Genomic DNA, 72,089 nt, shown 5'->3' with positions numbered 1-72,089 from the left:
GTGAACCACAGAATTAGGATCCCAACCAAGGATTTTCTGAATTTTTATAATTGTAAAACTGAATCCCAGAGTCCTACGAGGTGTTTGTACCTTTTTTATTCAGGTCCTCTATTTCTATTCTATTCACACATCACTTGGATCACGTTGTACAGCAACAAATAAGTTTGTGATTCTCCCTGCCATCTCTTAAGTCTAGGTTGCCACATTCACATCTGAGATTTCTCAAGATAAAATAAATGTCCACATGTCCAGGAAGTCTGCAGCTACCATGGTGGGAACGCCAACCTGCTCCTTCCAGCTGGCCTGAACACACTTCATGATGACTCTACACATCAAACAGCTACAGACACATTGTGCAAGTCCACTTCTCCCCAGAATTACCAGTTTACTGTATCTGCAGTGTATATCCAATGCCCAGATGTGCAGTAAATCCATCCAGCACAGTGGCAGTGGGACCGGTGGCTCGGGCCCACGGCCACAGGGCTGCAGTGGCACAGTAAAGTGAACTGCTTTCCAAAAGCACCAGACTTGTGCACACACCATGGACAGCAAGAAGGTTTCTGGACACGTGGCAGCCCAGATAGATCTATTGCCTTTTAACTCCAAACTGGTCACTTAACATCTGGAAACTCAGGACAAGTACAGAAAAAACTCAAGACTTTCTGGGTAAGGCTTTGGTCAAAAAAAGTGATTATGCTAGTGAAGTGAGCAGAACATCATGGCTAGGTTTCAATTTGACACCAAGATCCACTGGTATGTTCTGCCTGCATCACAGGCTGATGCACATAAGACATGGGCAAATGACTGGCTGCAAAGTTTATAAATACTTTTCTTATTCTTTGTGAAAGAAAACATTGTTTGAATGCATATTGTCAGTGAAGCAGAATTACTTGCGCTCAGTCTTTTGACTGTCACCTATGACAGACCTACAGGAAAACATCCTTTTAACTAAACATGTGACTGTTGGGCATATTTGATGACAATATATTTCAAAATGATCAAAGTCAGCTGTCAGAGAAATTAGATTAGTCATTATTAGTCTTCAGCAGTTCCCATGAGAACCTTGAACAGTTGGTGGCTCTTCTTAAAAGATTACAGTAAGCCTTGTAATGTGTCGTGATGAAAGTGGTAAAGATTTGGAGTAAAGGGCAGACTGCTGTCTTTATTTCTGAAAGTAGATGGCTTCTAATTGAGACTTTTAGTTGTACTGAATTTTATCAGTTTGTGATACAGAAAACATTGAAAAATGACTTCCATCTTTCCTTGAACTGCTGGAAATGGTATTTTAAATTAATTCCTCTGAAAGAATCTGGTTCCTAGCAGCCAGTGTCAATGCCAACAGATATTCTTATTTCCACACATTTCTCCTTGTTCTCCTACTAATGCCAAGATGAGAAATGATGCTGATATGTGTTCACAGGACTAATTATTACACACTGGATCCTACAGTCTTATCAGTGAAATTGAAACAAAATTGGCAATATAATATCCATGACCTAAAAATAAAGTTGGGGAAGTTCAAAGTGAAATTAGATGAGGGTTTAGCCATTATGACTGCTGGTGTGCAATATAATAAAAAATTATTCACTGACTTTTTGATTTCTTTCACAACTGTAAACTCCTATGATGTGGAACACAATGTGCAAAAATGGAAATCCTATAAATTCAAATAATAAAGGATATCACTTAAGTAATATTTAATCCAAAGAGGTATTCAGATAATCTAGAATATCTGAGAACAATGATTTCTTCAAAGCATTACAAAAGATTTCTCTTTGAAATGGCTTGTTTGAAGTATTTTTGCACAGACATAAGACAAAAGACTCTCTGTTTAAAGGATTACATTTAAGGACCCCTTTTTTCCTGCATTTATTTGTTGGAAAATGCTGACTGGGGAGACCCCTAAACTGCAATAGAGAGTATTATGATTGTCATTTCAAAGGAAACTGATAACTTCTTTAGATCTTTCTCCAACAGTGAGGTAATCATGCATCCTTGTCCTTTCATTATGATTTCTTAGCCCAAAATTTATCAAAGAGCAAAATTTTATAATGCTCTTTTTAAAAGATCATTTTGATGTTCTTTACTGTCTTTCATGCTTTCTTTTCAATTTTTTCTCTTTATCCATCCCTGAAGCACATACCTCACATAGCACAAAAGGGCTTAAACCCTTTAAAGTATATAATAGCATGGAGCTTATGAAAAACAAGGTACCTGATGGCCAAGTTTTCAAACTCCTTACTTGTGTGATTGTCTACATGGTGTTTAGGCTATTTTTTCATTATATGTGAAAAATCACAATATTACCACTACACAGTTCTTTCTGTGCTGAGTGGCTTTGGGTTATGTGGGGTCCTCATGAAAGCAGCTTTTTTTCCTGATATACCCAGCCAATGCAGTTCTTCCAAAATTATCACATCAACAACAGCAATAGCATGTTAAGTTCCCATAGACAGGGGGTTTTAAGAAGAGAAGGGATATGTGGGAGCATTTTCCTGGTTGCCAGTGGCACAAAGGCCATGGAAATGTTGCCCAGGGCTCCCATGGGCAGCCTCTGGCTGAACCAAGCTTGTGGTTGGAATCTCACCCAGTTGGTTGTCCAGAACTGCAGATTGTCTGTAGTGAATTTAAGTTTCCAGGCTTTTCCCAGTTGCTTTTCCCAGCTGTCCTCCACAAACCCCACCAGAAGCAGCCATGGTGTCCTTGGCTGTGCCAGTACCAGTGAGGTGCTGAGAACTGCGATCCCAGCTCCAGCGCTGCCCAAAATCACTCACACCACTTGACTTTTAGCAGTGAGTTTTGGCCCTGACCAGCCCTTCCAAATAATGCTGAGGCACTGTCAGGGGTGACAGTCAGGCCAGAGAACATCCCCAGGTGGTGATTATGGACAAGGCTTCGCTGTTTTGGGAAGGAAAGGGAATGGAGTCCAGCCAGAAGGATGCAAAAACAGGCCATGCATTTCTTGCCCTCATGGCAAACAGTCCCTGGAGTTCAGGGATTTTCTCAGTCAGAGCTGGAATCTTTTTGGGAGTTGACTGTTCTCAATTACTTTATATTCCATGTATTTGTCTAAATGTATGTGAGATCCATGGAAAGCTTTAGCATCCTTCACATCTTTTGGCAAACAGTTCCACAGCTTATTTCAGTGTTATTAATACCATACTTAAATGTAAGTGATAATAAATCTATCATGCCTTGGGGAAATCTTCCAGGGGGTAATAGTTTTAATAAGTCTTAAAAAGGTTTGCTGGGCTTACTGTCTGAGTATGCCTAGCTTCAAATTTCAGCTACTTGGTTCCTGTTAATGCCTTGTCCATTAGCTGTTTAAAAAGAAATATATTACTAGATACTTTCTCTGAGTAAACTGTGATGAAACCACTCCTTAACCTTCTCCTTTATGTTATAAATCAGATGAGTTCCCGAAATCTCTCCTAAAGAGGCATGCTTTAAAAACTCCAATAATTACACCAAATATGTTGAGGCATGACTTTCCTTTCATAAAGGAGCCCTTTTTGAGAAAACACACCTTGACAGAAATAAATAATATTCACTATCTCTTTAGTTTTTGACATTATGAAAATGTTACAGAGAAACCTTTGGCCTATCTCCAGGCCAGAAAAACAATTTCACAATTAGCATCCCAGAATATCCCCTTATAAGCAAACTCTGCTCCAAAACAAAAGTGGATTTCAGTCCAAAAATGTTAGTCTGAGTTCAAAGTGTGCTAAGGAATATAAACAGCTTATTCAGCACTATATTCTTTGGGAAATTTTTCCATGGAGACAAGCTCTTTCTGAACACAAGAATGGTGATAATTTGTTCATATGCATATAATTAACTTCATTGCACTGATTTTCTTGGAGATTTGCTAGAAGATGAGGAGTGATCTTTATACTTCACACCATAAAATGTGAAACAGCAGATCTTCTTACAAGATATGTGTTGCCAAAGGAAGAAAAAATACATCATTACAGTTCTATTGATTTGGTAGTAGATATACTTAGTGTTTCTTGTTAGATCTGATTTTCAGGTGTATTTTTTCTCACATCCCCATATTGTTCTCTTGTATAAGACTGATGTTGAAATGTGATCTTCTGGCTGAATGAAACGGTGAAAACTGAAAAATAGGCATGCAGTAAATTTGTTTCATAATGATTATACAGTGATTTTCACTACTGGAAAAATTAACCACTCTTTCAATCTTGATTTTCAAGTTCATACCACTCCTTAGACTTCCAGGCATATACTGTAGGAATGAATACATCTTCTCAAATGCTAATCTTTCATTTTACACATCCACCTTGCCAAATCTTGTGACTCAATTTACTCTGCAGGGATTTCATTTTCTGTAGTGCTGATACTCGAAGCACTCCCTGCACAGAGATGTAAATAACATTCCCATACACAGCATTTCCAGAATCTCCACTGAGGCAGGAAATGAGTGCCTTTTGAGCAAAAACTGGTGAGGGGATATTCCGAAACAGACAACTTGGAGCAATATTACCACAGAGAATTATTACTCCATAAGTAAAAGTGTGTTTTCAAACTCTCCAGAGTGCCTCCACAGATTCAGACAATGTGCCAGTAAAATGTGTGGTATCTGAAGTTCAGAAGGAGCTGTTCATAGCAGAAGAACCAAATGCACGTGAGAAATCTGTGCAGATCTGGGAACTGAGATCTTCAGAGAAACACAACTCTCACACTTGTGCATTGCACTAGGTTTCAACAGAGCCCTGCTGGAAACCAGTGCTTTCACCTTCTGAAAAAATTGAGTTTCAGTCTTTATGGTTGGAACCTGAATCCTGAATATGAGCAAGATGATTCCCATTCTTCAGAGGCACACCAGATTTCACATATTACATATTTGATCAGACAGTCACTTGATTCAGAGGACTGATAAAGTAAATTCCTACCACAGTGGATGTACAAGTCAGGCAAGAGACTGCCATTTTGCTAATTCTCTCTTCCTTTATTAAAATTTAACTTTAACTAATGATTAAAATCCATTTTGATATTTACTGCAAAAGAAACAAGACCATGCCAGTTGCATTGGCTCAAAAGCTAAAAAAAAAAAAAAAAGATCAAGTACCTCAGGATTGTCTGAACAGCATTATTATGGGAATTTTCTATGTTGCTAATACTTTGATAGCACTAATCTTGCTTTGCAATTAATATCCAAACAGACACTAATGTATTTCAAACCTTAATTCATTATCATCATTTCCCTCACCTCGCAGCCCCTCTCCCCATAGTGACAAAATAATCTCAGGGGAAAGGGCTCTAAGCTCTGAAGCAAGTCAGGTTGAAGTAGGATTCCACTAACCTCTTCTGTATTTTTTTCACACCAACTTTTCTCATCATCAGTTTCAGCTTCCCTTTAAAATATATTTTATATTTCATTTTGCTTCACGTCTCGAGCACTGCAATTTAATGTCATCCTCTTTAATTTAAAAGAACATTGTTTTACAGGAGAAAGCAAGCAAGCAAGCTTTTCAATCTTTCTTATGTTTTTCTCTGGAGGGCAAATTTCTTTTAATCACTTTCTTGAGCGTAATTTAGCACATGTGATTATATCTCAAAACAAAAGGAAGTGAATCAATGCATTACTTTGATTTTAGGAAATACTAAATATAGTCAATATTAGGATTTCTTACTACCCTTTTGATACAGTTGTCATTGCCAAGGACCAAAGTGCTTCTGAGCAGAGAGTAAATAAGAAGATGTGGCACTTGTTATAGAACAGCCTTTCTGAAATGCAGGAGTGGTGTCTGGAGGCATTATGGTTCAGGTCTAACCTGTCAGCCTGATGCAAAATAACACACATTTCGATTCTGGCACACTGCTCCAGTTTTGCTTTACAGAAAAATAATTTTTTGTTTGCTTTTTTAATACCACAGTCATCCTAGATCACACTTATGTCCTAAACACCAGACCATCCTAAACCCATGCAACTGCTCTTGTGCACAACAGAAAGGATGTTCCCTGAAAGACAAGTGATCCTGTCCTCACAGAGTGATCTCCTGCAGGTCACCATACTTATCTCTAAGGGCTTCCTCCCTCTCTGACCCTGTTTTCAAAATACCTTGGTGCCCCCTCAATGTCACACATCTTTGTTACACACTTTGTGGCTGATGAGAAGCTGGTTTGCTGTGCTGTTCCTCACAAGGGCCACTGTCCAGCTGTGCAAGCATTTCTCTGCCTCTGGTGACCCATCATCCTGACTTTGCAATGCCCTTATTTATTTACAATCTTTATTAATTTATCCACTCTCACTTCCTAAGGTACTGTATAGCTCACTCTGATATTGGAATGGCATCACACTGCAACACTCTGATAAAACAAAGGAAAATACTAATCAGGATTAATAGCACTATTATAACCCAATGGATTCAATACAATTGTAATGGCTAAGAGTGAACATTAAACTGCAGAAGAAGAACTCACACAGGAAACACAAGGTGTTGGAAATTAACATCTTTTTTTCAAGAGTTATTCACAACTAAGCAGCTGCAATAGATCCTTCATGTACTCTTCACTGTACCTGCAAGCAAGGGCAAAATGCGCTGAATTCTTCCTTTGGCTGAGGATGGCAGGAGAATGAAGGGGTTTTGTACTGAGCTCTCCATTTTCTACAACTCACGTGCCTGGTCAGATGCAGTGGGAACTGACATTGCCAGTAGTTCTGGTGAAGAGCCAAGTAGCACTAAGCACTTCTGGAGTCTAAATCCACTTTTCCAAGGAGACAGAGGCACCTGGGACAGGACAGAAAGGGTGTGGGCTCCGCAGCACCGAGGTGATTCCCAGATGCTCGCTGTCTCCAGCACAGGGCTGAGTGAGGCACTGTGGCTCCCTAAACAGAGTTTCCTGAAAACAGGAGCCACAAACCAGCCCAGAGGGCAAGGAGTCACATAAGCCAGTCACAAAGAAATCTTGAGGTGGTGTCAAGCCTTACCCCACCCAAGGGTGCTGTACTTGGATGGTGTTCACAGCCCCATGGAGAGGAGAGCCCCATTCCCACACCCACTTGAGTGCCTTTTTCCCATAATACACAACCCCAGGATGCAGGAAATGGGAGCTCACATCATTCCCTGGCCTGAGGAAGTGTCTGCACATCAGAGAGCTGGTTTCAGGATTACATTTTTTTCCTTCAGGGTGAAAAAGGAAGATGTAGAGCATCTAAATTGCAAAACTTGCCCCTGTGAAAAGCTTTTCCAGTTCTGGTTTTGTTGGTTTTTTGTTTGTGTTTGTTTGTTTGTTGTTTTTATTTTTGGGGTTTGGATTGTTTTTGTTTTGGGTTTTGTTGGGTTTTTTTTTTGGTTTTGGGGGGGGTTTTTTGACAAGTAAGACAACAAACGGGAAAAGGAACAGCAAATTTTGACCAGAATAAAATTCTATTCTGAGTGAAAAAGAAATTTTCCCTTCCTCTATCCAATGAAAGCTACACAGTGGCTCTTGCTGTTCAAGGAGTAACTTCATGCATCTCTAAAATCCCTCTAGGGTAAAATGCTAGGGGTGTATTAGAAACAACCAGCAATACCCTGCCAACCCTCTGCTAAAAGCAGTGGTGATGAAACAACCACCAAAACCATGGTCTGTGGTGAAAACAGGAGCTATAAAAGGGCCTGGCCCAGCAATATCATGTGCTGTAGCCCTGTGCCAAGGAGCACAGCACAGAAGCTGAGGATTTCCTGCTGGGAAAGATGCTCTGGCAGCCTGTGGCCATCCAGGTGAAGCCTGGCCCTCCTCCCACCAGGCTCCCCAGGACCCACCTTCTTGATGCTCGCTCCCAGCAATGTTCTATGACAAGGAAAAGGACAATAAAGCCAATTCCAGGTGACAACCCTCCATGAATGTAAGGACAATAAAGCCAATTCCGGGTGACAGTCCTCCATGAAGGTAAGGACAATAAAGCCAGTTCCAGGTGACAACCCTCCATGAATGTAAGGACAATAAAGGCAGTTCCAGCTGACAGTCCTCCATGAATGTCCCCACAGCACGATGCCTCCACTGCTGTGCACGGTTCCACTGCCTGCAGCTGGGAACACACGAGGCTCCCTGAGACAGTCTGAATCCTTCGGTGCCTGAAGCACGAGGAAAAGCCTGGGAGGTGGCTCTTCCTCTTGTCCCACTTTGACTTCTTTCTTTGAACTGTGCTGGAAGTTTTCTTCTCTTCATCTGTAGTTAATCTGCTCACAAAGTCACACAGAATATGAAATTAAAAATGTGACAGGCATTTTTTCTGTTGTCTGCTTTTTGACAGCTTTTGGAAGAGAAACCCAACTTCTGGATTTTTGCCAGGAGGATTATGTTGTTTCACTTATGAAGAATGCATTTTTCATAAGCAACTATTTTACATTGCAAACTCTGGGCTCTTATTCCAGACAGATAGACTACTTTTATGAAAGTTTCCTCCAAGATCTCATCTGGCTTTTAAGTCCATGAGTGTTAACCTAGAAATAGTGTAGTTAGAGAACTGCACACAAAGGTATATTCATCAGGTCTGGGGCTGCTCTCACACTGAAATAACCCTGTAGAAGTTAAAAAAAAAAATCAATACATTCATAAAAGTGAACACATTTGAGCATAATGTACAATTATAGAGAGACTGTCTTGTGACCTGTGGCTGGGCAGGAAACGCTTTTCCTGCCTTGCAAATATTCCTGGGATTTCAGAAATCACTCCCATTTCCATATGTAGGGAAAAGAGAGTTATTTTACTGCTTTCATTGAAATGAAAGAGCAGAGAGACAGGCAGACAGCCCACAGGGCTGTGGTTAGGGCTCTCACCTAGGATGAAAGGGATTTAGGATCAGATTAGCTGTGCTTGCTGTGGTTTGCAGAGGGGACGGGGCTGCTGGGCTCTCAGAGGCACCGAGTGCTCATTAGGCCGCTGCCTTTTTCAGCTCTCTCAGCTGAAGATTTTCAGTTTTGCACAGATCATTAACTGTTCACCAGGTCAGGGACTTGAAGCTAATTAATCTCCATGGGAGACTGATGCCAAACCCATCTGCTTTAGGCCCCTGAACAGGTTGGGCACGGCAAGCACCAGCCAGGGGGCGAGGCCTCAGGAGTGACTCAGCTCCCGCAGCCCCAGCGCAGGCTCCGGGCACGGCCCTGGCTCTGCTGCCTGCCCAGGCCCGCAGCCGCCTCTGTCTGCCACAAGGCACTGCTGAAAGGGCACTTGGGGAGTGGGGCTGCGCCAAGAGCCAGCCCAGGGCGCGGGTGCTGGCTGTGTCACACGTCCCTGAGGGGCCAGCAGCAGGTCCTGCTCCACAGGACCTCAGCAACCTCAGAAACCTGGGGGAGTTCTTCTGCACAGCATCTCAACCCTGCACCCTCACCCTCACAACCAGCCCTCTGAGGGACAGGATCCAGCCTCCAGGCTAGAAACTGGGCTAAAATAGACATGGCTTTTGTCCTTCAGAGACAAACCACGCCATTGCTGTGGGGGAACTCACGGGAGTGGAAGGAAAGGTGGCCCAAGTTGGGTTCAAGGTAGTCTGAGAAAGAGGACCCCATGGCTCTCTCCCTACATGCAGCACCACCTACACCCCTTGCCAGTGGTCACAAATAAAATCCTCCTTACTCCTTTCACGCCTGTATCATGCTCACTGACCTATATTATGCTCACTGCGCCAAAGGAAGGCTTTCAGGTTTCTCCAGCTCCAGAAACTTCCCTTATTTAAAAGCTTTCCTAAGTTTTACATAGCCTTCCAGTGTCATGGGAAGCCAGCCCAGAAGGGAATCTCATCCAGTCCCTTGCACATCATAAGAAATTAGTTCTCTAACAAATTCCATAACATGAGCCCAGCACAGGGGAACAAAATGCTACATTTCAGCATTTGGTTTTTATCCCTCTTTGTTCTTCTCTGATTATTCTTTTCTTTACTGGAAAGAAAAAAAAATGAGGGTGCAAGAGAGGTAAAATATGAATGGAAAACTCCTACTTGCAAGTTTCTTAGCTTAGCTTGTTACTCAGAGGAGAAGAGAAAAAATGTGAAAGAATATATTTTCTAGGGGTTTTTTTCACTTTTGTATTTGTACACAACCCTCTTACTGGGACCAGCCCTGCTGTGGGAGCTCAGCCCCCATAACACTGCACATTCTGTAACCCAGACACCTGAAAAGGGGTACCCAAATCAGGACTTAAAATATTCCTCATCTTTTTTTGGAGCTGCTCCAGAGTGGGGCTGGTGACAGGCTGGCCAGGGATACACTTGGAAGTGAGTGCTCTTGAGGTGACAATTAATGAGTGAAATTTAACAGTACATGATTTTTCATGTCTCTCACTAAAGAAGTCAGTGTTTCATGTGGAGTGTTCCAGGAATATCTTTACAATGAGTTACAAACATACAGAGAGCAAGACAGCAAGTTACAACACACAGCCTGCACACATCACCCCGTGACTCCATTGTGGCCCCAGGTGCTTATTGTGAAACAATGTCCAGTTTCTTATTTACCATATTTTCTCTTTAAAGTCACTATTACGTGGTTTCAAACTCGATGTTGGTCAAAATTGATGTTCTGTTTAAAGCAAAAGCAAATTATATCTCAGAAAACCAGGAGAAGATGGCTAGAAAGGGAGAGACCCTGGGTGTGCAGGGGGATGAGAGTTGCCCCTCCTGGGTCCAAAATGATCTGTTCATGAGCACAGGTGCTCTCTTCTGGGTATCTCTGGCCTGGCCAGCTGCAGCTCTGACCTTCACCCCCTGCATCTCACATCTGATTAATCTGGGAATGCATTTCTTTAAGGGCTTGACTTTGGCTTTTGGGCTTTCAGAAGTAGTTTCCATTAGTGGCTAACATGCTGGGGTGAGTAGACACTAAATGAAATGGAGGAACCAGAACTTAGCCCAGTGATGACAACCCCAAGCAACTCCATATTAATGGGAACTGCTGAGAATACTGGTTTGGTTGGGTTTAGTTCTGAAATCTTCAAACATAGGTTGGTCTTGGACTTTCACCTTTTTCAGAAAATCCTGACCAAGACACTTCCTAGAGATGCATAAGGTTAGATGAGTAGACAACATCCAAAATACATTTTAAAAAGAAACAAAACAGGAATTCCCCTCCTATGCCTCCCCTCCATTTTATCTGAGGTAGCAGAGCTCCTGGAAGGAGGATCATGTGGGCCACACCAGTCACTGCAGAGCAAAATGCAAGAGGGGAAAAATTAATTTCTTTAGGGGATGAAGTGAGCCTCACTCTTTAATTCCATTAACTGCTTTGTTTCTCCCAGGCATTCTGCAGGCAGCAAGAGAATAAGAAAGATCCATTTCACATGGTGAAAAGGACATCTTTGAAAAGAAACTCCTGAAAATGGAGGGGAGAAACAGCAGCTGTAAAATTATTCTGCTATTTAGGTTGGAATTCTAATATTTTATGTATGCCTTGACACAGAGTTTTAAATGTTTTCAGAGAAGATCTTGTAGCTGGAGTATAATGAGCAAAAGAGTAGAATGACCTTTTTTTTTGTTTATGCTTTGGGATTTTTTTTTTTAACCCTTGTTCTTAGTCCCATTTTTGGCTGGAGGACAGACTGCACACACATGAATACGCACACACAGAAACAAGCACTTGCTTTCATAATATCTGTCATCCATCCAAATCCACTCTGCCTTTTCTTCAAATAGACAACATTATTAGCTGTACCCTTTGCCCTTCAATTACCAAGCACTTCATGAGTCTTGCAGCACTCCTCCAACTTCAGAGCAGCATGGAGCTCAAAGAAACAAACAAAAACAAATAAACACACAGACAAACTACTTCCCTGGATTTCCATGCATACTGATGATATAGGGCAGACATGAGACTACAGAGTAGGAAATATGACTCTGAGAGTTCAGTATGGATTTTAGTTCTCTTTGCCCTCATTTTGAGTTCTTGCATGATTTTGAGATTTTTTTTTGTAATGTAAAGGTGGTAAATTCTGATTCTGTGATTCCTCCCTGTTCAGCAAGTCTTACTTTATACATCTGTTCTGAAGAGTATTACTAAGGTGGATATCACTGACCAGAACAGAGATGGTGTGAATGGTCTCTGAAACATGACATGTGTGAGACCTGCCACCAAAGTCACCCACACAGACAATATTCAGGTGTAGTTCCATGAGAGTTCCTACCCACTCCTATGAACTCTAATGTCTGTGAAGTGCAGTGAACACCCTTGTTCACCAGCAGCAGTCCCATAACTCTCCAGAACTGCTGCATGGATGTGCAGTGTGAGACCATGCTTCTCCCTCAGGTCACACCTGTGACCATCTCTTTATCCAGTGTCCCCAGAGGTACATTCAGTGCCCCTGGAGCTCCAGTGATTTACATGGCTGAGTGTTCAGCTTTGAGCTGAGAGTGTCCTCCAGGGTCTCCCTGCAGGTATGGGACAGATACTTCCCTCCAGGGCTTCACAAAACCTGCTCCCTTTTGGGGGGTGACAGGAAACATCTTCACTGTATCCAACAGCACTGGTTTGGTGTTTGAAACCTCTTCAGCTCTCTGAGCTCTTTTCAAACACAGGGTGAGCAGAATCTATGCAGTTGCATATTCTCAGCTCTGCTAAGACCCTGGAGCATTCATTGAGGAGATGCAAACACCTTATTCACACCATGGTGCTCACCTGAAGATCAGTCAGGCTGTTCAAATGCTGTCCCAGGAAACCAAACATGTGCTATGCTGAGTGAAACTACCATTGCTCAAATGGCACACTCAGTGGCAGTGCAGAAAGTTGCAGGACATGTGTAATAACATGACAACAATAATATTGTTAATATTAATATCAATGTTAATAATAATAGTAATAATAATAGTAATTATAACAACTATAAACAACTAGAAGATGTAAGAATTGCGCCAGGGAGGGAAGCATTTGACTCAGATCTGAAAAATTATGGCAGATTTCTCTGCAATGTGTTATCCAGTAGTTTATTAAATTACCCAAAAGTAAAGGGCTTCTTCTGACCAAGGGTGTTTCATCACCCAGAACATGTTTCCACATTCAGCAACAGCTTTTGCTCAACTTCAACTGAATTCTCTTGCATCACCCTGGCTGTAGACACAGCTGTAAAATCACTCCCTTCCCTAGTCAATATAAGGCAAAATATTTATTTTAATAGTGCTGGCTAGGCCAATTTCATTCATAATTGAATCAGTGGTTTATTTCTAGGTCTTTTCACTGACCACCCATTCATCACTTTTAACCACAGGGTTCAAAGAGCTGCTGGAAGGCAGAATCTTTTCAAAACCCAGCACAAGTGGAGTGTCACAGCCCAAGGGCCAGGCTGTCAACCTTGCTCTGCCATCACAGCCCCTCAGCCTCAGAAAGGCCCTGCTGCACAAAGACCACTCCAGCAAAGATCTCTACAGCCACTAGCCCCTTGGGGCAAACTTTCAGTGACAATGGAAAATGCACTGGTTGAGTCAAAGACGGCCCAGCCAAAGCTTATCCCACTGTCCTGGCGTCCCCTTAGAGTTGCTGATGTTCCCAAGGGATCCTGTGGAGCTTTTTGTGTTCTGTGGTCTTCACCAGTGTGTGGCTGCACATAATCCATCACAGATGCATACTGAGCTCATGTTCTCTTTTTTTTTTCTGGTGAAGGTGACCAAGGGAGCTGTACCTACTTTCTTGTTCCATTGTACACCTACCTTTTTGTACTATTTTACAGCTCCTGTCCCACAGAGAAGAATTGCCACAGTGCACCAAAGCTCCCCCGTGCACAACAGCACAGACACGGTGGTGCACGGAGGGATTTTCAATACTTCACATGTCATAAGAAAAGGGATCTGCAAAAGATTTGAAGCTAAGAGGTTTAGACCAGTGATGTATCTCAAGGGTGTGTTGCAGCAAGAAGTTCCCAAGAACAGCAGTACAAAGAGAAGCCAACCCCCTCCCTCAAGTATCTGCCTTGTGCAGGTAGTGGAAGCTGAAGCTCAGAGTCTGTGATTTGGAGCAAACACCAAAGACAGCAGACCTCCAGTCCCTGTAAACCCAGTCCCAGCAGGCAGTCAGGCTGACACATACCCAGAACAGCTTGGGAACATTTTCTGTTGAAGTCTACCTTTTATGTCTTCATATTCTATAGATTTTTATACTTCTCCTTCCAAGCAAAATGTTTCACTATGCTGCCTCTCGTGCTTCTGTCCTTCCCAGCTTCACTCAATTCAAGAAAATAATTTTTTTCAGCCAGTACTATACCTCTTTCTCTTGTAACCATGGGTAGTCATTTCCAAAGTGTCTAAAATGATCAATATTCAGAATGAACAGCCTAATTCTCAAATTCATCTCCAATTTTATAGACACTCTTGGTGCCTTTCTCCAATATCTGCAAAATGATACTCCTATTAACTGGGGAAACAGCTGATGGAGAAGTTGGATTACCACCATAGTTCAAATGATGACAAGAAGAGAAATACAGTTTTTCCACAACAATAAAAATTTCAGAGTGACCAGATCCCAGTCTCCTTTTTCAGTTTCACATCTTTCAAATATTTTGATCAACTTTCCACTCTCTCCTCCAGCCACTCCTGCACTTCAGGTCAGCTGATGGTTTCAAGCTCTTTTGATCCATTAGAAATTTGTCCAGCATCCATTGCTGAGGCCAGTTGGAACACAATTTGCAAAAGCAGAACATAAATCAAGTGGTAAATTTGTGATTTTCATGCAAACCACACAGAGATTAGTGAGCTACTGGCTCAGTTATACCATCCATTCCTCTGACCAGCAAAGTCTGAGGCCTTTTTCTCTGGAGAACTATACTGGAAAATCTTTAGATAATCTTGGTCTCAGAAGAGGATCTTGAGCTGGGCAATATTTATTTTAGTTGAAAAAGTAAATATGCTATTGTAGATTCTTAGATGGAAAAAAAATCTCACTAGAATGAGCAGAAGGATGGTTATGATTTCCACTTTGATGATATATTGATCAAGATAAGAAATAATTATACAACTCCTCTAAAATATTATACAAATGGAGAAAATTATTCTATCTAAAAAGCCAGAAATATGTGCCTTGGAACAAATCCAGATGCACCAAATGTCTACTTTTAAACTCAGTGACAAATGGAAAGAAAGCTGCAGTGATTAGTTACAGCAGTTTTAAATAAATATAAACTAGGAATGGCTCTGACTGGATCTAGGCGAAGTGACCTCCAGAGCTGAGAAGTGACTCTCAGATTTCAGGAGGATGTGGAAGGGGGAGACCAGCTTGGAAGAGTAGAGCCTGAGGAATGTTCCAGGATGTGATTTCCAGAGAACTCTTAGGGAACCTTGCCCTGTTCCAAAAAGTGCAAACGCCTGAAGTGTCTTGCTGGGTGAAAATTTCCCATGGGAAAACTTGGTGCAATAATCCATGCAGGGGACAGTCCAGCACAGGATAACAACCTCTGGCAGTGTGGAAGCAGGCAGTAGTGATGGTGAGGAACAGGCACCCAAACCCTTCATGGTGTCCTGACTCCTGTCTTGTGTGCATGAGTTTGCTCACAAGAGCCATGAAACACTCACTGTTTTAATAAAGCATTTCAGAGTGTCTGAGTGGTGTGTGGTCAGCTCACACCTCTCTTACAGAGCTCCTCAGCCACTGCTGCACCCACCTGCCCAGATGTCTGAAATGCCCCTTGCCCCATTCCCCTGCTGCCCTCAGACCTGACCCCACTGACACCTGTGGGTGCTGCTGCCCAGCACACACCTGAGCTGTGAGACCCATCAAACGAAACCCTCTTCTTTCCTCTTTGCTAAAGGTACTGTAAGTACAAGCCCTGAGCTAAATGTAGCAAATCCTCAGGAATTTGAAGTGCAGATGACACATAAGACTCAAGGCTAGGGCCAGGTCTGTTGCTGAATGTTTTGCACAAGCTGTGTTTTATCAGCTCAGAATGGCCCATGCTGATGAACACAGTGGCACAAATGGCACTGAAGTTGTGCCTGTGCATTGCACAGTAATTGTCAGACAAAGGATAGCAACAAAGCAGAGGCTCACATAAAATTAGATTAAAAACTTTAACTCTTGGTGCATCATGCACAGTGTTTCCATGGGTCTGTAATTGCCCAGGGAAAGAATTTGCAGTGGGAAGCAGAGGCTTTCTCTGAATTTGTAGCAAGCAGTTCACTGCTGCTCAGGCTGCAAACACAAGCTATGGACAGCTGACATCTTCTGAGTGCACATCAACCCCAACTCTGATTTATGTCTGAAGCTTAAGCAGGATTTATCTCCAGAGCCACCTCAAGGAGTATTATGTGAAAGGGGAATAAATAAAGCAAGAAAGCCATAAATTTCTCTTCCCGTACAAAAACATGGACACTCAGTAACCATGCAGAGACAAGAACTGAGTGGAGCACACCAGTGTGAATGCTGTGATCTATGTTAAAAACCTTCTCTACATTCCTCATTAGCATTTCTTGCTAATTCCTTGCTGGGGGGAGCAGGTGTTCATATATCATGAAAGAATATAGATTTTTAAGTCATCTACTGTTTTAAATCACTTCCTCAGTCAGCCCCCAAACAAAGAGAAAAGCAAGTTAGGATCTGGAGAGAGAGACGCTCTCTCTTTGACCAGACTCACTGCATAGAATACCTGGATTTAATTCTGTTTTTCTGCTTTCTTCTGGCATAAAGGGCATCAAACGTGGCAAATTGTTTTAAATGTCCAGTGTGATTACTGGCAACAGAAAGGTCCTGAAAGAAACGTGTTTTTTTTAAACACCGAATAACACAGACAAAATGGCAAAAATGTCAGGATAAAAATCTAGGCTACATAATGCTGGTTTAATTATATTTTCTGTTTAGATCTTATCTCCTAGTGATAAATTCTTACTAATTCACTCTTGTCCCAGATTTATTCCCCCTGTGCCTCAGTAGTGTATTAAAAAGGCATTCTGTTGATGGACCTTTGTAAATTTTAGTGGAAAAAAGTGAAGAATTGTCACTGATAGTAGGCCTATGGCCACAGATATAAAAAATCTTATCCACTCTCTCTGCGAAGTGTTGTCTACTAGTAGAAAGGAAGCACACAGGAAAGCAACAAAGATGTTGAACCTACAGAAACTGTAAATGAGTAATCTTTAAAATTTCATTCCTTCCCTGAAGGACACAGAAGGTAATAAATAAGGAAGACCCAGTTAAGGGGGTAGAACACTCCTGCTGTCCACGTACAGGTGATGCAGGAAGTACAAACTTCAACAGAAAATGCTAAAAAGTCTGCACATTTCCTGGGTGTGACCCACTGTTAAACTCACATTACTCAAGTTAAACAGGAGCACAGAGGTTTATTTCAGCAGAATAACATACTGTAAATATAAACAACAATGAAGGAGAAAAGCAAATTCACCTGGGAGACAACAGAAGTAGAAAAACAAAGAAAGAGCTTATGCTAGAGCCAGGCCTGAGCCCAAAACCTGTTCTGCCTCCGACCCCAAGGGCACTGATACACAGCTGACCTCTGTAAAATCCTGGTCAGGTACTTTTCAAGCCCTTGTGCTATTGAAGATAACAATTTACAAGCCTCCTAGAAACAAGATATGGAAGGACAGCAGCACTGTAAAAGCGGAGTGCAAACTATATCAACACACACCCTAGCTGGATGCAAGTACTTAGGCTCTTCAGCTCTTCTTTATATTTATTTAAAACAATAATTTTTATATTATATTAATATAATATATAATATAATATATTAATATAGCATATATTATATGTTATATATAATGTAATATATGTAATATGTAATATGTAATGTATAATGTATAATATTAATTAATATAATAGAATCATATTCTATTATGATTAACTAGAACTCAGCAATCTATGACCTATTACCAGTGTGATGGACCGAGGCAATGGGAAACAACAGATTAACAACTTAAAGGTAAAAAACCCATAAAGTCACAAATGGATGCTTTTTCTATTGCCAGCGGCCTCAGTCTGCAGCAACATTAATGTGTCCCCAGGGAATAAATAGGGCCATATAATGGCAATTATTGTCATGGGCTCATTGCAGACATGACCTCACCCTCAGGACTTGGAATCTGCCCCTGACTGGGCTGGAGCTCCAGAGGAATTTTAATGATGGGGTGTGAGGGTCAGGCTGTGACACCTCTTTTGCATAATAGAAACCCATCTGGTGGGGCTGACTGAGGCTGATTGCTATCTGAGCTCCCCTCAGGGTCTCCAAGGAAAGGGTTGGATCAACAGGTAACTGAACACTCACACCCAGTGCTTTAGTTACTGTAAGTGCCCTCACAGAGATATTAAAAATTTTCTATGGTGCAGCCTAAAATTGAACACTTGAGAATCCTCTGGTTTGGAGTAACACTTGCTTTCCTCATGGATCTAGAACAGCCTTTGCTTATTGTACCCCAAATAACAGGCAAGGCTGTTTTGTGCTCTCAGTTTTTATCCATCAGTAGTTCTGTGTTACCTGCTACCTACCTCTTAGAAAGGCATTCAGCAGCACCCAGGAAACTGGAGGAAAGTGTTGACCTGGCAGTGCCCTGTTAAAGTGCTGACTGCTCACACCTTCACCTGCTGGGAGCTACCAAGCTTGGTGGGAAGACGTCTGCTGTAATGCACAGACATTCTCAGCTAGCAGACATCTCCCAATTACTCTGCAGAAAGCTAATTCCAGCTCCCAGTCAATTCCAGCTGTTGGCACCAAATCCAGGTATCTTCAGGACCCTGTTTAAATGGTGAATGAAGCCTTCCTTTTGTCAGCCTCTGCCATACCAGTCCATTAACCTCAGTGAATTACCTTGGAGTCCCCATCCATCAAAGTGTCTGTCTACCTGATGGAATGAAGAGTTATTTCTTGGGTCTGTCACTATGTGCCAGCTCAACAGCTAAAGCATTTATTCAATATGATTAATCCATTATATCCTAACTGTGGTATCTGCCCTGTCAACCTGAAGACACGGCCAGAAAAGTTCCCAGGAACATCAGAGACAACAGCACCGGGACTGACAAATCCCAAGTGTATATGGCGTGCCAGGGGCATCCAGGAAAGCATGAATTCCCTCCACTTCCCACACTGGTGTTGGAACACTGCTTCATTTGAGAAAAATGAACTTTGACAGGAGGCAGAAAGGGCAGGAACAACTCAAGGGGCAGCAAGAATCATTTCACAAATAGTTCCCAAAGCCTAAGAGAACTGAAAAGATGTGTGGTAAGAAAGGTGCTTTCAGGGCGAAGATAAGGGTGTTCGGATCTCATGATGAGCATCAGTACCCAGAAGTACCATGCCTCTCACCTGTTGAAATATCTGAGATCTCCCAGGTCTGTACATCACTTTGGTGTTTAGGCTTGCTTCACCAAGAATTCCACCCCAGAGCCTGCAGGATCCCAGTTGACCAAATGGAGTCAGTCAGTCAGAGCTGACTAGTACCTGCCATTGCACCTGATCTCCATCCAGCTCTGCAGAACATGGCTAGCTACTGCCTTTATTGCTTTTATTCCTTCACTGTAATCTAGTCCTTGAACCTGGTTCCTCTGAGTTGAAAGAGTCCGAAATGCTGCAATATCTGAAACACTGCTAGCAAGGAGCCAGCTGTGGCCCAAGTGCTACAGCACTGGTGACAGAAGAAAGCACATAGCACAGAGCATATATACCAGGGTGATTTACACAGAAGGATAGGTAGGTTCTCACTATTCATTCCTGAATATTTACTGGGCTTGCTTCAATTACAAGGCTTAGTGGCATGAACTTCAGATGTATGATGCTAAGTATTTTTCTAAGGTCATGGGCGGTAATTGAAAGACGACTTTGATACTCACATTAAAAACTACGGCTAATAGGGAACAGCTCTGGAATCAGCCCAGCATGATGTCTTTCAGTCTTGGTAATAATGAATATACCAGCAACTCATAACAGTCTACTTGGTGGAAACAAAACATAATTTGGCTGGTTATTTGCTTTTGTTCATCTTTTGTTGGGGAAAAGAGAGGGGAGACAAGTCCTGTGGCAATGGCATTGAAGGGCCCATCTCTATTTTGGATCTGCTGAGATTAAATATATCCTTTCAACAACAAAGGCTGAACTCTGATCAAAGCCCCACCAGCAGCACGCCCTACAGTGGGACACAGCAGATCCTAATTCCTGTGAGTGCCCAAGGGGATGTGAGTCTCCCATCAATCAAGTAAGACAAGGACAGGAGAGAGCACTGTAATTTGCAGTTCAACCCAACAAACCCTGCAGCCTCTTGGCTTGCAGTAACCTGGAATGCATCCTGCAAACAATTAGCAAGATGGCTTTTCCAAACCCCGTCAACACCACATGGATCTTCTTTGATATTGTTTTGTTCTTCTTACCCTCCCTCCCAAGAGCTTTTTCAGGAACCCCACACACATGCTGCTGCGAGTACAATTATAGGACAGTGTGTTCAAGTAAAAATTCATTCAGCATGTTTCTGGGATCCCTTGTTTTTATGCAAGGGCCTCTGTGCCTCTTCTGCCTGCACCCAGTGTGAGTGCAGTTGTATAAGATGCTTGGACAAGCAATCGCCCATCACGTGCAAATAAAGGCTTGTTTTGTCGAGCAAACATATGTGTGCAAAAATGTACAGTCCTGTGTTGTAATTGCCTAAAATACCATTGTGGCATGACAGTGAATTATAACATGCACAGGGATAGCTTGTCTCTAAGTAATTATTTGTGTTCTGCACAGACTCTTCCAGAGGCTCCTGTCCTGCTGTACTGCAGTCATTTATGTAGGACAAACACTGATGTTAACAGAATGAATAAAAAAAAGTATTTTCTCTACTTGTAACTCAGATTGCAGATCTTCTTTTATGGCTCAATTACAGCTTTTTGCAGGATGAAAAGGAGATCTGCACCAGCCACTCCCAGGCAGGCAGAGCTTAGCAGTGGGCAAGTGTGTCATTTCCACTCTCACCTTGCCTGTTTGTCCTTTGATCCTCCTCCTGCACTCAGCAGGAACAAACCTCTCCCAGCCTTCTGTGTTACCCAAAGAACCATGTTACTTACTGTCAGCAGCCTACCAAGAGTTTCTGCTGAGAAATTACCTCCCAAGTAAGGGCAAGTCACTCCTACTTCCCTACTGCTGGGGACAACAAGGAACAACAGCACAGTCCAAGGACTATGGGCTGGTGAGGTGGGTTGGCCACTTACTGCCCCAGAAGGAAATATGGCTTCAGATCTAGGCTGAGCTATCAATGGTCTGTGTGTTGCTGATCAAGGTTTCATCCCCTCTCTTTCTCCCTTCTAAGATAGAATCAGGGTTCTAGGAGTCTGTGCAAGTTACCATAAATGTGGGGTTTTGGGAAATTGAGAACTATTAATCTAAATGTTTTCAAGTCAAAATTCTCTGTCAGACTTTCAAATACTCCAGGAAGATGGAACCACCCACTCTAAGTCTGTAGTTTTATTCTGTATTTGTGGTCTAGAAATGAATTGAAAGTTTCCTTTTCTATTTTTAGGAGTGCAATTATTTTAAGAAACTTTGAGTTGCTGGAGAGGTGCATTTCCATGCATATTGTACAATCACATCTGAAAGAGAAAACATTAAAACAGAAGTACTATCTCCTATCTCTCCATTAGCACTGAAATAGAACTAACCAAGCAATCAATACTATTGAATCAATTGTAGAATCATTGAATCATTTTGATTGGAAAAGTCCTCTAAGACCATCAAGTCCAACAGTTAATTCAGCAGTGGCAAGTTCACCACTAAACCATGTCCCCAAGTGCCACATCTATACATCATTTAAATACTTCCAGGGATGGTGACTCAACAACTTCCCTGGGCATGAAGAGAGTAATAATGTACCCCTGAGCTCCCTCACTTGTTCTCCAGACCCTTCACCAGCTTCCTTGTCCCTTTCTAGGATTGCAAATCACTTAAATATTCCTTATTCAGCAACTGGACTTAGCTGCTCTGTAAATTTCCACTGAAATCCGTAATACGTAAAAGTCTATGTGCTTTATCAAACAGGGATGTGGTTACCTGCAGAGCTACACTGCACTGCAGGGAAGAGTGGGCATGGATATGGTCTTTTCTTTTCTGTGATGCTGTGTTTATCTGTAGGTCTGTGTATTTCCTTTGTGCCTGACAGCTGCCTGATAAATTGCATGGCCACTGCAAAAAGAGATAAACCCTGCTGCAGCAGTTTGCTGATTACATCAGTGTTCAATTTAAGGCAAATGCTAAATCACGGAAATCAACAGTTCATGCAGAGATTAGAGATTACTGGGTTTCAGAAGCTAACAAGCAGTGTGACTTTGCTCTGGAATACAGGAAATCATAGTTCACCTTTCCATACAAGCATAATAGTGAAAAGATTCAGATTTGGTAAAGCACTTCTGGGAATTTGGGGGCAGAAAGAAAAATTCTTTTGACTTTTAAAAATTGGGTTTAGTAGTAGTAATAGCAGTAGTTATAATAATATTTCACATATTTTATTTTCAAATAGCTCTTTCCAGTAGTTCTTTTAAAGGTGGGTTTTTTTTGTTTTCAATAAACACAATCTCAAATTGGGGGCCCACAACAAATGGCATATTTGTGATCTCTGACTGTGTAATAGTTGTCCTCAGGTTCATATTTCCCGTGTGAGATTCATGATTATGATCTTAAAAATGACTTTATGTGCATGATTTATAATCATTGGTTAAAAGCAAACAATTCCACAGTTAACTCATTCTGCCAAATAGTCTTATAGAGGAAATGTAAGTGGCTATAATTCAGTCAAGGCAAATCCAAGGCTGTATCCAAGCAAAATCCTCACTGCATTTCTTCTAAACTAAAGCCCTATCTGGGTATATATATTTTTAGTTCTCAACACAAAAACTCCCAGTAATACCATAAAAGGATGAGATCAGTTACTTTTTTAACTAGGCAAAGCTTAGATAACAGCCTAACTAACTGCTCATATTTTCTTACTGTTTGTTTGCCTGCTGGTTGTTGACAGCATAAACTGTAGTCCCAGGCAGAAATCCTAGCTCCACCTGATCTCAAAGAAATTTCATTCTGTTTCAAGAAAAAGTAGGATTTCAGCTTCATTGATTCACTTGGATTCATACTGCCTAATTGTCTTGAAAAATGGAAGTTTCATATCACGACTCCTAGTGCACATCAATAAGGGAAATGTTTTTGTGAATGTTAGTCCTACAGAATTATCTGTCATCTGAAATGTCTATTTCTCTTTCATTTTAGCAGAAAGGCTTTGTATTTTTTTCTCATACTCTCTGACTTTATGGAGATCTTGGGTGTTTTCCAAGATTTCTAAGCATTAATGTTTCTACTTCTAAAAAATACCAGCTGCTTTATGTTTTTCAACCCAACTCTTCACACCATCATCAGTCTAAATCCTTGGCTTTACAAGCTCTAGCTGTATCTGATAGCCATATAAATGCAAAGAAGGGCATAATTCTGAAGAGTTCATACTCACATAAAAGCAATTTTCTTAAGAAAAAGAGAGTCATTGAAAGATGAATATCAAGACATTCCCAAAGCTGATTTCTTAAGGTATAACTGTCAGTGTCAGGAATGAGTATCACACAGATCAAAGGATGCATCCCACTCAGCTGGGGACCAGCCCAAACATCTGAGACTGCTGTTCCCTGTGGCTTAGATATCCTTGATGGCCTGGAACTAAGCAATCAGAAACTCTAGGCACTGACCTAAAGCCCATCTCCACTTTGCCCAAACCTGGAAGAGAGTGGCTGCAGTAGGAAAAGTTCTCCATCACCCTGCATTCTGCGTAATCATTGCCTAGCAATTGATTTTACTCCAATTGTGAATAATTTCTGTACCAATGTGTGTTCCTCACGAAGAGAAGCATCTTGGGAGGGTTTTCTGTCTTCCCATTCTGTGTCCTACCCCTGTGTACTCACAGGGAATGGGGGAGCACAACTTCAGGGCAAATCCTTCTTCAGGCTGACTATTGAAGGGACAAAGGGAGAAGTAAAAGAACCATTGACCCAGAAGGAGTGCACCTACCAATTACTTAAAATCCTATGGGAGCAGGATCCTCATTGGGCTAAAAAGCTGTGGCTCCTACCTAGGGATTTAGGCACTGGGACATGCAGTTGGCTGTCAGGTGGCAGTAAAATTTGTAATGCTCAGGAGCCCCATTGTTTTCCTAGGAGCTGTACTTCAGTTAGTGAGGCACCTTCACCTGGTAGTCTCCAAGCACTGGTTAGCACCATACCTATGTACATGGGTAAGCTGCAAATCCATAGAGACCATTCCAGAGCACAGTGTCATTAATCAACTGTGTTTTTAGCAGAGGTCTCAATATTGTGCAAAACTCATAGTTTGCTAAGTGAAACCAGAGGGCTGTTCTTTTCCTCCAGCAAGCATTCCCCTTGCAAAATCCAGAACTATTCCATTTAAGTGTTCACAGCTGGCTGAGGGCTGAGGGAAAGAACTCTTTTTTTTTTTTTTTTTTAATGTGGCAACCAAAACCAAATAAAATTTTTCCTGAGAGCTGGACAATGTACAACATCTCTCCAAAGTAAGAAATAAATGCTTGGTGTCTGACTAAAACCAGCTCAGAAAAATGCATCCAGTTTTCTAAAGTAATCACTGAAATACGCCCATGAACTCAGGCCTGGAGGCTACAGACAGACCTTAGCTTAGGCAGTGACTTAGGCCTTCCCTCAAATGCTGCTTGAGAAATGGGGCTGAAAGAAGAAAAGAAGGACAAATCCTGAAGGATGGGTGGGTGGGTGGGTGGGTGGATGGATGGATGGATGGATGGATGGATGGATGGATGGATGGATGGATGGATGCTCTCCTTCTTTCCTTTCATCAGGATCCCTGTAAGTCACATTCCATATCAGTTTATATGAACACAGTCTGCTCTGGAGATGTGGAGTTTCACTGCCACTGCTGCTACTGTGGTTTTTATTTTCTAAGTTTGTGCTGAGAAGTAAGAAACCAGATTGTTATCATCAAGGTCTCTGGAATCCAGTACCAGTTTTAGCACTGGATTGAAATGCATCTGATAATTTCCTGGTCTTTGGTAGCATAGGAGAAAAAATCAGCTCTTTATGTGAGCAGTGGCTGGGGCAGCCTGACAAACCAGTGCCCTGCCAAACCAGAAGCATTTGCAAGGTTTCTTTATCAGCATCTGTCCAACAAGAGAGCTGCAGCAGCTTTCTACAGGCTCTGATGTTTCTTTCTCACTGCAAGGACCCATCACAACTCCTCATTGACTTTACTTTTTCAGAGAGAGGATTGTTTTAATATATTGAGCACTTTGTTAGTCAAGTTAATATCCTTTGCATTATTATGAGGACATAAATAGACAGCAAGACTTTTTGTACTTTAACCACAGAGTTGACTCTTGCAAGACCATTGGCAACAGCAGCCAATTATGCCATGCACATTATGGCATATGTAATTCCCTTCCTCCTAGAAAACAACCATGTGGTTAGATGCCAGCCCTTTGCCTGGGCATGCACAGTGGAGAGCTTAGCCTCTGTTTAGAGGTTGTGATAGGCAGGTGATAAGGTTCTGTTGATTATATTCTTGACATCTGCTCTGGTTTTGAAGATAAGATTTGGTGTGGACTCGTTGAGAGATCTGGGTGAGCCTTGGAGTCAGTAATGTGCTGGCTAATGATTTCTGCCTTGCAGACCTTTTCATCCAGTCACAGAGCAAGTGAATGGGAAAAGCTATAATAAAATATTAAACTCTTTTGTTCCAAAAACTATTCCCTACTCTTCTTTTATGCCTATATTTCAAGTGCTACAGCTCTTGCCTCTCACTGGAGCCTTCCAGTGACTCATTAAACCTTGGAGCCTCTAAAAAAAGATACTCAAATCCCATTCCAGCTAGGCAATATCATCAGATCAGATCAAATTTGACCCACTATTCCAACTGTTCCAGAAAGTGTGTTGTTTATTTCTCTTCCATCCTAGAAGCAGAGTCTGAACAAGTGATTAAATCTCTGTAATTTACATAACCAGGACCTGTATGCAAAAATTTCTCCATTTGTGACAGTGACAGTCTGAAAATTGCATGAGAACTCCCAAACTCAGCAGGCATCAGCAGCTGCAATCCAGGCTGGCTCTTCAACAGATCTTGAACAGATTATGGCACAAAGTGGGTGAATAGCAGGAACTCTGTGTTTAATCTCTTCTGTTATATCTACCTCCTTAAAAATCTTCTTCTACTCCACAACAAGGGCAATTTTCCAAACAGGTATTTTTATTATATTGCCTGTTTCACTGTTATTGCTATGAAGGTGCCACCCAGCAAAGAAGTGGCTGCTCCAGCCTTTGAATCAATCATAAAATCACAGAATGGCTTGGGTTGAAAGGGACCTGAAAGAACATCTAATTCCAAATCCTTGCCGTGGGCAGGATGCCTCCCACTAGACCAGGTTGATCAAAGCCACATCCAATCTGGCCTTGAAAACTTCCAGGGACAGCTCAGCTTGCAGCAAGTGACAAACCCATTGTTAGAACAACCCCCTGATGATCTCCTCCTCTCACAGAAGGAGGATATTTGGTGCAGGTTCTCAACTGCACTCAGGAGAATTGATGAGAAGAGGAAGCTCTAACTCACAGTAGCACAGCTCAGTGTAGCAGACTCCAGGCCAAAGCCAAGGGTTCCCAGGCACAGCACAGGAGCCACTGCCTCTGGGTAGGTCTGAGCAGCAGGAGAGTGGGTGATGGTGCTGACTAACATGGACAGGGAATGTTCTGGTGACAGCAGAAACAGCAGAAGTGACCTTCCTCCTGCTCAGCCCTGATGGGGTGGTTTTGGATGGCAGCTCACCCAACTCAGGTTCTCCTACCCTGACCTCACAGCCCCTCTGTTACTCTATAAAGAGGTTGGCTGCAGGTTTTGCTTCTCTGCCCTGCCCCAGTCCTCATGCTCACACAGCCTCCCAGGCAAGGTTTTAGCTCTCTGCTTTGCCATCTTCTAAAGCAAACTGTGGAACAGGGAGTGCCTGCAGGATAAAAGAGATGGCTGCAGGTCCCATCCCATCATGTTCTTCGCTTGTCACAAACTAAGCAAGAGATCCCAGGTATATGTAATATCCTTATTGTGGTGTCCTCCTAAGAATGGGTAACTCAGCATTCAGGGAGAACAAGGAAATAACACTTTTGCAGAAGGTCATTTGTTTTATCTTCTTTCAGACGCTTGAGGACTTGTTTTGTTTTTCATGTCCTCTTTATGAGATGAAGATTGCAAAACCCTGGTAATGTGAAATTCACTAATGAAAGTGCCACTGGCACACAATTTACTCAGAGCTCTGCTGCTTCAGAGTTTGGAGATTAACTCTGAATAACCAGCACACATGACTCAGTTCTTCTCATATACTGTAGTGTATCCTCATTAATGAGGATGAAAATCATAAAAATCATGAAGAGGATACTCTAAATACTGAGGATTAAAATCATGAAAATCATGAAAATAATACTCTAAATAAAATGTTGACAATTTTCCTTTTTTAAGATACCTTTTGGTTATTTGAATTTTGCCATTTGTTTTTTGAGGCTTACAAGTTTGCTCATGCCATTTAGATGGTATATAAAGATTTCAAAACAAGGAACAAAAATATTAAGATGAGAAAGAGAGAGCAAGTCCTCTACTGAAGGAAATTAGTGAGAATTAAGCTCTTTGATCATCCTTTGGTTATGCTCTGCAATATCTGGAGAAGCATATTTCGGTTTTATCCTTAGAACAACTGAACTATGGCTCCCAACTCATTGCTTGTCTACAGAAATCTGGACTTTAAGCAAAACATTAAAGACATGGGACTGATAATAGAAACTAGTGATAAAAATGGAACTTGAACTGCTGCCTTATCCTCCAGTATAGAACTATGTTTAATCTGACCTCATCTTCACAATCAGCCTGGCTGTAAGCCTCTGAACCTCACAGTCAGGTTCAGCTGGGGCAAGCAGTGGGGCTGTTCACTTTATTACTACATTCTGCCTTTTCTGAAAGTGTGACAGCACATAAATGGGGACATTTCCTCAGCAGCTTTAACACACTTTGAGTGCTGACTGGTTGCCATGGCAAGTCAGCACTTATAGGTAGCAGGCAGGAAACAGGGATCTGTTTGTCCAAGAGTAGCAGCTGGGGAGGGCCCTGTGCATGCAGCAGTGTGGGGATTTTGTAACTTCCCACCTCAGATATGGTCAAGCTGGCTGGGACTTTGCATCCAGCTGCTTCCTTTTGGTAGCTTCATTTTAGACAGAAGAATCAAGGGTAAATGAGTCACTGTTTCCAGACCAGGAGATCAGAACAGAGGTTTGAACACCATGAGAGATCAGCATCAGTGGTAAAATGCTACATCTTGCTTCCCTTTTCCCTTGTACCCATCCCATATATCACAGCCTCCTTGGCTGTGCCACTGAAACTGAGACTGCACTGTAACAAAATCACTGGGATAATCAGGGTTCAGCCTCTTTGGAGGGCTGTTTGAATATGGGAAGGATAACCAATATTGGCATCTAAAAACCTATCTGTAACAGGGAGCCCAAACCAGGATATTGTACTGAGTGCAATCCCACAAGTGATGAATAGACAACAGGGTCACAGGGTAATTCAGGCTGGAAAGGACTTGGGGAGGTCATCCAGTCCAGCCACCTGCTGAAAGCTGGGTCAGTCACCACCTCTGGGCTTTCTAGCAGAGCCCAGGATGTAGCCAGCTGCCCTCACTGTGAGGGGACGCTGCTGACTCATGCTCATCTCACCCCCCTCACCCCCCTCAGCTGTCTCTGAGCTAGGCAGCCTTTGAAGATAATGACAGAAATAGGTGCCTGACCCATTTCAGACATCTGCTGCAGCAGGAGATGAATCACAGTCCTGCAATGCCTGGCTCCCTCCACTGACTCCAAAGGGAGACCAGAGTGATTAGCTCTGATATAAACATCCACACCAGTGGTGCTTTCAGCCAGATTAGCCCTGCCTCAGAACCTTTGCTGCATGCCCAGATTTTGCTGCAAGATGTCACACGTGTGTGTGTGTGTGTGTGTGTGACATGCACTTGCAGGGCTCCTTTGCATGTGAAGGAAGTACAATTCAGAAGACTATAAACTCACAGCAATGCACCAAACTGGAGGTACTTGAAAGAACTGATTCACATTTCAATGGCAGATATTCTAGCAAATATCAACCCTAGTGGTTTCTGAATGTTAGCTTGCTTTAAACATATGCCAGAGATTTTATTTTTAATGCTAAGTAGCATGAAGGTATCTTTTTCTTTCTTCTTCTATTTTAGTAATATCAGTTTGATTTTCTCAGGCAAAATATAAAATTTGCTTTGAAGCAGTCGAGAGCATCAAATTCTGCATTCAACCCACACTGAGATCATCCTTAATTCTGTTTTTTCTCTATAAGAGTTTCAAAAAGGAGCCTGAAGTCAGCAAATTTGACTGACTTTAGCTCCTGGTGGAAGGGTCAGGTAAAGTTCAACTCCTTTATAACAGAGGAACAATTCAGGAGGTCTTTAATCGTTTGTCCTGTAGACTAGCAGAGTCCTCATCTTTCAGTGAACATAATGGTTAAAAATTACATTAAACTTCCCCTTTTTGAGTAACTGCTCTCCTTTTGACCTCTCTGTAACCCTGAATATTAGGGCCTGCTATCCAGTTTGAATCACAGATGAGTGTTGCACTTTTTAGATGCATGTTAAATAATCTGCCACTTTCTTCTGACTGAAGACAGACACTGTCTCTGCAGAAAAATCCAGGCAGATAAGGGAGAAAGCATCACATCCCATTCCCAGAAACCAGCCCGGACAAGCAAAGTACATATTCTTTTAATAAGGGTGTTTTGAAATGTTGAGAAATCATTGATCTTAATCTTAAAAGCTGCCTTTAGCCTCCTTTCATGTACTTTGTAGCAGCTTCCTCAGAAGTCCACCACAAGCCTTCCCAGTCATGACGATCTCACATCATCTCCAAGCAACTGACCATGTGCATACAAAACAGAGAAGGGGTTGTTCATGGTGGTCAGAGCAGATAGGAAAAAACAGAGAGAAAACAGGACTCCCCCAAAGTCACTCTGAATAATGAGATTGATCAGCCTCTGCAATTCTTACTCCATGAAAATTGTGGATATCCATGAAAATTGTGGATATCCGGCTGCTTGACTCCAATTGGGCTTAAGACTACTGTGCCAGCAGAGGATGGTCTAAACATATAATCCAGTGCAAGGGGGTTTTCAAATCACTTGCTTGGGTCTTAGCATAGCATTGCCAAGCATTCCTTCAATGATGAAGATTTCTATGGAAATATTGCTCATACAGGACCCTGGAGAAAATTCTAGGGGATCTTTGGAGAAAGTGCTTTCATAATGGAGAAAGAAGCATAACCAAAGAGGAGTCTGGTCCATAATGCTAGGAGGTGTCTGAAGTAGAAACTGGTGTTCTCCAGTTGGTTCCATCTCTTTATTTATGCCTCTCTGCATTCTAATGTTCCTCAAGTTCAGAAGTCAGCAGACAGCTCCTCTTTAACTTCCTGTTTCCCTGCTAGTTTAAATTTTGGCATTGTGTGTAGTCCTAAGCACACTGGAACTTATACTAAATCTGGAAGGACAAAGATCCTTGTTCCTGGAGAGAGATGCCTGAGCTCAGAGACACTGAGATGTGTCCCACCAGCAATGCAAACCCTGCTCTGTCAGGGACAGGAAAAAGGGATTACAGACAAAGAGCTATGGGGAGGTTTACATTGGATATTAGGAAAAATTTCTTCACAGGTAGGGTAGTCAGGCATTGGAACATGCTCTGCCCAGGGAAGTGGTAAAATTGCTGTCCCTGGAAGTGTTCAAGTGTGTGCATGTGGTGCTTAGGGACTTGGTTTAGGTCCAAGGTTTAGGACCTGGCAGCATTAGGTTAATGGTTAATGAGGTTAAATCCTTTTTATGTTTATTTATAAGACAGCTAAAAGTAAATTCATGCTCAGGATGCACATGACATAGTTATTAACAGTAACCCTGGATTTATTAGTAGTAGTCCTGGCTGAGGTACATGTCCACCAGTTTCATAGATGGCTATAACATACCCAGATCTCCAGAGAGTATTTCAAAGAATGCTTAGACCTCAGACATTCCTTACCTAAACTATACATGGACTATATACTCCAGAAACATTACCAGTATTTTTGATGATGCTTTTTATCTGACTGCTAAGATATTACCAAAATCATAACAGAAAAAAACCTATTTTGAAGCAAAAATACTGTCACTGACACTAGCAACATAGCCCAGAATTCATTGTTTTAAATAAGTGTCTCATATTTTGGGCAGAATGAGCAAGATGCAGCAGATGTTCAGTGCAAAAGGATCATTTTCTACTCAGGAAGTTGGAGATTTAATAATAAATGTGGCCTGAGGATTCAAGTTTATAGTCTGATCCTATGGGAGCTTCTGAGCACTCAGTGCCTTCGAAACAAGCCTGCAGAATCTGTGAGAGATGTTAAATGAGCTCCTCAGGGCAGGCAAAGGGCAAGGCTGTGAGTGAAGCACTCCTGCCCAGGAGATGGGACAGACACCCCCAGAGAAGGCAGCAAGCTGGTTCTGAGCAGCTCAGCCCCCACCCAGCACAGAACAGCTCAGGCAGGACCCCTCGGGGGCTTCTTGCTGCTGTCCATGACCCACAGCCTCTCCCTTGGACAGACCCCTGAGCTCCACCCATTTTCAAGGTCATCACCCCCACTCTAAATACTGCTTGCAGCAATAACTTCAAACAAATAAATATCATCAAGTCATGTTATTGCTGAATTGAAGGAATCTTAAGGATCACCTCATTCCCAGCCCCCTGCCGTGGGCAGGGACACCTTCCACTGGACCAGGATGCTCAAAGTCCTGTCCAATCTGAACACTTCCAGGCATAGGACATCCACAGCTTTTCTGGGTGCCATGTTGCAGTGTCTGAGCAGCCTCACAATAGAGATATCACAGTACATCAAGTTTTTCTTAGTTCATTGCCTCCTTTTGTGTCTTTTCATGAAAGTTGTAGGAAGCATCACATTTGCACAGCAGGCAGGGGGTATATGAAAGTTTAACAGTAATGCAAAGATCAAATAAACATCTTATCACAACAAAACCCCTGGCAGTTTCTGGTTAATCTCAATCTTCTCTCTGGTAGGTGTACAACAAGTGCTAAATGTCAATGCAAAATCTTCATGGAAAGTTCTTTAAAAAAAGTGTTGCAAATATCACATTTGTTTTCTCAGATCATCCCATTTCTCCAGTTGCCATTTATGAGCAGGGTCTGTCAGGTATCACTCTAGGGCCACTGCAGCAGGAATGGCAGCAGCATTACATCACCCAATGCTCCACTGGCTGGGGTGACCTCACAGCTCTCAGCAAACACCGGCTGTCAGCACTCGCTCTCTTCTCTAAGGGCTGATAAGGTGTTGAATTTAAAATCTGCATGTTACCTCACCTGCCCCCAGCTCCAGCTACTGGCTGAACATATTTGAGAGGTTCTTAAGCAGTTTATTGCAGCTATAAAAGTCATGTGCCACGCATAAGCATTTTGGTAAAACATTATGCAGATATTTCTATCAAATACATCTTTCATGTCATTCCTTGAAGTGAATAAAGTCTCTTGTGAGGTCTCCCAAGTACCTGATTTGTGGTTTTTTGAAGTTTCATTTATCACTGCTCAAAGTTATATGAAAAGGAAAAAATACCTTAATACAGGGAATACAACAAAGGACACACAGAAGGCACACTCAGATGGAGCACAGCATCCCCAGGGCAGAACAAAAACAAGCCCAGAGCCTGTCTGGGCAGCCCAGGAGCACCCCCATGGGTACACAGATTTGTCAAAAGGCAATTTGCTCTTCTCTAGCACAACCCAACCCAGTGAGAAATGAAACTGGGGGCTGCTGGGTGCTGGGGATGATGTCTGGGGAATGGAAATGGGTCTGAATGGAAAATGGGGCATGGGGAGGAGTGGAGCTGATTCACATTTCAATGGCAGATGTTCTAGCAAGCATCAACCCTAGTGGTTTCTGAATGCCAGTTGGTTTTAAATATATTTAGAGACTTTATTTTTAATAGTCTAGGTAACACAAAGATCCTTTCATTTTCTTCTTTTATTTTGGTAATAGCAAATTGATTTTCTACAGGGAAACATGAAAGTCTGCTTTGAAGCAGTCAAGAGGACCAAATTCCCTGCACTGAGATCATCCTTAACTCTGGTTTTGGTAACCAAAACCTAAGGGGCTGAGGCTGTGAACACCCATGTCAGTGTGGGGACATCCCTGAGGGACTGCAGCTATAGGTGACCCACACCCACACACCCTGGAGGAACTGTGCCCATGGGGAAGGCAGCAGTGCAGGGACACCCTGAGGGACTGCAGAGGTGAACCTCTCCATAGTGGGGACACTAAAAAACCCCTTTGAAGACAAGCTAGAATCAAAGAGCAGCAGAGAAAATCCTAGAGAAACAAATGGTGACAGAGAAAAATGAACAAGCAAAAAACATCAGCAAGATACAGTTCCAAGCACAGCCTCAGGAGAAATTATGATGCCATCAGAGAAATCAGAACAGGATAACTAACATGGGCTGAAAGTCAGGGAAGTTGAGGCTAGGAAAGGGGACATAACTGATTTAGGGGAAGGAGGACAGGTGTTTGTTTGTGTTCTTTTTTTCCTTGGTCAATATTTGTAAAGCATCAGAAATTTGTGCTGTTTGTCATTAAAGTAAGTAAAAAATCCCTGCGTTGAGTCTGTTTGTCCTGCAACTTCCCTCTCTATAGGAATTAGTGTGTTTGAGGTTTTCATCAAGGAGCTTTGGTAAATCAGCTGCCTCTCCTCAAAGAAGCAGGCACAGAGCGCTGCCAGACCTGCCTGATGCCAGAGACCACAGGCAGACACCATTTATTCCTGTTTGGAGGATGAGTGGAGCAGTGTATTTCGCCAAAGTTTGTTCAGAGGCCATGGAACTCTCCATAGAGCTTGCTTTTGCTTTTTACAGAGTTCCTGTGTTCTGTTCCATGTGTCCTCAAGGCACTGGAACAGAATCAGCCAATTCCCAGCATTTCCTCTGTGCACTGGGTACATTCACTCTGCATGTGTCTCTTAAACCACCCCAGGCCAGGCTTGGACCAGCATTGCTGCTGAATGAGATGAGGAGAAAATCCCCTGTGCCCAGGTGTTGCAATTACATTGCAGGAGTTCTATTGTCATTACATTGCAAGGGTTCCATATTGTTAGAGTTGCATACCTCCTTGATGTTTCTTGTAGGCAGCTCCTCCAGGCACTGACTCTTCCTTGTCCTCACAGCAGCCAACAGACTCCAGTTCCCCCCACCCAACCAATCCACTCTTTTATAACACTCTTCTGATTTGCTACAGCTGTGGCCTGTTAACATCAGGCCTGCCCCTAATCCTTAATAATTGGCTCAGCTGCAACTCTTTAGGGGGTAAGATTGTTTTCTATACCACCTTCATTTACCCATACTGTATCTCCCTACACCCAGGGTGGGAAGATCTGGGTAACAGACTCTCTGCTACAGCTCTTCCTTAGTGAAGCCTGCCTGATGATTTCCAGGTTTTTTCAAGATGTACAGACTTTCATTTACTTGCACAAACACACGAATTTCTCAGCAAAGTGGGATGTGTACCCATGTATCTGCATTCCCATTTGGATGGGAGTAATTAGCAGCTTGAACTTTTTTTTTCTTCTCTTTAGAAAGATCAGATTATAGTCTTCATTCATTCATTCATTTCTTATTTAAGTTGTTGCCTGTGACAGACCACACACACAGTCTCTACTTGTGGCCCAGCATCTCAGTCTCTCCCCACACTATGCAATGTGTCTGGCTCCATAGAATCATAAATCTTGGAACAGTTCTTTAAGGTCATCAAGTCTAATCATTAATCCAGCACTGCCAAGCCCTGCATTAAACCACGTCCCCAGGTGCCACATCTGCATGTCTTTTAAATACCTCCAGGGATGATGACTCAGCCACTTCCCTGGGCAGCCTCTTTGAAAGCCTGATCCCTGTTTCAGTGAAGAAATTGTTCCCAATAGCCAATCTGAACCTCATCTGGTGCAATTTGAGGCTGTTTCCTCTTGTCTTATCACTTGTTACTTGGGAGAAGAAACTGACTCCCACCTGTCTCCAACCTCCTTTCAGGTAGAGAGTGAGAAAATCTCCCTTCAGCCTCCATTTCTTTATCAAGCCTGAGTGCAAGCACAGCTCCTGGCTGTTCTGCAGCACAGAACTGAATTGCTCTTTCAGCAAGGCCTCCTGATAATAAACTCTGTGCCAAGATGTTTGTGGGCGACAAGCACGAAGATGAGTGTAAGTCAGGGCAAATGTTTTTAAAATTTCACACATGTGTTTATTTTTATCTTTCCCCAATATTTGTCCAGCTGTCTAATCTTCCTAAGGACTGCATAAATCAGGTTAACTCTTGCCCAGTGAAAAATTCTGTGCCAAGTTCTCCCAGGCAGAACTAGAAGTGGGGTTTTCAGTCGTTTCACCCCATCTTCCCCCTACACACCTCCCAGCAAAATAGTCCAAAAAAATAATGTTTCTAATTTTCACCTTAAACAATATACTGTGGTAAAAGAAATAAATTTCTTCAAAAATTTAAAAATAATTTTTAGTGAAGAAAATGTTCTCCTTCAAGCCTGACCCTGAGTCACGGTCTCACTCAGATGATGAGATTTATCCATGGTTTCAGTTATTACAGTCTGTAGCACAAGCCATTTTACCTTTGGTATGCTGCTCCCATCTCTTCTCAAGACCAAAATTTTCAGTGTGTGCTGGTGTAGAAGTTTTGGACAAAAAACCCCTCTATTTCTCTGCATGCAAATCTCAAAATTAAGGTATCCACCTACCACTGGTTTCTCAGAAATACACCCCCACATTTTCCCTTGCTCTTCTCCCACACTGTGCTACCTTACCAGACTCAGTAACTTGGCTTCCAGCCTTAAATTACTCAGAAGTATAATTGGAAATAGAAATGTGAAGAAGCCCCACTCCAAACCTCACCCCTTACAAACAGACACTGGTGGCCTAAGGCAAACTGTGACATCCTAGTAAGGTGTTAGAGTCGTGTCCTGGGCCAGCATGACACTGTTGTGAAGCCAGCAATAGGCCATGAGGGTCTTCAAGGGTCTCAACCAATGCAGCAGAATCCCACAATCATAGAATGTCCTGAGTTGGAGGGGACCCACAAGGATCAAGTCCAACTTCCAGCCCTCCTTTGGATGCTTTCTAATAGTTTTGTATCTTTATCTTTCATGACAATTTTGACAGAGTTGGCTGTAGGTATTTCTTGTCACCTCCTTCCTCTCTTCCTTCTCCACATCCACATAACAGATCAATTTTTACCATGTCCAGAGGATCCAGTGTCCAAGGCAGGACTCTCAAACCCTCCACGGGAGACCTGAGTGCATGGAGAGAAAGGTCCCCCTGCACCCAGGACTGCATTTCCATGAACTGGCCTACACATCCACTAGTGGTGTGTGACACACTAGACTGCTTCATCCCACCCAGTGGCTTAGTGGACATTTCCAGCCACAGGTCTGGTCATGTTTCCATTCCCTGTTGTGTCTGTGGATCCTCCCTAGTCAATCTGTGGGGATGCTGAGTGGGACCTAACATGATCAGCTATTTTTGTCCCTTGTCAGGTGTAGAACAGCTAGAATTTCAAGTCCAGCATCATTTAATATTGGAAGTTTACAACATTTCCAATAACATTGCAAGAACAAGGTGCATACTGATGTCCTTATTTTACATTCAAGATGACCCCAAGTTGCACCTTGATTGGGTCAGATTTGGCCCTAAGGAACTTCTTAAGCAGGAGAATAATATGGTCCTGGAAGAATAAATCTCTGCCATACAGAGGGATAGTAGAGCCTGCACCTTAGAGACAAAATGTAAATCAGACTAGCAATGGTTTGGCTGGCAGTAGTAGACTTCAGCTTGAGGATGCACTAGAGTCCTTCAGAGGTCCCTTACAACCAGCATTCCAATATGAAACAGCAACCAGAATTGAGAGCTGCATCCTGCTTTACTATTTGAATAATACCATTCACTCCTGTCTCCCTGGAAGTTCTCTCTTACATTTTGCCATGCCATATCTAAATACTCAGGTTTTCTTTTCAAAAATTCTAAGCTGTGGCACCTACAAGCAATCTGTTCCTTGAATGTTCTTTTCTGTTGGCCTTCCTCTTCCTGTATAGAATTAAAATAAGGAGGAAGAAAAAGGGGCTAAGATCTCAGATAAGGTAAAAACTTCAACTTCATCAAATTCATCATCAGATGCTGAAAATGAATCTAAACTTTTCAAACATAAGACTTGCATTGTTACAAGCTGTTGCACACCTATATCACTAACTCAGAGCTCACAGATAATGTTCAATAGATTAATTTCTGATTATATACTAAATTTAATGCCAGAAGGGACTATCTAAACATTTGTTTTTGCCTCTGGAACATCCACAACTTTTACACTTAACCATTTATACGAGAGCTACAAGCTTGTGCTTGACAACATATATCTCCCAGAAATACCTTATTCTTGAAGAAATCAACATTCTAGTTCATATTAGACCCAGAAGTGGGACGGCATCACACCTTGTGCCAGTCATTAGGAGGTGAATAGAACTGTCACTTTGTGTGGAAAGCATGGGAAGACAGATTTGTCAGGAGGAGAAGTGCCAATGCCCAGCCAAGCATGTTTCAGTATTACCCTGCCCATGCTGATCTTCCCTGAAAAGATCCATGAAATGTTTCACAACTCTGCTCCCCTCAGTTTAATTTGCCATCCCCCAAATGCTGACAGTGCTGAAGTCACATAAACAGACTGAAGTGCTGTAGAAAGAACAACACCACTATGCTGGATTTGCTCCTTTTTAGTCAGCAGTTTTCAGCATGGCCCCTTGTGAGCCTTCACTCCTTCTGCACAGGGACTGAAAAGGTCAGTCATTTCTGAGCAGTGTTGACAGGACTGGATTGCAGCAAGGCATGCTGACTAGATTTGCACAGCTATTCTAAAGATTAAATGTGGTTTAGACAGCTGGCAGGCACTTCAAGCTGATGCTGTTCCCAGAGAACAACACCAGCACAGTGCAGGCACCTTCCCCATGACATGAGAGGGAAGATGTTCTTTCAGACCTGACAGCCCTTTCAAAAGGGAAAAGACCATAGAGGCTGCTCATGAAGATTGATCCTGTTGTCCAGAAGCCATGGGTTCATCTTCCCCTCATCCTGGCAAATAATTCTGGGACCCCACCAGAAATCTTACAAAACAACCACTTGCTCCTCTTCCGGGATATCAACTCGGAAGAGTAGAGTGAGGGATGGCAAGAACAGCTTTTCTTCACTTGATGCTGCTTTATTGCAATTTAGTGAAATGATCCCCCTAAAGAGACACAAATGCTGCATTTGGAAGGACATTGATCTGGTGGAGCAAGTCCAGAGGAGGGCCAGCAAGATGACTGGAGGCATGGAGCACTTCTCCTACAATGAAAGGCTGTAAGAATTGGGTTCATTCAGACTGGAAAAGAGATGGATTAGGGATGACCTAATTACAACCTTCCAGTACCCAAAGGAAGCCTACAAGAAAGGTGGAGAAGAGCTTTTTGCAAGAGCATGTAAAAACAGGACAAGGGGGAATGGATTTAAAATTAAAAACAGTAAGTTTAGGTCAGATATTAGGAGAAGGTTTCTTTCCTGTGAGAGTGGTGAGGCCCTGGCACAGGTTCCCAAGAGAAGCTGTGAATGCCCCATCCCTGGAAGAGTTCAAGGACAGGTTGGATGGGGCTTTGAGAAACCTGGTCTTATGGAAGGTGTCCCTGCTTATGGCAGGGGAGTTGGAACGGGATGATCTTTATGGTCCCATCCAACCCAAACCATTCTATGATTCTGTAATTTAATCTCCAGATAAAGGAGAGAGAAAAAACAAAGGAGGATGAACCATTTGCTACAAGAGTCAAAGTCCATGAGTTGGATGTCCATGGCAACTTGGATGGACAAGGAGATTTTCAGCTTTCACCCACCCTGTGGCATAGATAAAAAAAGTCCTGTAAGAGCTCTTTCATGCTGATCTGGGAGGTTTCATGCCTTGTGTGGTAAATATGAGGTTCTCCTACAGCTCGGAAAACTTGGCTTACAAAAGATGTAACTTATCTCACAAAATCCTCCCCTGCCCCCTAGAAATGTCACTGCACCAGAAAACACAGCTTGCTTCTAGAAGAATGACTGAGGAACTAAGGCAGGCCAGAAATATCCTTGGGCTGGCACAGGAGGAACACGATGCCAAACGGGGACAGGGCGGTGACGGACGGAATGAACGTTTCATCGTGACCTGGCACCATCCTCACATGCTTGTGGTTCACTAAAAGGCACTACAGAGGGAGGGAACAAAAGCACAACCCTTTCCTGGTGATGTAATCTCACTATTGAATGAACAAGGGCATCTTTCAGATGCTCAGGATTTTAGCTACTTGCAACAATATTAGAAGAGCATTTTGACAATTGTGAGAAGTGCACTGGCTTCAAGGGAGAGTAAGAACAAGCAGGGACTACCTCAGGAATGAAAAAAAGGGACTACATAAACAGAAAGGGGGAAAAGTGAAAGAAAGAATGTGGAACAACATCTACAGATCATATATGCAAAGTTTGGAAGCAAAAATAGTACTTTTTCACGTTTTAACCAGGATGCCAAAGTTCATTATGTGGACAAGGCAAGGTGGCTAAATGGGGAAACACACTGAGGGCTGAAAAGGAAATTATCTGAGGAGAAAAGAAGTCAAGGAACCTGGTGCACTTGAACCAGGGACTAAATTAATTCTATCCCAAATGTTACAGATACACATATCATGCAGGAAACTGGGTCTGGCAGCAAGTATGTCTGAACAATTCTCTCAGGGAAGGATGGCTTCCTGAGTGGTGTTCAGAGTTTGGTTTTCTGAGCCTAGGAATCCAGAGGCTAAAAAGGTGTGTTAATTGCTTTCTATAAATACAGCAAGGAGGAAGGGGAGAGCAAACAGAGGAGAGGAAAGGATCCATTTAACCTAAAGCACAGCGTTGGCAGGAGAACAAATAGGTACACACTGTCCACAAATATACTTAGGCTGAAAATTAGAAGGCTTCTTGCCTCTAAAGTGATCAGAATCTCTTCCAAAAGCAAAACATAACATTTCTTTGAACACAGACTTTCAGGATGAATTCTTTCAAAAGCTTATAAAAGAGATTTCTGTGATAGCAGGGGAGTTGGCTAATAAGCTGAAAGGTCTCTTGTTTCTAAAAAACAGCTGTCTAGATCTAGAATAGTTATAAGAAGGTGGTTTTAAAATGTTTATTTTGCATGCTTAACTAAAAATCATTCAGCCTGCAATCATGCAAAACCCCACTGGTGCCTCCATGGGTTTCAGTGCAGTCAAGTCCGTGAACCTTTAGCTCACCTGTTGCTACTTCAGCTCCCTGAGAGCAATGGGAATAGGGGAGGAGAGCCCCCTTTAAAATATTGACAAACACATTTCTTCCCCCAAGTCATAAGAAACAAGATGGAAAAAAATGCAAACTTCATAAGCTCTACAGTAGAGCTAGAAAGCTGTTCTGAGAGTTCCATTAGCACCTCAGATTTCCTACAAAGAAGAATTTATTCTTTTTAGTGAGGATGGTAAAACATGGGTTGGCCAGAGAGGCAGTGGATGTCCCATTCCTGGGAACAGTCAAGGTCAGATTGGACAGGGCTCTGAGCAACTTACTCTTTAAAGGGCCCTTTCAACCCAAACCATTCTATTACTTTATGATTCTATGGCCTTGGTTCCCTCTAAACCTGTGTCTGTGCAGAGTTACTCCAATGCAGCTGTGATTCTCCAGGTTTGTCCTGCACCTTATTCTGCAGGAGCCTCCCTCACTCTGTGCAGAATTTGAGTGGAGCTGGGCAGGGCCTGCCAGCCCGGTGCCCCTGTCTGCTCTCTGAATATTGCTCCTGCATCAAGGTTCACAGAACAAAAGCAGCACATGACAGATGCAAATCTTTGAAGCTGCAAATGACTTTCAAAAAAACCAGTAGTGGTTAATTTGCCAGTGACAGAGAAGACAAAGCCCCACATTTTCCCTGTCTTTCCCATGGAGCCCAAACTCTTTCCCAGGGCAGCAGCTTTGGAGAGGAATATAGTTGAGCGTTTGATACATGCACTATTTTGGGCTGTAAGAGTTGTTAATAACTTTTTGGAAAAACAGTCCATTAAGTTTGCTCCCCATTCCTTTCCAGCCATTTTCACTGCCTCATTTGCTGGGACTTGTTGTGATCGGTCATTTCATGTGGCTTATTTTGTTGAGATATTTTAGTACATTGTTCAAGATGCAGCACTTTGCACTTGAAATAAATGCTGTAGTCTACTTCTCTGTTTTGTTTTGTTTGTTTGTTTGTTTTTAAACCCTGGCAGGTAACTGGCAAGGGACAAGCTGACCTGCATTTTCTCAGAGAATTCATGCTTCTTAGATTTGTATAGGATGAGACATGGTGTTGTGTGGTTTGGACATCCAGCCGTGGACTAATATTCCATTCTTTATTAGAAATTCAGAAACACCTTTTATTTATACCCTGAATTCTAAAAAATGCTGAAGCAGTGGCAGCATCAGGATCTACTGTGGGCAGCAGAAAGGAGATCCAAAGGAGGCCATAGGGATGGTAAAGGGTTCTAGAGAGGCAGCCATGCAAGGACTATCTGAGGTAACTTGGCTTGCTCAGCCTGGAGGAGACTGAGGGGAGACCTCATTGCTGTCTAGAGCTCCCTTACAAGGGGAAGCAGAGGGGCAGGCACTGACCTCTTCCCTCTGGTGAGCAGTGGCATGAGGCTGTGTCAGGGAGGTTGGATATTATAAAAGGGTTTTTCACCCAGAGGGTGGCTGGGCACTAGAGCAGCTCCCCAGGGCAGTGCTCACAGCACCAGCCTGACAGAGCTCAAGAAACTCTTAGACAACCCTCTCAGGAACATGGTGAGATTCTTAGGATTGCCCTGTGCAGAGCCAGGAGCTGGACTCAATGATCCTTGTGAGACACTTCCAGGTCAGGATATTCTAGGATCCCATGACTATTTCCAAGAAGAAAAATGTTCCAGAATGGAAATTATTCCTGATCAGTTGAGGCTGTGCTGCCTGCAGCCCTTACCTCAGTCATGATCCTTTCCATGTCTACACAAGGTGTGCTGAACTCTCCAAGCCTACGCTCTGCTGCAGCCCAGGAACAAAAAGCCCTGGATTTTCTGTGGTTTCAGTCAGTTCCCCCTGTGATTGGCTCAGTTGGTCAGAGAAGGATGTAAATAACACCAAGGTTGTGGTTTCAATCCCCGTACAGGCCATTTACTTAAGAGTTGACTTGATGATCTTTGTTGTGTCCCTTCTAACTCAAAATATTCTTTGAATCTGTGAATAACCCACTCTATGCCCCAGATCTGAGTAGTTTCGAAATAAATGGGGGAGCTAGAGCAGGATGATCCTGAGGGCTCTGAAGGGGCCACTGACAGAAAGGAAGGACAGCCAGGAGTTTCCAGTCCCAGACACTTCTCTATGGGAGCCCTCGGGGATGGGTGTCTGTTTTGGGCTTGTTCTGGTGTGGGTGAGGCTTGGGGATAGTGCAAGGACAGAGCCCCATGCTGCTGGGCTGTCAAGGGGCTTGCCAGGATCTGAAGTCAATTCACAGAGTCTCTTTTGTACTGCTTTTGAAGATGGATGCTACATCTGTCCTTTCCCAAACTGCAAAGGTTGTGTGTGCACTTCAGAAGCTCTATAAAATAAAGCTTAATAGTTTAGAAATTCATCTTGTTGGCCCTTAGGTACTCCAGAGTGTATTCCATCAAACCCTTCCTTATTTGAATCCATCTAACCTGACTGGATTTAAAGCCTCAGATATGATGTCTTAGATCCCTTTCAAAAGCAGAAAGGTTTCAGTTTCTAGGCAGGGCACCACTGACTTCAGGCTAGTTATCCATAAATCTGTGTTTCTTATTACCATCAAAGTGAGATAGAGAACTATTTCAAAGTCATAACAGCATTTGAAAGAGCCTGAAGATCCTGAGCAGAAAGGATGAATTATCACCCTGGGTAAGAATCCTCACTTTTGCAATTTTTAACAGACTTTACTGAATCAGATGCTCCAAATGTGTCCTATTCTTCACTGGAAACTACTATTTCTTTTCCTGTAATTTCCTGGTTTATTTTTATTGTCTATGTGTCTTTAGTACACCAGCCCAAAAGCTGTTTATTGTGGGAAACATACGCAAGACTCTTCCCCACTCAAATTGAGTACTTTGGGTTTCATTTAGAAATGCTGTGCAGGAGATTTCTGCCATTTCAGGTAGTATCATAAACATCTCTGTGTTCAGAGTCAGTGAGAATTTGTTGTACCACTGAATTCACAGCTAGAAGGTACTCAAAACAGAGCAGATGAGCCTGGTATAAAAGCCAGCATGCAGCAGAATCAGCAGTATAACTCTACTATAAGAAATTGCAACTTGTCTCTATTTGAGTGAACATTCACAGAGAAGTTATTTGCTCAGCTTTGAACCTACTTTTCAGCCAGTCTGCCTGCTTTCACGTGATAGAAATGAACAAAACCAAAGGTTCATTCAGAGGAATACATTCAGTGACTCTGGACAACCATAAATGACGCTCCAGGCTCAGTCCTCTGCTCTGCCCACCCTACCCCACTCTACAGGAAATTCTCCACCCTGAGCATGTTCAGTTGCTCACAGCTCAAGCTCAGTTTGCCTTTATCACCAGTATGTTTCCCCTGAGCCAATGCACAGAATTTAGAGGCAGTTTTCTTCTCAGCTGTCCAGCCTCCACCCATCAACACAACAGCAGGGCCAACATACAGTAATTTTTTTTTCATCATCTGCCAGTCTGATTCATGAATGGTCTCCAAACATTTACAAGTAAAGGCCACAAATACCCTCTCTGAGCATTTGCAAGGTAACAGATTGGCTTTTGAGTTCATAGAATGGCTTGGTTTGGTTTGGTTTGGACTGGAAGGCACCTTAAAGATCACCCAGTTTCAGCCCCCCTGTCATGGACAGGAGCACCTTCCACTAGACCAGATTGCCCAAAGCTCCATCCTATCTGGTCTTGAACATTTCCAGGGATATGGAAAAGACAGTTCAAGTAAGTAAAAACAAAAAATAATTATCTGTTTTGGGGGAAAATCTCATCCTTTTCCCTGGTCCTTCCATGAACCTGCTAAGTTTTGGCATTTGACAACTGGCTTGGCTGAGGACCAAATGTGCCAGCCAGGCTTCTCCAGAGGGTGCCACAGACACAGTGAGAGGTATTTCAAACTCACAGGAAGAAACCTCTACATGACAAATTTTGTTCCATCAGCCAGTGCTATCATTTCTGTGAGTGCCACTAATGCTGACAAGCTGAACAGGAAAACCTGGAAGTCTTCACTGACAAAGCATATGTCTACAAAATTGTTTGGGTTTCATTTATGGGGCAGGGTATGTCATGTAACTGTCCTCAAAGGTCTTCTGAGAAGACATTTGAAATGTGTACCGTGGCACTCTGCTTTAGATCTAGTATTGCTCCAGTGCTACTGTTCATTTCCATGAACAGTTTGGACAATGAACAAGATGGAATGCTTTAAAAATTTGCTAGCTACAAGAATACCCCAATAGATAAATTCAGAGATTAAAAAGCTTGAAAGAAAATCATAAATTAACCCAAGTCTGCAAGATTTAATTGATTACACACACATGAAAAATACTAAACTTGAGAAGAATGAATCAGAGGCACAGACACAAACAAGGAACATGTAGGTTGGCAGCAGTGCAGCAAAAAAGGGCCTGGAGTTACAATGGATCAAAAAACAAAGATGCACCAAGAATATGAGACTCTGTGAGACAGGAGATAATTACTCTGTTCTAACCCACTCTGGAAAATCCTCAACTAGACCACCGTGGCTCAATTAGAGAGAGCAGAGACAAACTGGGGAGATTAAAGCACAGCAGCCAGGATGATGAAAGGACTCAAAACTGTGACCTACAGGCAAAGGCTGAAGAACAGGGGATTGTTTTCTCTAACAAGGGGGAAGCTTGAGGGGTTAAAACTTGCAGCTTTCCTTTGTGTAAAAAGCTCAATACTGAGCTATTGCCCAGTAAAGTAGAGAAAGATAAAATCAGTTTTGCAACAAGAGAAATGTGGGTGAGTTATTGCATACCTCTAAGAAAGAGCCCTTGACATAAATGGGAGATTTCACACAGACTAGATATGCTTCATCCCATGTCACTGTTAATTATGCTAAATGCCATTCCCAGGGAGTTATCCTGCTGGGACTATGCCTGTCTAGATCCATATCTGAGCCCACACAGAGCACAGTATCCTCAGCAGATGGAGTTAGTGCTGGACAGCTGAGAGGGGTCCAGAGTGAAAATCTGCCATGACCTGCACTGGATGGGAATGGGCTCTTCTGCTCTGCTAAAAGCAAAGCTCACGTGTGGCCCTGCCTAGATCCTGTATCTGACAGCAGGGGAAAGGGAGCATGTGTGGGAGCTGTCCTGGTGACTCATAGAAAGGTTTCTTGTCTGTGCTTTAGGGGAGGGAGAGCATTTTGTTGTGGGATAGGCAAGTTTAAAAAAGGGGAGGTTCTTTAAACCAAGGAGATTGCTGCAGCATGTAGGCAAATCTTGGTTTTATAACACAAGCAACCATTTGGAACAAGGTCATGACTGTTCTTAGCAACACTGGTACTTTTCTGCAGCACAAGTCTACTTCCAGCAGTATCCTCCTGTCCAGTCACAGGCAAAGCATGACACAGAGCAGTATTCAGTGAATTTCTTTTCTAATAACCCCCAAAAGCTTGAAATCTGGCAGGGTAAGGGCTTACTACAGTCCTACTGTTGCTGAAGGGAATGAAAAGGCTAGACTCAAATCCAGCCTAACAGGCAGCAGATATAACTTCCATCTCCTTGCTGGAGGTGCATCCAGCTGTGCTGCTCCTTTGTGTGAGAGCTCTTTGTCCTGCGTGGCCCATCCCATGTAACAGCAAAAGACTCAGACCAAAACCTTTCAACCAACTCAGTGATCAGCTTCTGCAGAGGAGCTGTTTCTGGTGGAGAAGCCTTGATCTCCATGAGCTGCTGGCGTGAGAGAGGTTTGACTGTGTGAAAAGGGATAAAGGATCAAGTCCTGGAATATTTTGTCTGAAACAACCTGGGAATGCTCCCCCATGCTGTGAGCAACACTGCACTTGGTCATCTAAGTAGCTGCTCTGACAGGATTTAAGTCCCCATAATTAGGTCTTTCCCATATAAAAAACCAAAGCACAGACTTTCAGTTTTAAATAGTCCTGGCCTGTGTTCACCCTTCTGCCTCAGTTCTCAGAGGCTCTGCTTTGTGTCTGTGGAGGCTGTGTCATTATCCACCCACAGCAGCAGCAGGAAATTTTCCTGGGCCCGAACCTAACTTTTGGTTTTAGTTCAGTTTCTGACACCTCGCTCCCACTCCCGTCCTCAGGAACAGCTCCCAGGGAGGGTGAGTCACTTCACAGCCTTGGGAAGGCAGAAATGAGGAGCTCATTTTGGTTCCAGCCCTTTCCTAAAGCAGTTTGCACAGTTTGCAGGTGCAGACCCTGGAGGACTGCAGCCAGCACAGAGATTTTTCCCTGTCACTGACTGAGGGTCCCAAAGATCTTAGAGAAGATCTAGAGAATTTTCTCCTTTTGCCCCAGCAAGGCACACACAAACATAGCCCACATTCCCTCTTCCCAGCTCAGGTGAGACTGCAAACAAGGATGTGTAAGGCTGCAGGGATGGGCAGCAGGCAAAGCAGCAGCTGCTGGCTGTGGGAGCTGCTGGTGCCTTCTGCTGGGCTTTCCAGAGACCTCCTTCCTTCTCCCACAGCTGAGCTTGCTCAGGAGGCTTCATCCTCTGCCTCTGTTCTAGGGGTCTCCTCACTGCCGTGCTCTGTGTTAATTTCCTGGCACCATCTCAGCCAGAGAGAAGCCCCAAGGCAGAAGTACCTGGGAAGGTGGTGATGGTGCTGTGATCACCTTTACACCCCTGACATGGTGACAGGACAGTGGGGAGGTCTCTGGTGGCTACTGCCTGTGGCAGTGTTCACAGGGGTCCCAGGATGACGGAAAAGATGAGAATCTTGACTCCATGTTTCACAAGGCAGATTTATTATTTTATTATATATATTATATTAAAGCTATACTAAAAGAATAGAAGAAAGGATTTCATCAGAAGGCTTGAAGGGAAAGGAATGGAATGATAATAAAATCTTGTGACTGACCAGAGAGTCTGAGACAGCTGGACTGTGATTGGCCATTCATTAAAAACAACCACATGAGACCAATCAAAGATGCACCTATTGCATTCCACAGCAGCAGATAATCATTGTTTTTCTTTCACTCTGAGGCCTCTCAGCTTCTCAGGAGAAAAAATCCTAACGAAAGGATTTTTCATAAAGTGTGTCTGTGACAGCTGCCAGCTGGGAATGTGCTCTGGACAGAGGAGGCAGAGAGCTGGCAGCTGATAGATAGCTCCACAAGCAGAAGTAAGTTGATTTTAGAGACTTTTAAAGATTGGAAAGAGTTAGTGATAAGGTCTAAATGCAATCCAACATTCAAAGGAAATCTCATGTTTAAAGTAGGAGATTTGGTCAACCACAATGGCAAATAATCACAATTTTCAACCCTGGCACAAAGGGGATGTGTCTGTATGAGTTTCAGTGTGCTTCAAAGAAAGGTGAGAATTCAGATGTCCTAAACACCCATTAAATTGATGATTATTCACAGAACAGGCTAACCTCACTGGCTTACTATGCCTGCAAGAGTATTTGTCTAGTCATGGATAATTGTCAGAATATTTAGAATTATGGTTTGGAAAAGCATAAAAGACCTGGAGGTCTGTCTGAACCTTCTGAACCTTCTCTTTGCAAATGCAGGCTGGCAGTCTCACACAACTGGGTTTTCCTGTTGAGTCCCCTGGCTCTGCTGTGTGTGTTCCTGGCTAGACATGCCACAAGTGAAACCTCTCCTGTGTGAACAGGGAGGCTCTTCGTGCAGTCTTAGCCAGGAAAGCAAACAAAACTGAAAGGCAAATGTTATCTGACCGCTTCTAACTTCAAAAGCATTGAAGGTCAAGCTGTTATGTTGGTATATAGATATATGCTAAAAAATAGCAGCACTTGGAAGGGCTGAGCAAAGAAGCTTCCTGTGGTTTGCTTTTCTTTTTTTCAGACTGGATTTCCTGTCAAGTCCACCCAGAATGAGGAGAAGGGCACAATTGTGTGGATCAGGAGGAAGAAAGTCAAAGGTGATCCCTGATGAGGACTGAACAGGTAGGAATTGTGGGTATGACTGAGCTCCAGGGCTTCTTTCCCAACATCAGCCTGGCACCAAAGGTGCTCCAAGCAGCCCATGGCACATATGATGTCTGTCATGCAGCTCTCTGACACACAGGCATTTCCTCACAGGCACTTCCACATCATCTGTGCAACAAAGACCTGCCCAGTATTAATATTATACATAACTGAGTAGGAGAGACTGAAAAAAGCACAGTGAAATTAGGTACATGTGTTCAAATTGCCATGTCAGGTATTGAAGCTAATTATGGAAGTGTCACTTTTTTAACCCACCTACTTGCTTTTTTTTCTGCACAAAGTCACAATTAAGGCATTCTTTGCCCAGTGAAGCATTATGCAACTTGTTAATTAAGGCAGGTAGAGATTTTGCAATCCTAAATTCTGCCTGAGAGGCTTTCCTATGGTACAGGGCTTCCCTGGGCTCCTAAGGGCAAGCAACTGGCTTCTGCCATGTCAGAAGTAAACAATTCCCATCTTCCATGGGGAAGATCTCTTTTACAACATTCCCAAATGGCAACAGAGGACTAATCTAATACATACACAGCAATCTGACCCACAGAAGCAGGAAAGTCAATTTTGTGTGAGCTCAAACTTTTCTGTGTAAGTGCTAAGTCACTGAGGGGTGTGTTTTGTTTGAGAGTGGCAATTTCTGTTTGCAAAAAGATTGTGTAGCATTTTTGAGCATGTGGTGAGAGAAAGGCAACCGATCTCAGGCATGAGAACACGTGCAACTATTTGTCACGAATCATGGAATCACAGAATTATAGAATTGCAGAATCGCAGAATCGCTTGGATTGGAAGGAACCTTAAAGAGCATCCCACTCCAATCCCCCCACCATGGGCAGGGACACATTCCAGTGGATCAGATTGCTCAGGGCTCCATCCAACCTGGCCTTGAACACTTCCAAGGATGGAGTATCCACAGCCTCTCTGGGCAACCTGTTCCTCTCACTCACAGGCACATCCACTCAGGAGCCTCTGAGAGCTCAGCTGGGGTGTGGGTGGCACCAATTCAGTGGCAGCAGCCCAGTCTCCAGCCAGGCAGCACAGACAACCTGCAGCTGGCTGTAACCTGCCTGGGGAAGGCAGGTGCCCTCCCTCACTGCTGCACCAAGCACCTTCCACCCTCAGGCCAAGCTCTTGGAAAAGCCCTCCTCACATGTTAGCTGTGCTCACAGACAGGGCTCACAAGCACAAACAGCAACATAAATCCATGTAGGCAAATCTTGGTTTTATAACACCAAGATTTGTGTTTTTCCTTTTTTGGAACAAGGAACAAGCTCCCAGGGTGGGTGAGGTGTCTGCTGCTCTGCTTAAGTAGCACACTGCACACTGGAGCAGAGCAGAGATCTGGCTGGGAAAGGCTGCTTCAGACAGTGGAGGGTCAGCATGCTAGGCCAGCCAGCACTCCTCCAGAGTCTGCAGGGAACCTAGAGATGGGGACAATCTGATGTAATTGTGACCACAGGACTGCTGGCTTTCCCTAGAAAGACAGGCCTATCTGCATGCCAGGCCCACCACAGCAGCAGGCAAGCTCATCCCTTACAGTGTACAGACAGCTAGCATTGGACTCAAGGGCTTTGTGGCCACCCAAAGGTGAGGAGTCAGCCCTGAATGCATAAACCTAGATGTTACCTTGAAAATAAAGCAGCAATCCACCCCCTCCTCAGGGAAGATGTGAGCTTTGCCGTGGCTCACAGCACTGTCTCTTGTCAGAGGGCACCTTCCTCTCATTTTTAGCTGAGAGACTCAGCTCTGTCCCAAATGATTGCTCCTCCTTGAAGGCTTATGGAGAATTGAGCTGGGAAACCTGTATGGTTTCACCTCCAGCCTAGAAATGCCAGAACTGAGACTGCACCGGATCTAACAGCTTAGCAGGGAGCAAAAGCACTGAAAATAATTTCTGTGGCTTTTCAGAAGCAGGCAGGAAGTACATGACATGTTTCAGGATTGCTGTCACAGGGGCAAAGGCTGCCTTCATGTCAACTTAATGCTGGAGAAGCCTGACCAGGTTTTATTGTTGCCCTCAGCACAGCACAAAGTCTGTGCTGCTCTGCCCAGGTGAGAGGTGGTTATTCATTCACCAAACTTCAAATGCTGCAGGAAAGTCATTTAGCACCTGAGCACATGCACATAAATCAGCAGCCATGTTAAAGAGTATGAGGAGTTTTAAAAAGCACCTTGGCTCCTCCTTGGTGCACAGCAAAGGCAGCACCAGCCTTTGATAAGAGAAGCATAGAAAGCAACAGCTGGTACAGGCATTGAGTTAATTCTTGACTACCAGCTTCAGCCCCAGGACTCCACCTTGAACACAGCTTTCTCCTTCAGCCTGTGGAAGCAGAGAGAAAAGAAAACCAAAGTGTTGTCCCAGTTTTAACAATATATTGCTTCAAGCCATACTTGGGGGAAGCCTCAGACTGAAGGGAAAGAGCGTGGAAAATGCAAGGTGCACCTTCAGGACAAGGTCCCCAGTGCGTGTGTCTTAATGACAGCCTGCTCTTGGCTTTTTTGGCATGTCATTGCTAAGGTTACTCCTGCTGTGTCTTCTGCACTGCAGAAAATAAGGGTGGTCTGCAGAAATGAAGGTCACAGATGGGTAGCAGATATCTCTGACACTTAAAGCCTTCCTTGGTAGATGTGAGTGGTTATGGCAGAGTTAGGTGGAACTACAGCATTACAACACTTTCCCAGAACTTATCAGCTAGAGTATCCTTACAGCTCCCTTTGTCTGCAGGGAAAAGTAGCTCTGCTAAAAGGAATATTTTTTACAAGGGCCAGCTGCTTTGGTGTTGTTCCCACACTGGACAGCCTCGAAACAAAGTGCAAAACCAGTCCCAAGAGAAAATAGTTCTGTCTCTGTGCACAATCCCTGCTGAAAGCAGAGAATCCCCAAAAAGCCTTCTACAGATTTGAACTGAGTTATTCAGGAGAGAGAAAAATGGTTATTTCCATGCATCAATTTCTCCCTGTTACATGAGCAAAAGGTGACAAATCTCCATAATGGCACAACCACCTCATGGCACCCCCTCTTTGACTAGAAAATCATCCCTTATGGTCTCTGCTTTGTCAGTGGCTGAGAACAAAATAACAGAGGCACAGTAGGATGTCCCTGCCACCCAGCTGGTTTATGGCTGACCAGGGCTATTGCAGAAGAGGTGAGGGGTTTATGGATCAAATCAAATCCTGCTTCTTCTTACTCAAGGCAACAAACCATCCTTACTCTGAATGATGGAGAGGAAAGCTTCCAGATGTCCAACTTTTTGACTTCTTGGGAAAATTTTGCCTGTAGGAGCTCATTTTCCCACACAATTAAACTTATGGCCTTTTTAGTTTATGTGTCATCCCCTCTACAAATTTCAGAGGACTGAAGAGAAGGGAAGATGAAAATAGAGTGAATCCCTTAGGCCAGGGAGGAAGCCAAACCATGGTTGTGTGACAGCAACTTTCTTGGCACTCACTTGGATGTGAGGAAGGTCTTCTAGACAGAAAGCAAGAAGTGCTCTAATATTCTTGGCAGTGTTAGGTTCATGGTTGGACTTGATGATCTTAGATACCTTTTCCAACCTAAATAATTCTATGATTCTATGAGTGTAAGAATTTGGCATCTACTACTGCACCCCAGAAAACCTCAGCTCTTCCAGCTGGTAAACTGGCACTCATCCCCATACACAGAGAATATAAAACAGAGCAGCAAAGCCAACCCTTTCTGAGGGTAGATAAGGCTTTCCACACTTTTCTTCTTCCCTCTGTCGTCACGGAATCATAGAATACTTGGAGCTGGAAGGGACCCACAAAGATCACGAGTCCAACTCTGAAATGAATGGCCCATAGAGGGATCAAACTCACAAGCTTGGTGTTATCAGCACCATGCTCTGACCAGCTGAGCCAATCTCAGTCATGATAAAACCAACCCAGTACCTCATATCCATGGCTTTTGTGTTTGACAGTAAGCATATATCTACATATCTCAGCTGAAGAGAGGTTTTTCTTCCTGTCAGGCTGGCTATGTACAAAGGAAAGCTTACCCGGGCCTTTACAGATCTTCATTTTTCTCTTACACTTGCAATATCACAAGTTTCATCACTAAACCATAACCCAAGGCATTTCTTGTGGCATCCAAGCTGCAAATTGGAATGTCAAGTAAAATGAAGACTTATAGGGTTGTAATTCCCCAGGACAAAAGAGGGGCCGCTTCTACAAAGCACTTCTGTCAGCTCCATGGAAATCCTTCCAGCAGGCTTAGCCTATGAACGAGGAATTTACAAGCTGGTGGTGATTAAAAGCCAGAATTGTGAAAATGGCAAGCAGGCCTTGCTTAAAGGGCTAATTTGATCCAAGGCAATAATAGCATATCTAATGGAAAGGCAGTTTGTATTCAATACATCATTCCATCCTCTCTCAAAAATGCAGGGATAAACTCCACCACAATCCTGGATACTCATTCTGATCACAAGTTGCATATCTGTCACTTCACATCAGCACCTATTATCTCTCAGATTCCCTTCCAAGGAACATTTGGGGCCTGGCACATACCTGGTTAACAGTGCAAAAATGGGGAGAAATACAAAACAAATGTCCAGATTCTGCCTTCCTTATATTCAGATCTGGTTTCAGCACTAAATAAAGGAGCAGAATCTGGCCTTGGGGGTCTCAAAGGTACTGCAAGGCAAGGCAGAACCTGAACTGACTCTACCCACTGCTAGTTTCCTTTGCATGTGACTGCGATCATGCAGTGTTCCCCAAATAGAAGTTCATACCTTTTCACCTTCAGAGCTGGCCTATTTCTGCTCTCTGGTATTCAAAAATAAGTTTCTATCCATCCCAGGAAGGAGCCATGCTATAAATATCTCCATGCAAGTTTCCTAAGTCCTAATGTTTCTCACAGAAGGGTGCAGCTCCTTGTCCAGAAGTGACAAGCCTGGCTGGGTTCTGCAGTGCCTTTATTAATGTCCTTGTGCTGCTGTGGCTGCAGAGTAGGAATGGAGACATGGGCAGGAGCAGTAGCATTGCTGTAGCCATGGTGGTCTAGACATCAGCAAGACAAAAGTTAGGAAAATCTCTTCAAACTTAATCAGCACTGGTGAGACCACACCGAGAGCCTTGGGTTCAATTGTGGGCCCCTCACGACAAGAAAGACATTGAGGTGTTGGAGCGTGTCCAGAGAAGGAACACATTGAGGTGTTGGAACGTGTCCAGAAGGGTCTGGAGAACAAGTCTGATGAGGAACCTGGAGAAAAAGAGGCTCAGGGGGAACCTTCTCACTCTCTAGAGCTCCCTGGAAAGAGGTTATAGCAAAGTGGGGCTCTGTTTCTTCTCCCAAGGAAGATGTGACAGGACAAGAGGAAATAGCCTCAAGTGGCACCAGGAGAGGTTTAAATTGTTCATTAGGAAAATTTTCTTCCCTAAAAAGGGGGTCAAACATTGGAACAATACCCAGCAAAGTGGTAGAGTCATCATCCCTGGAAGTGTTCAAAAGACATGTGGATGTCCTGGTTAGGGGCATGGTTTAGTGTTGGACCTGGAAGTGTTAGGTTAATGGTGGGACTCCATAAACTAAAGGGCCCTTTCCAAGCTTAATGATTCCATGCACTTTAATAAACCAGCTCATACAGGAGGAGGGTTTGGTTGTGAAAAGTGCATTACCTCAGTGTTTGTAACTGTGCCTTACATTGGCCCTTCAAAAAATAAGACTCCAGTTTTCTTAAGAACCAGTTGAACTGATGGAAACATTCAGAATCATGTAAGGGGAGAAGGGGCCTGAAGAGATCATGTGTCTTGCCCAGGAATCAGCAGCAAGCCCAGGAGTACAGCAGAAGCCTCTTAACACTATGCAGCAGTGCAATAGTAGACCACACTTTTCTTGCCTGAAAGGAGCTTATTAAAATAAATAAGCAATATAAACACTGTAGAAACAGTGATGCAGGCATGTATGTGATTGTAGCTAGTCCCACTGAGGGGAGAGACCAGCTAACTGCTGCATGGCACCTCCACACTTTGAGACACACTGGTAGTGCTATTTCAGGGATTTCTAAATCACCTCCTTGCTTCAAGCACTTTTCACATGAAGCTAATCCCAGTAGTATCCATGAGCCAGGCCTGCCAAGAGGAATGCAGATCAGAGCAGATGTTCAGGGTGGCTGAGGCTGTTAGACACAACCAAGCCAATAATGAGGAACTTTTATAAGGAACATTAGCCCTACATCCTTGAGATGTGAAGAGATTGAGGGGGCATTTCACACCCCACTTATTTCTCCTGAAAAAAATGTCTTCACCAGCAAACCCTTTCAGAAGCATCAAACCCTCCCACCAACACCTCAGCATGTGCTGCAGTGTCAGAGCCTGTGACTCAGTGACAGCTCCAGAGACTTTGAAATCAGCTGCTGGATTAAAGGGACTGTGTAGAAACACTAGCTTTGGGTAATTCCAAGAAATACAAGCTCTGTGGCTAAAAAAAGATGTTCTCAGACTGTTAAATATTTAACTGCCAGCTGGGGTTACTATGGAGAGAGGTGCCTCTGTTGGTAAAGGACACCAAGGGCAGGATTTAAAGAGCCTGTAAGGAAGAAAAGCAGGTTGGACAAAAATACATGTAAGTGTAAGATGGATGGACAGTCACAAGTTCAAGACCTTTCAGGCTGGTCATTTGATGAACATGGTGACATCTCCTTTGCCTTACATTTTCTGGGTCCTGTACACAGCAGGCAGTTGGCTTTCAAAAGGAGAAGAAGAAATACTGAGAGAGGGAAAAAAATTATTTTGTGAGTCAGCTATAAAAGAACATGAGGAGAGGGAGAAGAGTCAGGTGTCCCTGGGACCTCTTGGCCTCATTTACTTCTTATCTACAAGGGTGAAAACATAAGCAAGGAGAGCTGAGAGTTTCCTCAGCTGTCCAGAAACCACACGGGTGAAGGGCAAGCACGGTGAAGGGAATGTCTGTGGCCAGATAAGAGCTGTGCAGAGAGTCAGATAAAGGTGACATTTCTTATCCAGTTATCAAGCAGTCTGGGAGTTTGACAGCCATGCTATGTGTTTGATATGAAAGGAGGGGACTCCACATCTCCTTCACTCTGGCTGCTCACTTCCAGCTGATAATCTGCCCGGCCTGGGGGAAATACTGCTGCCTTTGGAGGGGCAGAGTATTTTCCTCTGCTAAAAAACCACATATAGCCAAAACCAAAAAATGAAAAAAACGCTTGTACAAACTGCCTCCTAAGTTGATTAAACTGTTGAGCAAGCTTCAAAAAGCACAAGCACAAGCAGTGCCCTACACACATTTAATCCATGAGCTCACCTAGGAAGAATCCCTTTGTTAAGCAGGTGACTACAGCCTGAGCAGGGAGAGGACACACCTCGGCCTTGACAGTGCAGTTTTGTAGGAGTAATTTGTTGATCTCGAAGCATGAAGCTGAGTTACTGAGGGTGTAGGAGGAATAAATGTTCTGCAGGAGCAGCCCAGCTCCATCAGTCCTAATCAGTAATACTTGGTTGCAGACTCTCACCCCTGTTTTTCCTTCCTCGCTGAAAACAGAACAAAAACAAAGCTGCTTTCCACAAGTGACAGCTGTGGAAAATAAAGTGGATTGTTTTGGCCACAGAAATGAGCGAGCACCGTCAGTGACTCAGCTCCCTGTCACCGTCCCCAGTGCAGGTTCGGTGCCGCTGCTGGCGAGAGGCGCTCAGCGAGGGGCAGGAGCTGCAGGGGGCTCAGGACTGTGCTGCACCCTGAGATGGACACAGAGCTGCTCACGGGAGCCCTGCAGTTGTGTTCCCCAGGGCTGTGTCCTGCCCTGCACGTGTCCCTGTGTGCCAGGGGGACAGCCTGCAGCTCCCTCAGCTGTCCCCCAAAGCCACATGTGAGCAGAGGGCGGTGGGGGAGTGGAGTGTGCTATATTTGTGTCTGCAGTGCTCCCCATGACAAAAGATTCATCAGGCACAGGCAGGAGGGCTCCACGTGAAGCGAAAAGAAAGGCTGGAGGTAATACTCAAAATTGATAGTTCTTGCTCATGCATACACAGGGAAATGTTGGGCACGTGCTGCTGCATCACAGGAACCATGAATCTCCCCTAGTGATGCCCAAGAGAAAAACAGGGACTGAAACCTCTCCATAGGAGAAGTTCAGATGAAAATTTTCCATCTGTAAAGGTGGGAGCATTCACCAGACTGCAGTTCTTCTAAGAACATTTAGGAAAGGACCAAAACTGGTGCTTGCCAGGACAGAGGACGTTTGCCTTCTTTCTAAAAATGTCAGACTCATGTATGAAGAGTGGAATGAGGAACAACAGTCATGGGCAGAGACAGGAATGACTGGGAAGTGCACAGGCAAGATGTGAATCCTAGCAACAAACACAACCTTCTCAGCACAGAGGCTTAAATGCTTCCCATTGAGGAACTGATTTGATCCAACATCTCCTCACAGTTTGTACAGACAGGAAAGACCTGTGTTCAGTAATGTAGCAATATGGTTTTCCTATACCAGGGAAAAGGTCCATTAATCTTGGCATATTAATAAACGAGTATCTATTAGCAACAAATAGGCTGGAGATCAGATTCCAAGTGCTAGGAGGTGATGCTCAGAGCAGCTTTCTGATGCCAGAAGTAGAGGCCAGGAGAGGAAAAAACCAAAATCTCATGGACTTCCAGAGAGATTTGGATAATAAGGGACAATCACAGGGAATTAGCATGCCCTGGATGGAGAGAGCTCACAGGCACCCCTGTCTGGGTCCAGGTGGGGTCTGCAGCAAGGATCAGGGCTCTCAGTGCAGCTGCAAATGCCCAAGCAAAGGGGCAGTGCCAGGAACAGCAGGGTCCACTGTGGCTGGGGAGGAGCTTCCAGGCTGATATGCCCAGTGGCTTGGTGGGTGGGCTGGGGAGAGTCCTGACCTCTGTGTCTGCTGCATGGCTGATATCCCATCTGATCCTGTCCTGCCAAAGGGGCAGGGCTGGAGCAGGAGCCACAGCTGGAGCACACTCATCTCTGTCCATCCCAGTGACAACTGGGATGCTGCCAGCACTGCACTTTCACACATGGAAATCAGAATTACGTGGCAAAGCAGAAATCAAGTTCCCCTGGGTGCTTGGCTGCCATTTGGGAGACAAAAGCATTGTGAGCACACCTCAGTTTTTGAGCTGCACAAAGCTGCACAGAAATAGGTGCAAGACCACAAGCCATGGAGTCTCATACCCTACAGGTCAGTGAGGACCCTCCCAGTGCAGGGCACAGCCACAGCACAGGAAAAGCCCTGTCACTGGACAGAGCAAGCTTGGAGAAGGTCCTCTCCTCTGCACTAGCACCTTGGCTCACTCATCTCCTGTCCCATGTGGGTGAGGACTGGATTCTCTGGTCCTTGTCACACCTGTGAAACTCACTCATCATCCCTCAATTTAAATAATGCCCTCAGAGTCCAGCAGGATGGAAAGAGGTCAGTTTTGATCATGCAGGCTTGGTGAGTACCAGTGCAACTGCAGCGTGGTGGGCAGGACAGTCACTGAGACATCCAAGCTGTCCCTCAAAGAAGGGAGACCACTAAACATAGGTCTGCGCAGGAAATAATATGTGAAACGTGACTTTGACCTCCTCCCAACTTTGTGAGTGACAGCTAAACTTTGATGTACAGAACCAGTGTAATTTAGGTTGGAAGGACCTTGGGAGGTCCCCTGGTTAGGGGTGGGCTAACATTGGCATTAGTCCAGGTAAATCACTGGCATTTATTTCTTCAGAATTCACAGGCAGCTTCTGTTTGACCAAACCTCTGCTTGGTGACAAATAACACACACAAAAGACAAGCAAAGAAAAAGACAAACAACAATCCTGGCTCCCACCATGGGCTGAGCTTTGTATTCAGTGCTCTGCTCCCCTCGGACACAGCCCCACCTCTGGGTGAAAGGGCTTTGGCTCACAGGGAAAAGAAGGGGTTAACAAAGCCCTCAGCAAATGAAGCACCATTAGAAAAAGCTGGACTGCTACTTTCTAGGATCTACAACCTTCAGCCAAGGGACTCAGCTTGCTGGGAATTGTTCCCAGAGTGCCACGGTAGCCCAGACAGTGTGACTGAGTGCTGGCATGATGCCTGTCACGCTGTGAGAGAACTTCTAATCCTGGATATTGGGTTTGGGGTTTTTTTGGTTGATAGTTTTGTTGGATTTTTTTCTTGCCTTTTTCTTGCTATTAGTTATTTTTATAGCATTATTTTCAAGCACAACAGGAATTGTCTAATTGGAGTTGTTTTATTAAAAAAGGCTGAAAAGCTTCATGAGAGACATCAGGAAATTCTGCAAGACATTCATCAAAGCCGCAAATTCTGGAAAATTTAAATCCTGCCACTATTATGGATGAAATCCCATGAACATAACTATGTGCACATGGTTTTGCAGACCTACCTTTTGTCCACAAAAATGTCCCCCATCTGTGCTGCCCACGGTGTTGCTGAGACACCTTGATAACCCTATTTGCAACAGTTCCTTCACCCAGAAAACCTCAAAGGAATACACTGTCCAACAAATGTTTCGGGACAGGGAAGCAGTCTACACTCAACCTTTACTTGAAATTCCTTCAGTGTGAGGGCAGTAGGTTTGAGAAGCTGGTGACTGAAGGCTGGGTATGGCCCCAGCTCACTGCAGAGCATGCAGTGATGCTCAGTGCCACCCAGCAGTGGTGCCAAGAGCTGAGTCATGGCCTTCCAACCAGGGCTGGAAGGGCCCACCAGTCTCCCCTGTTCATTTAATCCAAAAATGCAACGATTTTTGCCATGTGAGCACCTTCTGGGTTTCTTTTCTTCCTTTGTCAACTTTTAAAGCACAGCCACAGGATTGGCTTGCAGAATTAACATGTAAGAATGCATATTTTTCTTGGGTTTTTTAAAACCATTCATGCACAGACTTAACACAGTCTGTTAAGTGGAAGAGCTGCAAGTTCTGAGACCAGTGTGTGACTGCTTTATGAAATAGTCATTTGGGAATGCCTAATAAACAATTGGTTTTAATTTTAAACATCTGTATCTATAACAATAGGAGCAGCTGACGTGGCCCTCCCTGGTCCCAGGCTCTGGCTTTAGTTGGGTAGGGACTGGCTGCAGCCTGAAAGCGATCTCGTCTGGCCCTGCTGCTTCTCATGCTGTAATTCTAGCCCTCTGCAGCTCGTCCTGGCTGATTTTCCCCTGAAACTTGATCTTTACACAGATCAAAGGAGCAAAAGGAGAAACAAGAAACTTTTGCAGTGAAATTTCAGCCATGGCAGCTTGAGCTGTGTCTCCAGCTCAATCCCGGCCACCGGCTGCTGCCTGTGGAGTGTGCTGCTGTGTCCAGCCTCTTGGCCTCATCCTGCCAGCAGAGCTTGCCACAGCACAGTCCTGTTTGGAGAAAAGGAACCTGCAAAAGGGAAACCTTGCCCCTAATCACATGAGGAGTTTTACCAGCGCAACAAAAATCATGCTGACATGGAATGACTCTGCTGATAAACTGACCTTCTGAGACAAACCAGAATAATCCCAAAATTTAACAAGGGTTTCAGGAGATTAACATCACCAGCAGAGTGAATCAATGCATTATTTATAATTTGTCTGCTATATGGTATTAGGGAGACCATCTCCCTGCGAGGTGACTGTGCACCAGCCCCCCAGCCCTTAGAGACAGGGTGTCCCCTGGCAGGAGGGGGCTGGCACCAAACACACCCACCCTCAGCTACCTGAGGGCATCTGCCCTGGGCCCTCCACAGCATTTGCACACCTTCTGCATGGTGTTGGCAGCAGTCAGCTAGGGAAGAAACCTTCCTTCCATGGGCATTTCTGCAGGGTGTGCAGAGAAATGGGGGTCCCTAAACCTGCCAGGTACCTGCACCCAGCTCAGGGGCCCAGCATAGACTCCTTTAAATGACTGTGGTCATTAGTTTCTTGTGATCAGATGGAAGAAATATGTCTGGCATATTCCTTTGCCTAGTTTGTGAGATGTAAAATTACAGAAGTTTAGGTTTCAAATACATGCTTAGGCTAAGGAGAGTAAAAAGTGGCTGGAACCAATGTCTTAGAGTACAAATTACAACTGCTACAGTAATGCCAAAGAGTGCAAGTGAAACATCCTGCCATCCTTACTTAGCTGCTTCCCTGGAATGATGAAGAATTAAGAGCATTTCTAGATGAAAAATGTGCAGAGGAATGGCTTTTTATTAAACCCAGAGGTACCGCTGGAAAAGACAGAGAATCCCTCCGGAATCAAAGCCCTCCTTTCAGTCTGAAATCTTCCCGGATGAATATAGGCTGGGAACACTTGCTCTGAATTTCGCACATTTCACACGATGGTGTTAGATCTGAGCCCACCCAAGAGGAGAGGCCACCGGTGTCTGGGAGCCAAGGCTGTTAGCAAAGAGCTCAGGCATTAGGCACACCTTCGCTAAATTCCTGGCTGCAAGATAATTACTGCAATTTGCTTTCCCTGTCACCACTTTACTGGTGTGTGTGTCTGTGTGCCTTCTTCCAGCCTCTCATTTCAGTAATCGTTGGGAGTGTTTTGAGTGAAATGCAGCAATCACTGCCAATGCAAAGTGTTCTGTCACCATCAAGAAGGAATGAGCTCCCCAGCTGAAGGACACCTTGTTTGGGAGCACTTCCATAGAGAGACACATCCTCCTGCCCATCGCCTCACCGTGGGAAGGTGTGCTGGTACACGGTGCCTTGACATGAGCTTTCTCCCGTCCAGTTCCCTTGTGCCTCCAGATGCCAACATTTTACTGTCCCTCCAAGATGACTGTCAGAGAAAATGGAAATTAATTGTGAGTACTTTTAGGAAGCAGTATTTAGAAATTTGGAGTTTCTTTCAGACACTCGTGGTTGATTGGTTTAAACCCCCCAAAAAAGATAGATATCTATCTTTGTCTTTCTGATGTTCTTACACTTGCACACCAGGCAGTGATTTTCCTCAAAAATTTCCAAGCTGATCATTTGTCAAAAATACAACAAGTGTCCAGATACTCTTGTAAGAACCTTGAAAGCAAAAGCCTGGATTTTCATATTTTTATACATTGACACAAGTAGTGTGACTACATCTAGCTTTGTACACACCTTATGAAAAACCCCTGGTGTAAAACTCACTCTGTTTTCACCAGATGAGAAAGTTTCCTGTCAGCAGGAAGGGTCGGGCTGCTGCCATCAGACGCCAGAGAACCCAGAGAAGTGGGGCCGGATGCTGCCGTCCCGACTTGTGCTGCTGCGCCCAGGGGGAAGAGCCCCACAGAGCAAGGGCTGTAGGGTCAAACTTGGCGGTATAAAAGCCCCGCTGCACAAAAGCTTAGGAGCAGAGGAAAGGCTCTTCCAGAGAGCCCTGGCAGATCCTGCCTCCCACTTCCCCATGCCCTGGGCCCTCTCCAGGCCCTGGGGGCTCCCCACTGCCACCGCCACCCTCCTGTCCCTGCAGCCGGGAGGGAAGGGGACATTCGCATGCAAATGAGGGTAATTTCCCACCAGGAAACCCCCTTTGTTTCCAAATCCATATTTACAGCCCTGCCAGAGCAAGCTTTGAATGCAGAAGCGGATGACTGACCTAAAAACAACGGAACTAAGCATTTAGCATAAAATCCCACCCACTGGTCCCCTTTACTGGAAAGCAAGATTTAGCAACACAGACAAAACCCACACAGACTGGCAAGTGAGGAGAGAAATGTACGCCTTGAGTTAGTTGGTGCTGTAGGCACGGTCTAATGCTCTTACTCTGCAGCTCCAGTTCAGTGCAAGGTATCACACCAGTGCCCCCGGCTCCGACCGCCCTCTAACAACCCCACCTTTTAGCACCAGTTTGATGATCGTGGAAGGAATGCAGACATGCCCGCAGCTGTGATTACACCAAACGGTAAAAACTTCTGGGTTATGGATGGATAATACACTGCTGGCACATACACCTCTCACAGGGGACTTTCAGAGCCTCTCACTTCATGGCCCCCCCTATGACAGAACTGGATAGAGGTCTGTCTGTCCTGTGCAGTGTGCATGGCCACAAAACTGAATTTTGTACCTGTCTGCTACTTTTCACAGACTGTGGCTTACCACTGGCTTACCACCCAGTTACTGTGGCCACCGTGATCAAGCCCGAAGAAAATTTGCTCTCAACAAAAAACTGGACAAATTCAAGGCAGGAAGAGGAAAGTGCAACTCATTCTTTCCTCTAGTAGCATTGAAGAAAATGTCCACCCATTACATCAGGCTACTCAAATCAAGCACTTAAAAACATAGAGTCATGGAAACATAGGGTGGTTTGTGTTGAAAAGGATCTTAAACATCATCTAGTTCTGCAGCCAAGGAATAAAATCTGGGACTGAAATACTGTTAGTAACACTGATTCGAGTAAAACACTTGTGGAGTCCCTTAGAGTAAATTTTTTTATTTCTTTTACTGCAGGGGTTTGTGTCAATTCTTTACTTGATGCCTTGAGAGGCTACCTAGAACAGAGGCTGGACAGTGTTATGGGAATAAAGTAGGCATTTATTAAAAGGCCTTCAAAGGATGCACCTTGGGCAGTACAAGAGCCTGGCCGTGGCTCCACCCAAGATGGATGATGGGTCACAGGTTTTCACACTTTTATAAGTTCTGGTCCATTTACATATTGGGGTCAATTGTCCAATTACAGCTTCAGGTTATGCAGTCCCATTCTCCCAGGTTGCTCTCCTCAATTCGCTGTTGTTGATACTTTTTGGGCCTGAAGTTGCAATGGTGTCCTTGGTTCTTGGGCTGGAAAAGGATTGTTTTGTCTGACTAAACTCTGAGGAGAACTTCTAACACTTTACATGAAGTTCAGAGTTATTTATATACTAATGCAGTACAGAATCTGGAAAATATGAAAGCTAAAACTTAAGGCATCATACTGAGTTGCTAAAAAAGATTTGTAACCCATCCAACATAATGTAAGGCAAATGGAGCTAAACTAATTTATTGTTGCAAATCCAGAAAGCCATTAAGAGGACATTGCTTTAAAGTCTGCAATTGCACTTGTGCAACCCTCCTGGAGTGTGTGGAGTTATGTGAGGGTTAAAAAAAACTAGCAAGCATAAAGAGCCTAATTCCAATGCATAACAAGTGCTTCAACAAATATTCTGCCAAAAGTACCAAGGAGATTTAATGACTTCTTTCTCTCACCAAAGATGACTTATTCTGTATTTGACATACCCTATGGAGTGTGCTTTCCACACAGAGATCCTCTATTTGATCATGCAAGGGCTACTTACAGCTGCTGTGGGTAAAAAGTGAAAAGAAGAGCAAAAGGTGGTTCTGACCTTCCCTGGGTGGCTTCATCTTCAGTCTGCCCTGACAAGACACCCTCACACTGCCAGAGGGTTCAGCCTGGGAACCTTGTGGGAGGGCACAAGTGGTTTCCTCTCTTAAATAGAGAATGATGGAGATGATGAGTGAGCCTTTCAGCAAGGTGCCTCTGCATTTCCAGAGTTTGCTGCTAAGGAAGTGACAGCACCATCACAGGGTTCTGGCTTGCATAAGAACTTTAATAGAAGCTGAACTCATCTTGAACAGAATCAGGGAAGGTACAACCTTCCTCAACTTACTCATCTGTGTAGTGTGTGGACACAGCTGGCAAAAGCCTCCGTGCCCAGCAGTGTGCACGGGGACTGTGAGGTGAGTCAATGCTTGCTTGACCTTTCTTTGATGCTCTGACTTGCTCAGCATCTCTGCTTCTCCTGCCAAAAGGTTACAGCAGGCAGAGGGGGATCAGATGAATATGAATTAGGGGGCCAGATGAAGATAAGCAAGGGGAGGTCCAGATGAAACCAATCCTCTGTCTGAATACAGGATGTAGGTTGTCAGACACCTGTCCTGAGCTCAGGTGCCTGCCTGGCCCCAGTGGTGCAAGAGCCTCTGGGTACACTTGGGGGGATGCAGCTGTGGGGTGGAGTTGGTCAGTGTGACATCCCTCTGCTGTGGAGTGACAGCCTGGTCCTGTCTGGGTGTCAGATGGAGGTGGTCAGTGTGACACTCACATTGTGAGGTGTCAGATGGAGGTGGTCAGTGTGACACTCTCACATTGTGGGGTGTCAGATGGAGGTGGTCAGTGTGACACTCTCATGCTGTGGGGTGTCAGATGGAGGTGGTCAGTGTGACACTCTCACATTGTGGGGTGTCAGATGGAGTTGGTCAGTGTGACACTCTCACATTGTGGGGTGTCAGATGGAGGTGGTCAGTGTGACACTCTCACAATGTGGGGTGTCAGCCTGGCCCTGTCTGGGTGTCAGATGGAGGTGGTCAGTGTGACACTCTCACATTGTGGGGTGTCGCCCTGGCCTTGTCTGGGTGTTTGAGTCATGAAGGGTGGGATTTGCCACACCTTATGTTTCCCCTCCACCAAAGCAAGCCCAGCAATGTGACACAAAGTAAAGGAGTTCTGTCAGAGCTCTGATCCCACCATCTGACCCCAATGGGTGGACGCCCACAGTGATCTCATCCCCATGCCTTACTCAGCGTCACGGGTAGCAGAGAAAGGTCATGCTCGGCTAAAACCAAAATGTGCTCTCTTGCAGCTTTTCCCCCTTGGGCCAGAGGCTGTATCCCTGACTTAGGCAAAGATCCAATTGGAAATAATGAATGTAATTACCTTGTAAGCACCTCAGTGGAAAATATTGGTATAGTTAATTATACAGGGATGCAATCCTAACCCATTTCCCAGTGTTTAAAATACAAATATTAATGTTTCTCCTTTGGGGTTTTGAGAAGATTAGTTATTGCTGCAGTCTAACTGAATTGATAAGGTTTTCAGCTATTGCAATCATTTTAATGAGGTTTCCAGTGGAGGTTTAACATCAATGGCTGGCATCACATGTAAGAGTGTTACTCTGCACAGAGCTGGGGATTTGAGTGCCTCTGCAAGAATGAGGGCCCCTTTGGTCATGGCCCTTTAAGCATCCAAAACTGAGATCTCTTTCAAAAGAAGTTTGATTTTAGTGTTCTCAAATTGAAGATAAGAAACTCACACACTGACTATCCAGAGAACTGAAATTTAAATTTGAATATCAGGAGAATTGAGAAGGATATCCAAAACCTAGGACTTCAGTACCTTTCAAGAAATCCTGATTAAATTGCCTATGTGAAAATGAGTCTGTCTTTTGTTAAGGATCATAGGAAACAGTGTAATAAACTCACAGCATGGACTGCGCATGTACTCCAGTATTTTCACATTAAGGCTGATTGACTTTGCAGGTGTTGAACAAGGAACCTGTTATTTCTATGTCAGTCTGCCTGAAAAGGCCCATCACTTTCAGCCCTTTGTGAGTAAATGAGCAAAAGACACTCCTTGTGTTTCCCTTGCTTTGGTATTTGTTAACATTTGTTAACATTTCTGAACTATATGTACCCTAGCAGATATTTATAGTCAAAACCAGAAAAAGCTCAACTCTCTTCTCACAGCTCTGCAAAAGTAGTAGAGAAGATAATGAAAATAGAAACCTGTCCTGCAATTTCCCTTGAAGGTATCCAAGGAAGCTTTTCCAGAGAAAAAAAAAATAGGAGACATCAGCACTTTGGGCACAGGTCATATTGTTCAGCAACAATCACATTTTGCATGAGGCCACCTCTTCCTGCCAGGAGGCAAAGCCACAGGCAGCAGCACAGGGCCTTGGGCACCTGCCCAGGCATGAGGAGGGAAGGGACAGACACAATGCCCTGCTGGGGATCCCTGACACGGAGAGGCCCAGAGTTCTCAGGTTGCCACGGGAATTAATGAGGCCAGCAATTGGGAAATCCATCCAGGCAGCTCTGGAGACTCCTGGTTCAACAGAGAGCAGTGCTTGCCCCCATGCCCTGCTGCAGCAAGTGGGGCCGTGCACTTCAAGCAAAGGGGAGACCACTAATAAAAACTGCTTTTATCTAAATACTTCCTTGGAAAATAATCCTTACAGCTGGTGCTGCTTTTCAGTTTTGTGCCTGTTCTGCTGCACCAGCAGCTCACTGGGAGCCCAAGCACAAGCCACAGAGGCTGCCCGTGCTCAAGGCAACAAGGATGGATTAGTCACCACCGTGACTTTTGAGTACATTTCCATATGCCACACACAGGAAAAAAAAACACTAAGGAAGCAGCTCCCCCAAAGGGAACTAAAACCACCATCCTCTAAAAGCTGCCAGACAGGTATTTCAGCCAGTGGAAAAAAGCCAAATAAACGAATGTGTAGGCAAGAAGCAAACTCTGGTCTAGTTCAACTCTATCCAGGGGTACTGCTGCAACCAGAGGACCATCTCCATGAATCACAACACTGCTCTCACAAGTGTCAGCATAGAATCTTTTAATACTTTACATAAAAAACTGCATACACTATAGTTTTATGTAAACATCATATACATCTCAGTTTTTGCCATGTCAGTTTATTAAAAACAGTCTCAGTACCACTGTTGAGGGAAGAGGGAGAAAAGTAAACAAACATAAATGGATACATTTGTTCTCTGAACCAGAGAAACAGAAAATTATTTTCACCCAGGTTGACCACCTTGTGAAAATAAGTTTTAAATAAACCTTGATTCTTTAAACTGCTCTTTAGTACTAAAGTCTGATGTACTCACTGCATAAGTAACAGTGCTTTCACACATTTTTTTTCCAAGGCAAAAATATACAGTGGTTTTATTTTGTCTTGTATTGAAATCAGTTTTAAACAAGACCCAGATGAGGTTACTGAGTAAGAATGCTTCCAATGCTACAGTGTTGTATGCAGATGATGAGTGCATTGAGTGTTTAATTTAAACATAAAAAAATCCACCGAGTTGTGCAAAGTAACATCTTTTGAAAATAAACTTTTAAATAAATCCAAATCAACACACTTGCAGGAGACAACATTAAAAGTAAGGAGCAGGCACCAAAATCATAATATGGCAATATCATCCCCTTGCTCACCCTGCCTCATCTGTCAGGAGGTGGATATCCAGCAAGCAGGACAGTTCAGCTTTACTTTCTGGCCTGGTGGCTTCTGCAGCTGGAGTCAGTTCATGGCTCCTGTTATCAGCAGGCATCAGTCACTCAGGGCAAGTTCCTTTGCACAACACAAGTCCCACCTGGGCACCCCCTCCCCACCTCACTTTAAGTAAGCACCCCCTGCACTACCCCAGTTTGCACAAGACAAAAAAAGGTAACATATATACAGGCTTCGCTTGGGATGACCCTCCCCTCCCCTCCCAGTCTCGGTCTTCAGGGCACTAATTTCCACAGCAGGTCAGGCTCAGGCTGAAACATGTGAGGGAGAAGCAAGGATGCCGCAGGCAGCCCGGGAGAGGCAGCCCCTTTCCCCAGCTCGCCTGGGTGGAGGCACATGCAGGCAGGAGGCAGAAGTCCCTTCGAGCATCTCCGCTCCGCCGCCCTCCTCTTGCAAAAGAGAGGAGGCTGCCCGGGAGCAGGGAGCAGCAGGTGTTGGCAAAGGGGCAGAACCGGGTGCAACGATCGCTCAGTCCAGTCTCAGCAGCTTTTTGTTGTTGAGTCCACGACTAACTCGCAGGGGTCAGTGGTAGGAGAAAGCTTCTCCCCACTTTTTTCCCAAGACTCAGGGCATGCAATCCCCCCCTCCCTCCGTCCCCACGGCTGAGCAAGCACAACCCTTTTTGGCCAAGGCTCAAGGAGCGTGCTCCCTCCCTCAGCCCCCACCCCATGCACAGCCAGTCCCTAGCGGAGGGGACGGGCAGATGCCGTGTGCGTGTACAACCCAGCTCCTCTCCACCTGCCAACAGGTGACCCAGGCGCTGTGCCCAGCGCCGCGCTCCAGACACGCCCTATAGCACTTTGCAGCAGTTGATGCAGCCGTTCTGGGTGCCGTAGCGCTTCTGCAGGGCTGCCCGGGTGGCAGTCTCGAAGACCTCCCGGACACCCTCCTTGGTCTTGGCCGAGCACTCCAGGTAGTCGTAGGCCTGGATGCGAATGGCCATGGCCCGGCCGTCCTCGGTGCGCACCGGCTCCTGCTTCATGCGGGCCAGCTCGTTCCGAACGTGCTCGTCGTTCCGCAGGTCCTTCTTGTTGGCCACCAGGATGATGGGGACGTTGGGGCAGAAGTGCTTGACTTCGGGCACCCACTTCTCCGGGATGTTCTCCAGCGAGTCCGGGCTGTCCACAGAGAAGCACATGAGGATGACATCGGTGTCCGGGTAGGAAAGGGGACGCAGGCGGTCGTAGTCCTCCTGGCCGGCCGTGTCCCACAGGGCCAGCTCCACCTGCTTGCCGTCCACCTCGATGTCCGCCACGTAGTTCTCGAAGACGGTGGGCACGTAGACCTCGGGGAACTCGTCCTTGCTGAAGACGATGAGGAGGCAAGTCTTGCCACAGGCACCGTCCCCCACCACCACCAGTTTCTTGCGGATGGCAGCCATGGCCAGGCTCGCCAAGCTGGCCTTGCCGTGCAGCAGGACGATGGCAGCGCCCTCCTCCCCGCGGCCGCCGCCTCCCGCTCCCTCTCGCTTCTCACAGGGCACCGTGGCGAGCCGGCCCGCGCAGGCAGGCGGGCGCACCCTGCTCTCTTTGCTCACCGGCACCGCGCCGCCGTCCCCTGCCTCGCGGGAGCGCTACGGCCACAGGGCAGCGTCGCTGGCCCCAGAGCCCTGCGGTGGAAGTGGTGCCGCCGGTTCTCGCCTCACGACAAAAACGCACACAACACCAGCTCCGCACACCCACTGCCGCAAGCTGCGGCCCGGCGCCGCTATTTAAAGGCGCTCGCGACTTTCTTAATATAGCTGGCCAATGGGAAGGCAAGGAGTGAGGTCATCCCCGGCGGAGAGCGCTGCGATTGGCGGGTGGCCGGGGGCGGGAGGCGGGGCCGAGGCGGGCGGGGCAGCGGCCGGGCCGGGGCGGCGGGCCCAGGGTCGCGGCGGGGGCGGCCGGGAGCTCCCTGCCCCCGGTCTGAGCCCTCCGGCCCCGGGGGATCCCGGCTCGGCGCCAGGACAGGGCAGGACCGGTCCCCGCCGCAGTCTCGCCGCTCGGGATGGCCGGTGTGAAGAGGCTGGGCGGGCACCAGAGAGGAACGGGAGGCGCCGCTGCGTCCCTGGTGCTGCTTTTAAAGCCCGGGCAAAGTGAACAGAGAGTATTGCAGGCGGTTGAATAAAATGAAATGAAAGCGTCCGCTGGGTGCTACTGGAAAAGCTCTCGACTCCCTTCCTTAAAAAAATCATCATGTTCACCTCTCGCCAGCTCTTGGCCAAAAGGGAGCGGAGTAATTGTAAACCGGGAGAAGCAGGCTTCAGTTCAGGCTTGAAATGAACTGGTCATGGGTCTCGGTTTACAGGGATATCGGAAGTCACAGCAATGATAAAATGAACGCGGAAAATAAAGGGGCGCAAAGCGCTGCCGTGCGGGGTTACTGGGAGGGCAGGGTCGAGTCCCTCCACGGGAGGAGCTGGCAGGGCTGAGCTGGCAGGGCTGAGCTGAGCTGGGCTGGGCTGGGCTGGGGCGGGCCGGGCCGGGCCGGGCCGGCCGCAGTGCCGGGGGACACACGGACACTGCGGGCAGCGACGCGCTCGGTCCCTGGTGCAGCTGTCGCTGCTCAGCCGGGTGTCCCAAACTTCTTCCCTGCGAGCTTTCCCACGAGCCATGTCCTGCGGCTAGTGCCTCTCAGGGCTGGATTCAAAGTGTCTCGTTTTCCTAGCCAGCACTGGCTTTAGTGAATAGAACAAAAACGAGTGGTTTGTACAATACTGTTGTAAAATTGTATTTTGAAATACCCAATTGGAGAGTGAATGCATCACTGAGTACATCAAATTGCCTGACAAGTTACTTGCAGCAGACTGTTACAGAGGGACGTGTGTCAATAGGGCAAAATGTTCATTTAATCCTAGACATTGAAATAAAATTCATTTTCTGTTAGATTTTTGTAATATCTGTTACTCCCAGTCAAAAGAGCACGTCCCCAGATGCTGACGGATGAATTTGTACCTTGATCTTACAGGGGTTTGCACAGCATATTTTATGTGAACATGACAAATTCAAACTGACTTTTTAAAGAATCCAGCAATAAAGTGTAGACATAGACATGGATGTTCTTCTGCCCCTGTGGCCTTCGAGCGGGCCAAATTTCTGGCGTGCATCATCCCTTTAAATCCTGTCACTGCTCACAGGCTTCAATTCTTCACAAAACTGTGTGGAAATCATCCCCATGCTGCCGTGTCCTCTGGCAGTGGTACACTGGCAGCTTGTAGCTATCTTCCCCCCAGTGCCAAGCAGGTTGGTGCCGCTCGGGGAGGCGGACAGAGGGAATTTGCCGTGCATTCCCCCCGTTCCATGGACGCCCCACGGACCCGCCGCTCCCGCGCCGCCCTCGGCCGCGCCGACCGCGCTCACCGCGGGGCCACAGCGCCCTCTCGCGGCCGCGCTGCGCCCTGCTCCGCCCTGCGCCTGCTCCGTGCGGCCCCGCAGCTGGAATAACCCACAGCTGGAATAACCCACAGCTGGAATAATCCGCAGCTGGAATAACCCACAGCTGGAATAACCCACAGCTGGAATAATCCACAGCTGGAATAACTCATGGCTGGAAAACCCCACAGCTGCAAAAATCCACCACTGCAAAAATCCACAGCTGGAAAAACCCACAGCTGCAAAAATCCACCACTGCAAAAATCCTCCTCTGCGGCAGCAGCAGGAGAAGCTGCGACTGCTTCATCTGGCTTGAGAGGTGCTGCTTAAATTTACTTCTGATTCCGCTTGTATTTGACTTTTGAATCACGCCTGGGTGTTTCGTTTTGTCTTTTCAGGAGCAAAACGTTTTGTTAGATAAAAAAAGGAATAATGCAAATGACCAGTTACTTTGATAGACTCATCTGTGCTGTGCCACGGAAGGCAGGTAAATAAGCAGCTTATTCATTTCAAAGCACACGGCTCAGTTGTTGCCCAGAGTGCTGCTGGCAATTACCGTGTGCCTCAAGTGTCCCACATTCATACTGCTTAACTCTTTAAAGGCTTCAAAGCAGGGTGACCTCATCCAAATTGTCTGGTGGTTCCAGCTTTCAAATTGTGCAAAGGAATTGCTCCACAAATGTCCAGCTAACCCAAGTTAAATCCATAGCATGATTTTTTTCTTGTAAATGAGCAGTACACATATATTTGCAGCAACCAGTTATGGTCTGAGCCCTAACTGCTTCATTTTCAAGTGAAGTCTCACATCTCTGGTCTTCCCCACATTTGCACTGAAAGCAAAGTGCCTGATGTTTCATCTCTCACCTTGCAAGACAGACTTCAGCAAAGGCTATGTAACTCCTTGACCAAGGGTTTCAAATGCTTTGTAAGTCTTTTTTTCCAGAAACTTTATATGATGAGACTCAGCCCTGGGACCAACTCAGGTGGGATCACACTTATTTCACTGTTGTGGAGTACACTCCAGCAACAGCCTCTGTGGGGAACATCTAAGTCACGGTGGTTATTACACATCTGTAATTAGTGAATGTATCCAGCTCATGTATTTTAGGGCTGAATTTTAACTTATGTTGCAGCTTTTAAATTTTCTGCGTGAATCTCCATGATATGCTGAACTATACTTCTTTAAGCAGCCTGAATCTTCTCTTCTGGTTTTCCAAAAATGTGCACTCTCTAAGTACAGCAGTAGTTCTGCTGCACCACATACATCTGTATGATTGATGAAGAAAGCATGAAGTAGGAGAAGGAAGACTCCACTTATTTGCTTTTATTGCTTGTGCTCATGGTTTTGAGATTAAAACTCAGATTTTGTTGGTTTTTTTTTTTATTATTTAATTCAAGTGGTATTTTTTTGTTGAGAAGACAATTCCTGTCAATTACTGGAGATTGTTTCCAGATTATATTCCCCCCCTGCTCCTTTTCTAAGCAGATTTTCTAAAGGGCATGTCTGTAACTCAGATAATTTGTGTTCAAGCATAAATCTGTACCAAAAGC

At 44.6% G+C, this 72,089-nt stretch overlaps 1 protein-coding gene across 1 annotated transcript; it reads right to left on the bottom strand.

Annotated features, from left to right (window-relative positions):
* Positions 1-66,490: 66,490 nt before the first annotated feature.
* On the bottom strand, positions 66,491-68,897 carry RHOB (ras homolog family member B). The gene has a single exon (XM_054629350.2). It carries the CDS (start codon positions 68,564-68,566, stop codon positions 67,976-67,978), a length of 591 nt encoding a protein of 196 aa, XP_054485325.1. The 5' UTR covers positions 68,567-68,897; the 3' UTR covers positions 66,491-67,975.
* Between the last annotated feature and the right edge of the window lie 3,192 nt (positions 68,898-72,089).

This window comes from Agelaius phoeniceus, chromosome 3 (genome assembly GCF_051311805.1).
Source record: "Agelaius phoeniceus isolate bAgePho1 chromosome 3, bAgePho1.hap1, whole genome shotgun sequence".
NCBI lineage: Eukaryota > Metazoa > Chordata > Aves > Passeriformes > Icteridae > Agelaius > Agelaius phoeniceus.
This window is presented reverse-complemented; position numbering and strand designations above follow the sequence as displayed.

What these genes read in the sequence shown, in the direction of transcription:
- RHOB (XM_054629350.2), bottom strand. Translation starts at nt 68,566, where the DNA reads ATGGCTGCCATCCGCAAGAAACTGGTGGTGGTGGGGGACGGTGCCTGT.